This window comes from Narcine bancroftii, chromosome 11, assembly GCF_036971445.1.
Source record: "Narcine bancroftii isolate sNarBan1 chromosome 11, sNarBan1.hap1, whole genome shotgun sequence".
NCBI lineage: Eukaryota > Metazoa > Chordata > Chondrichthyes > Torpediniformes > Narcinidae > Narcine > Narcine bancroftii.
In genome coordinates, this window is record NC_091479.1 from 87,704,930 (window position 1) to 87,766,560 (window position 61,631).

At 39.2% G+C, this 61,631-nt stretch overlaps 2 protein-coding genes across 5 annotated transcripts; both read right to left on the minus strand.

Moving 5' to 3' along the window:
• Positions 1-2,463: 2,463 nt before the first annotated feature.
• Positions 2,464-4,178, minus strand: LOC138745606 (interleukin-22-like). 2 transcript variants are annotated; one of them, XM_069902822.1, is made up of 5 exons: positions 3,776-4,171; positions 3,624-3,689; positions 3,382-3,531; positions 3,094-3,156; positions 2,464-2,850 (listed from the first exon to the last, which is right to left on the minus strand). In XM_069902822.1, exons 1-5 carry the CDS (start codon positions 3,947-3,949, stop codon positions 2,728-2,730), a joined length of 576 nt encoding a protein of 191 aa, XP_069758923.1. In that variant the 5' UTR covers positions 3,950-4,171; the 3' UTR covers positions 2,464-2,727. The 2 variants fall into 2 exon arrangements, with proteins under 2 accessions (XP_069758923.1, XP_069758922.1); XM_069902821.1 differs by lacking the exon at positions 2,464-2,850 and having other exon boundaries at positions 2,874-3,156; positions 3,776-4,178.
• Positions 4,179-14,795: 10,617 nt separating this feature from the next.
• On the minus strand, positions 14,796-48,761 carry mdm1 (Mdm1 nuclear protein). 3 transcript variants are annotated; one of them, XM_069903899.1, is made up of 15 exons: positions 48,295-48,608; positions 44,617-44,731; positions 42,982-43,382; positions 37,478-37,612; positions 33,774-33,944; positions 32,080-32,189; positions 31,892-31,973; positions 31,498-31,536; positions 31,036-31,211; positions 30,486-30,743; positions 29,821-29,972; positions 28,858-28,991; positions 27,743-27,989; positions 26,214-26,282; positions 14,801-15,275 (listed from the first exon to the last, which is right to left on the minus strand). In XM_069903899.1, exons 1-15 carry the CDS (start codon positions 48,310-48,312, stop codon positions 15,160-15,162), a joined length of 2,223 nt encoding a protein of 740 aa, XP_069760000.1. In that variant the 5' UTR covers positions 48,313-48,608; the 3' UTR covers positions 14,801-15,159. The 3 variants fall into 3 exon arrangements, with proteins under 3 accessions (XP_069760002.1, XP_069760000.1, XP_069760001.1); XM_069903900.1 differs by lacking the exon at positions 37,478-37,612 and having other exon boundaries at positions 14,802-15,275; positions 48,295-48,607; XM_069903901.1 differs by lacking the exons at positions 26,214-26,282; positions 27,743-27,989 and having other exon boundaries at positions 14,796-15,275; positions 48,295-48,761.
• Between the last annotated feature and the right edge of the window lie 12,870 nt (positions 48,762-61,631).

Below are 61,631 nucleotides of genomic sequence, written 5' to 3' on the forward strand. Positions count from 1 at the left end.
AGGACATCTCTTTGCAAAAGTAAATCAGTAATAAAATTCACCACTAGCTCCATCCAGTATGCTGGTATACGCTTTCACCCTCTGAGGAAAATAGACTGAAAATTATGTCCTAAAACAAAATCATGGTCTGCAGTGATTCCTTGCCGTTGTCTTCAGAGACATGAAATACTTATGGGAACCTCAATGCGTTGTGCCCCCAAAAGCATTTAAATCCATCAGCAGAATATCAAATCAGGCCAACATCCCCAGCATTGGTGCTAATTACATTCAAGCTACTCCATGGGGTGAACCATATCATCTGGTTACCCTACACCTGCCTCTTGGAACAGGTACACTGAGCTCTGTCGTAAACAATTCAGGGATGTTTTTGAATTTGCTGTGGAACAAATGTGTGGGAACCACTAGCCCTGACTGATCAAAATAGAGAAGGAGCATCCAGGCTGACACTATCTTCAAACATCATTTATGGAAACCCAGTGCAAATAGCACCTGCTCATCCATCACCTTCCACCTCTCTGTGGCACAAAATGTGAATCCCACATAGGCATCATCGGCCACCTGAGAGTTAAGTGAAAAAAAAAACTTTGCATGAATTTGAGGATTTGTCAAAGAAGTAGATAACAGGGTAATATGTCTGGAGAGTATTTATCAGAGAGAAATGCCTATCTATGTTTGAATTTGAGGATTAAAATCAGAGTGTCAGATAATACCTCCTTCATTTGCAATGATCATATTTTAGATTGTATATTTAATTTAGAGATACAGAACAGTAACAGGTCTTCTGGCCCACAAACTCATGCCACCAGATTACACCCATGTGACAAATTAACCTACTACAATACCCCATGTCTTTAGAACATGGGAGGTAACTGAAGGTGTGGAGAAAACCCACTGGGTCTTGGGGAGAACATACAAACTCCTTACAGATAACAGCAGATGATAGAGGATATTTATTCAGTTAATTTTTTCTATGCTCAGAGCTCTACAACTTGCTACAAGTAACAAAAAATGCTTCTTCCACTGACAAGTGATCTGGAATCAGGAGACATAGCTTCAATCTTTGTGGGAGCTGATATAAAACAGAGATAAGGGGCAACTTCCACCAATCTGTGGAATTCTCTACCCAATGAAGTAGTCAAGGTCTCCTCATTAAAATTTATTTGACACATATGGAGAGATATTTGAAAACAGGGTTTTTTTAAATTAAGGACCTTGATTTTCTTCTGTTCTTGGAAAATCTCCACTGGGTTAGCACTCATTTTAATTTTTTTAAAAAGGCAATTAAGACCAAGACAGTACTTTTATTTTTGTCGGAGTCCATTGGTCCACTCGACATTAATGAGAATCAATGGGTAAGTATCTTAATCGAATATCTTCCTCACGGAGAAGTCATCAAATGGCATCAAGCATCATTAGGCACCTATTCACCATGATCTCTCCACATACCCATCAGCTCTGTCAAGAGTCTGCTACTAGCGAACAGCGAGAAACATATGTAAACCCGGTCGTGTTGACATCACACAAGATAATGTCATTTTACACATTTGAAACGCACTGCATTGGACAATCGCAACATACTTTCTACTCAGCCTTCGATGGCCCTTCTTCCTTGTGCACTGCCGAGCGAGCCAGATTTCATTCTTTAGATGTCTATTTCAGTGAGTTACGTCAACTGAGTTTCCAGGATTTAATGAGATGCATCCGAACTGTTTCCTTTAACGAAATTCTCTGATCTCATGGGACCTTTTAGCTGTGCCATTCTTTGAATTTCAGCGCGGTGAGTGTGTTCCCCCCGCGACAAAGCAGCGACTCCGCTCTTACGAAACATTGGGCAGAATTTTAATTTCATTATTTCTGTGACGAAAATATTTCCAAGATAAAGTGCAACACAACAGCCGATGTTTAATACAGCATCTGACCATTGCTTGTTATCTCTGGAGAGAAAGGTAACTCCTCACAGATTCCTCTCAAGCTGATGCTGAACGCTTGATACAAGATTAGAAAAAACCCAGCTCCACTCATTCGCTTGTCTTTCTCGGGTCGTTTTATTGCAGACGAGCCTCACCTGCTGCCACCCAACACATTGTTTGGAGTTTTGCTGGAATATTCACTGATTACTTGCGAATAGTCAGCCCCCAAGTCCAAATCAAAGAACTTTTCTCCATTGAATTGATTTCATATGTAAATAATAAACGCATGGACACGGCGCTCCAGCGTTTTCCAGCGGCAGCCGATAGAATTGATAGAACGACCATTGGGATTGTTTTCCACAGGAACGAATTTGAGTTACAATTTTAAAAAATCAAGATACTTTGTGGACTCTTCTGTCATTTAGAGATTTAATTGTACGGAAGGTGAACTAAGAGACTGGCGATGTGGAATCTGCTGGGAAATCTCAGCGGGTCGAGCAGCATCCATGGGAGGAAAAAAGAATGGTCCAAGGTTTCGGGTCTGAGCCCTTCCTGAGACTGTCAACAGAATAACAAGGCATGTAGCTTATTTAATTTCAAATATGTATTTATTTAATCAAATAGAATTTCAATGTTCTTCCTAACATGATGAAAATGTTACAAGTGACCATGAGCAATGCAATATGGATCGCTACACATAACTTAATGTAAGTCATTCCAAGGATGTGTATAACATTATACACAAGAGTCCAGAAATAAACAGGTCATTCTTGGGAAACGATTACTGTTTCACTGTGTCCCGAGTTATATTCCTCCTTCATCGATTGCCGCTTTCCCTTCCTTGCCCTGGTTTTCTTCTGGGTGTTGAGCAGCGGCTCCCAATCTCCTGAAGGAGGATGAACAGCTCCCCCACCACCTTGGCCTTACTCGCCTCGCCCAGCTGGAAGAAATGAGCAAGAATAAAAAGAGTGAAATTAATTCAGGGCGAGAGCCTGTTCAACACGAAGCAGAGGAGCACCAGAGAGGTTCTTCAAAGTCTCTCTCAACTCGACTCAGATCTATTCTTTTTCTGACTCCTGTTCTTTTCTAAATTGGGGCTTTGATGCCGCGGACAAATGTCGAGATTCATTTTTATCCCTTTCATCTGAATGTGTCCAATGGCCATCATGTTTCTGTCAAGTACCTTGCCCACTTTCTGCTTCAGTTGTTCAATGTTCTTGTTGGCGTTCGCTTTCTCTTCTGTATCCTGCAAAGAACACAATCAATTCAATGGCAAGAACTCGTTCCATCGCCCATTCAGCACTGCTTTGGCTCCAGTCGCCCCTCCTTCCGCCCGTGACCTGGATCTGAGTGGCCTGCCCCACCGACAGGAGAGTCACGACGCTGCGCAGCTCCCTGGTCCTTTGAAGAAGCCAGCGATCTCGAGTCTACCCTCTCCCGCATGGCTTCGATCAGAGCAGGAAACACTTACGCAATCGGCCATGTGCTTTTTCGTGAGAACGGCGAGAAATTCCTTGACCTCTTTCAGATGTGAAAACTGGGCGAGCCATTGGTCGGGTTTCAGAACGGTTGCAAGATAGAAGTCAGTCACCTCTCGGAGGACGTAGCAAGGACCGGATTCCTGCAAAATAAACCATAGATCTTGCAGATCATCTCCACAGGCCACTCCATACTGTCCATTCTCCACGTGCTCGCCCCAATGCAATGTTCTACCTCGAGTCCTCGAAAGAGATCCTTTCCCACCAGTCTCGTGTGCGTGTCCTCGTCGTGCTTCGCAGCCTGTGGAACAATGGATGAGCATTCATCTTATTTTTCAAAGCACGAAACCAAAGTGATGTCCATGCAGAATGAAAGCCAGAACTTACATCTTTAGACAGGACATGGACCTTGTGTCGCATATGTCGCAGTCGTTGTCCTTCCACGTGACAACCCACCTTCAGTCTCTCTGACTTCGACCTTGGGGCAGAGTTCGCCAGGACTGCGAAGCAGCCAAGTACCAACAGGGCGACAGTTGGACAGGAATGTCTCCTGAAAGCCATCTCTCAGCTCGAGCAAATCCAACTCCTCAGTCCAGCTGGAGATCAGGCTGACAAGCAAGCGTGAGCCAGAGAAGCCACAGGTTCCACCTCGCTCTCTGCTTGTGTGGAATCCATCGGCGGCGGGCATTGTTTATATATCTTGCAAAGGTAGTACAGAAATTTCCCTGAATGACTTGATGACGTGTGGCATTTCCTCGCTGGATTTCCGCTTTCTTGCAGGTGAGCTGGCGGATTTTCCGACGATGGTGCAAATTCGTGCAGAGTTTAAACTGAAATATTATTATTCCGGTATTGTACATAATTATTTGATGTTATTATTCCACAGTCTCTTGTGATATCACACCCTATTCCCCAAGGAAGATCGTGAACACTTCATGCTGAAAGTGGCTGGTCAATCACCATCTGAAAGTCCACAGCCTCCAGCAGAAATTTTAAAAAGTCGTTGTGAACGATTGAACCTCAGAAGATAATATCCACAAATCCTTGTAGATAGTAGTTTGGTTGAAGAGGTGATGAAACATGGAAGAGGAATCTTTTCCTGTATTGGTCGAAGCAATGAAGCAAGAGGGATGCTGAGCTAGAATTGTATATGATGCTTCTTATGGAACCGTTTGAACATCAATGCAGGAAAGATGTGATTGAACTAGACACATGGATTTTGACATGGCGAAAAAAAAGTTGGCGTGGTTATCTTTGGTGCAAAGGAGACTGAGGGGGAACAACGGTGAATTGTTAAAATTAAAATGATTCAATTTATTAAGATAAACATACCAGAACATGGATGAAAAATAGGAAGGAGCTTTATCATGTGGCTTACAGTTCACTGACAAAAGGCAAAGGAGGAAAAACCCAACACCCAACCCCAACCAACCAATTTTCCCCTGCAACCGCTGCAACCGTGTCTGCCTGTCCCGCATCGGACTTGTCAGCCACAAACGAGCCTGCAGCTGATGTGGACATTTACCCCTTCCATAAATCTTCGTCCGCGAAGCCAAGCCAAAGACAGTTCAGATCAGGAATGGAGTGGGAAGGCACAGATTGAACGTGAATTGAGAGGAGTGTAAAGTGTTCTTGGATGGTGCAGACAGGTGGAATTAGGCAGTGCAGTACTTTCTCAACTGCTGGAGACAGAATGGGTTGACTGGCTGTAAAATGTCAATGATCCTACATTTTATTTTTTATTTTTTATTTTTCACACTATGAACCAAACTGACCAAAATACACACAAACATTTCCCTCTTGAATATACAGAATGTCATTTTTTCCCCTTTCCTTCCCCCCCACCCCGTCCCCACTCACTCAATGTTCAACATATATGATACATTAAACCCATTAAACAATGTCATCACACAATGAAAATAAACAAGAAATTTGTGTCTTCTTTTACATACTGGGTCAGTTCATTTCATCTTCTCCTTCTGTCATTTTAGGTGGTGGAGGTCCACGATAGGATTTCTCTGTTGTGTTCCATGTATGGTTCCCAAATTTGTTCAAATACTGTGATGTTATTTCTTAAATTATATGTTATTTTTTCCAATGGAATACATTTGTTCATTTCTATTGCTGTATTCTCAGGCTATTTTCTAATTTCTAGGTTGACATAATACATTTTTTTGCTACAGCTAAGGTTATCATAATAAATCTTTTTTGTGCTCCATCCAAATCGAGGCCAAGTTATTTACTTCTTGTATTACTTAAAAGAAAGATCTCTGGATTTTTTGGTATGTTGCTTTTTGTGATTTTATTTAATACCTGGTTTAGATCTTCCCAAAACTTTTCCATTTTCTCATATGCCCAAATTGCATGTACTGTTGTTCCCGTTTCCTTCTGACAGTGAAAACATCTGTCTGATACTGTTGGGTCCCATTTATTTAACTTTTGGGGCGTGGTGTATAGTCTGTGTAACCAATTATATTGTATCATGCATAACCTCGTGTTTATTGTAGGTCTGGAGCATAGCTTTTCCCATGTTTAATTCTTTATCTTTATGTTTAGATCTTGTTCCCATTTTTGTTTGGGAAAAACCCAAACAATGATCCTACATGATGTCATAGAGTCATAGAGTTTTACAACACAGCAACAGGCCTGTCCGCCCAATCTGTCTGCTGACAGCACTGTCTCTCCAAGCTGGTGCCATTTGCCTGCATTCAACCAATATCTCTTCGAATCTTTCCTCTCCATGTGTCTGTCTCAATGTCTTTTCAATGTTACTATTGTCCCTGCCTCTATCACTGTCTCTGTCAGCTCATTCCATATATCCACCGCAATCTGCATGAAAAACGTACCTCTCAGTTCTTTTAAACCTTTATGCCTTTCAATTTAAATCTATTCTTGCTAGTTTTAGACGCCACAACCATGTGAGAACACTATGATCATTTATTTTACGAACCTTTTCTGCATCATTTCCAGCTTGTTATCTTTCCTATAGCTGGGTGACCAGTGTTTTGGGCCCAGAGGATGCCAAAACCCCAGCAGCAATAGAAATTCACTAAGACAAAAAGTTACTTAAACAAAAGTTGCTTTTAATCATCTTTAAACATGAAAACAGGATCAAACTTTAACTTATTACTATTAACTAACCCAACTTAACCCCCTTCTAATTCTATGTATGTAATGTACATATAAGTTCAGAAAAGTTATTTAATTCACAGTCCAATCTTACTTCTCACTCCTCCAAGTTAACTGGTAAAAGGCAATTCTTATACTGTGCACAGAATTTAACATTTATGAATTTCACCAGGCTTTGTGCTTGAAAGGTCAATGGTTACTACTCAGGAAGGTTCTTGTCAGTTTTCAGAGAGAAATTTGTTGCTCGTTGGACACCCATATCCTATTCCTTCCGATCAGCCACTTCAGTGTTTTGCCCAAGAAACTTGCCCCATCGGGGTTTTCCAGATGATAACTTCTTTCTTTTAGGTCACCACACAGTTCCTTTTTGTTTCCCTTATTTCAAGTGAAACATTATACAGCCAGCCATCTCCTCTTGTATGGATCACACTCCTCAGCATGTTCAATTAACACCTACTTGTGAAGCCTCTATAGGCATTCTTCAAAGTTTTTTCAAAGACACTCGGAGCCTGGACTGTCTGGCTTGAGCAGAGCTCTGGCATTTTAAATGAGATCTGTTTTGAAGTGTTTGTATGTGCCCTACACTAAAAAAAACATGCCACAATTTATCTCCTTTAAAACATATCTATATACAACATTATCTGTCACACCAGATCTCCACACAATACTCCAAGCATGTGTCCATCCCTTAATAAAAGGCTCAAAAATCTGCCAAATTCACAAATGTTTTCACTAAAACATCAGAAGATTTCCAGCTAGTGGCATAGACTTTCTTCTCAAATTGTTTATTTGCATCATTGTGGGTTCTTGAAATGAAACAAAAAAGCTTGATATTCAAGCTCTACAGTGACTTTCCTTAATCTACCATCAGGCATAAATATTTCTATGATTTCCTGTTCTCCCTCCGTTGCACTCTACTCTCCCAGTAAATCCCAATAAGGTATTTTTTTTTTTAGCCATTTTTCATTTTTGATTTACAGTCATTGCATCACCTCCCTCATCAAAAGAACACCATGAATCGTCAATTCTTACCAGCACAAAGCATACCTTAATTCTCAAAACTCCAGAAATGTATCAGGTGCTTTCACCAGCATGTCCAGCTCTCCAGTGTTCTTCATTTCAGAATTTACATACTCCAAACTTGAAATATAATTTCAAGGTCCTGTTAGTTAAATATTCTTTCATTCAAGGAAATTTATCTTCAAAGCTTTTCTCAGAATAAATAATTAAATGTTAATTCCTTCAATTTGGAAAGAATTGCATGTGAAAAATGATAGCAGTGAATAAATTTACCAACTTAAAAAAAATACGCACATGTTGGAAATTTGAAATGCAGGTTATTATCCAGTAAGGAGAAACAGCAGATTTTGATGATTTGATTGTATATATTTCAATAATATATATGCAGTGCCGCTTTAGTTGCCCATTCAGAGCCAGCTCTTCAGCGCTTGACGTCCTGCTTTGCGGAAACTGCCAAAATGTTTGGCCTGGAAGTCAGCCTGAAGAAAACTGAGGTCCTCCATCAGCCAGCTCCCCACCATGACTACCAGCCCCCCCACATCTCCATCGGGCACACAAAACTCAAAACGGTCAACCAGTTTACCTATCTCGGCTGCACCATTTCATCAGATGCAAGGATTGACAATGAGATAGACAACAGACTCGCCAAGGCAAATAGCGCCTTTGGAAGACTACACAAAAGAGTCTGGAAAAACAACCAACTGAAAAACCTCACAAAGATAAGCGTATACAGAGCCGTTGTCATACCCACACTCCTGTTCGGCTCCGAATCATGGGTCCTCTACCGGCACCACCTACAGCTCCTAGAACGCTTCCACCAGCGTTGTCTCCGCTCCATCCTCAACATCCATTGGAGCGCTTACATCCCTAACGTCGAAGTACTCGAGATGGCAGAGGTCGACAGCATCGAGTCCATGCTGCTGAAGATCCAGCTGCGCTGGATGGGTCACGTCTCCAGAATGGAGGACCATCGCCTTCCCAAGATCGTGTTATATGGCGAGCTCTCCACTGGCCACCGTGACAGAGGTGCACCAAAGAAAAGGTACAAGGACTGCCTAAAGAAATCTCTTGGTGCCTGCCACATTGACCACCACCAGTGGGCTGATAACGCCTCAAACCGTGCATCTTGGCGCCTCACAGTTTGGCGGGCAGCAACCTCCTTTGAAGAAGACCGCAGAGCCCACCTCACTGACAAAAGGCAAAGGAGGAAAAACCCAACACCCAACCCCAACCAACCAATTTTCCCCTGCAACTGCTGCAATCATGTCTGCCTGTCCCGCATCGGACTTGTCAGCCACAAACGAGCCTGCAGCTGACGTGGACTTTTTACCCCCTCCATAAATCTTCGTCCGCGAAGCCAAGCCAAGCCATATGCAGTGAGTATATCAAAACTTGCCTTTTCCCTTTACAGATTTTAGGATTTTCCATTCAGTCATGCAGACAGATGTTAGTAGCACATAATAGTTTTACAGTGTGACTCACTATGAGAAAGTTATTTAATAGGAGAGAGGAGGAAAAAATTATTTAAAGTTGGCATGCCTTGAAAAGATTTTGCAGTGGAGCAGTAAAATTAGTTACTTAACAGGGCATGTTAAAAGGAGGCTGCAGCCTGTAAAGGCCGCTGAAGGGTTACTGTCCGTATCAGAGGTTTGGATCTGGAGCTCAGGTCGCCAATGGTTTAGACTGGATTCTGTGTGGCTGCGGAGGCTGCAGAAGTGCTGGAGGCAGTGCTACGGACACTCGGTGACTCTGGGAGATCTGGTGGGCTCTCTTTTGCTCCTCTCTCTTGAACTGTAAGAGGTGCTAAGGCAATTTCTGTCAATGGGAAATCTGTGTGCCTTTGAGCAGGCAAAAGCAAATTTCATGTAATATGACACTTTTTAATTACAATAATAAATTGAATCTTGTTTTACAGCTACCCTGCACTGCCCCAGAATGACAGAAGATAGTACAAGTGTAGCTCAACTATTCTACAGTGAGGGGAGAACAAACACAGGGAAAAGATTATTTGACTTTGCCCTTGCCAATCTGCAGATGATGTTGTCCACATCATTTGTGATCAACTTGTTGGGACAATGTTCTGATTACCAGCAAGCTAGCTGAGCTCATCAGTGACTCAGCTTTGGATCAACAAAGTTCTGTGTAGAACAGGGACTTTCTGACCATGACTTTGTTGGCCTTGATGCTGACAACTGGTGAAATCCCAGCCCTTGCTTCATCACTAGTAAAGCTGTTAAGTGTTGAGATTTGCTCCTTTCTTTCTTGCTGATAGTTTGTAAATGGTGTAATACAAAACTTAGTGTAAAGTTGAGTTCTAACTGCACTGTTTTATACATTCTGTCTGAATATAATTACATTAAGGAGTTCCTTTTTTTTTAAATCCCTCAATCGATGAGAATGTCATCAACCCAGAAAAAAAACAGGTAAACTTCCTGATACATTTAACTGTGTCCATGGAAACTGAACATTTTGCCTGAATTTCCCCATTAAATTAGATAAAGAGTTCAATTGAATAGTTAAAGAGAAATTAACTATTCATTTATTATTTAAATAGTAATCCCAAACCTTGTATATTGCCACAAAACTACATTTGACAAGTGTTTTTTTTTAAAATAAATGCTTGCTTGCTGAAAATAAATTGGGGATTATGACCAAGCTGATCTCAAGACAATTTCAGATTTTCTCTAACACATAGTAAGTTGGAGAAGCAGTAAAGTAACTTTTATTGAATTTAGCATGTTTTATCATGTATGATGGCGACACATTGCTTTAGTTCAACTGACCTAAAAATGTTTCGCTGCTGATTTTCATTTGTACTCAGCATCTGATGCCTCTTGTGTCAGTGTCCAACAATAGTCGGCCAGCATTGATGGATTCCAGTGCCCTGACACCCCTTTTCCATGGTCGAAATGTGCTAATGAAACCTTTCACAATGTTCGTCACTGACTGCATCAGGATCAGCAGGGAAGAAATCCAAGTGCGAAGGCAGAAAATGAATTTTCAATGTCACGCTGCATTTCATGGTTTTGTCTACTTGAAGTAGACGTAAAATGACAGGAAATCACAAAAATAAGAAATATCTAAAACGGTGCGTGATAGTAGTTTTAAGGGGATTTTTGTGATCACCAGCCCAAAATCCATAAAATATACCCAAAAGTGATCAGGAAGCAAAATCGTCATTGTTTAGTGGTATTGAAAGCAAAATAATAGATTTCTTGGTATGTATGTATGTATCTATTGTTACAGCCCAGAGGACCCCAAAACCCAGCAACAATAGATGTTCACCAAGACAAATGGTTAGTTAAACAAAAGTTGCTTTTAATCATCTTTAAACATGAAAACAGGATCAAACTTTAACTTATTACTATTAACTTAACTAACCTAACTTAACCCCCTTCTAATTCTAAGAGCACGTGTAAGTTCAGAAAAGTTTTTTGATTCACAGTCCAATCACACTTCTCACCCCTCCAAGTTCACTGGTTGCAGGCAGGCAATTCTAATACTGTGCACAGAGTTTAACATTTAATGAATTTCACCAGGCTTTCGTGTTTGAAAGGTAAATGGTTACCACTCAGGAAGGTTCTTGTCAGTTTTCAGTGAGAGATTTGTTGTTCCCGGATACAAACTGATCCCTTTTAATCAGACACGTCAGTTCTTGCTGAAGAAACTTGCCCCATTTGGGTTTTCCAGATGATAACCTCTTTCTTTCAGGTCACCACAGAATTCCCTTTTTGTTCCTTTTATTATGGACCTCAAGGGCTTTGACCAGGCTGAACTAAGCACTCACAACCCATCTTCAAAATGGGTTTTTTCCACAAGCTAGCCAGCTTGTCATGTTCCAGTCCCAGCTGCTGCTGAATTCTCTTTCTTTCTCTCCCTCAGGGAAAAGCCTGTTTTTTTCTCTCTGCTTGCAAAACCACACGACCTTCTTAGAACAGCAACCTCCACTCAGACAGACTGCAGCTCTGAACCTAATCCTTTGAGTTCTTTCATCTGTTGCTTTTCAAAACAATAATCCATTCGTGAAGTCCCCTGGGTACTCCGCAAAGCTTTTGCAAAAGTATTCAGAGCTGGCCTGTCTAGCTTGAGCAGAGCTCCAGTATTTTAAATGAGATCTGTTCTGAAATGTTTGTATGTGATCTACACTACAAAAAAACCTGCCTCACTTTATCTCCCAAAATCATATCTACGTATAATATAAAACACAACATATTCTGTCACACTATCAGCAGAGCTTTGGAAGATCTAACTCCTATTGTTGCTTTAAAATAAATCAATCGTCTAATTCTATCAAGCATCATGTTTAACTTTGATTCAGTCAAGCAAGGTTTACTAGCTGGGAGGAGTGTTGGGTATAAAAGTTGATGAACTATATTTAACTTAATTGTTCCTGTTTTTCTTTTAACTTCAGTTTTCCTTTATAGAATACTGGTAAGCAGTGGAACGATTTGTAGATTGATTAGTAATCTGACTAGCTACAATGTGAACACGATCTTTCTACAGCCATAACTATCTTTATGTATGGACATGGGGTGATTTAGTTCCAGGTAGTTTAATGATATTACTTCTTCTATTATACATACGTATTCTGAGAAGAGTGGCTCAACACTTAAACAATATTACTAAAACAGATTATCTGTAGAGCCTAGTGGTGTACACATTTGCTTTTCCTATATTTTCCTATGCTTAGAAGAGATTTTTTTAATAAAACAACATCCTTTGTTACAAAGAACTTTAAGAGATTCTGAAATACAATGTAAATACAATGTTTTCTTTTATCTTTTGTGACCCTGCTATGGCAATACATGCTAGCTTTCCAAAGCCATAAAGATAAGGAATAGGTGGGGTGTATACTGAGGAGTTTAAAGTGCAGGCCATCCTGGTGCAAATATCCCAGCAAACTGTCATGAATCAAATGGTATCAAGAGAATGGGGAAAATGTGGTTAAGCTCATTTAACTCACTTATTATTTCTACTCATTGCAAACTGCTCAAGGACAAGAAATCGTTTCAATGCTACTAATTTGCACCCTCCCCCCCCCCCCCCCAAATAAGTATTCAAAAACATGGGCAATCTTGATAAAAGGGTTCCCATCCAAAATGTTGACAAACCATTTCTGCTCATAGATGTCCCTGATCTGTGGAGTTCTAATATCTCACTGTTTGCTCAAGATTCCAGCATCTGCCATTTTTGTGTTTCTGTTGATTCACATACCATTTATGGTTGATTGCTAACTTCGGTTGGTGTTCAATTCGGGATACACAATAAATAATGATATTGCCAGTAAAAGGCAATACCTAAGAACTAATGGTGACATTTTCTAAGCTAAGGGCATAAAATATAATACAATCCACTCACAACATGTACATTCCAGGGCTATAGTATTATGTTGGGCCTTGTTGAAAGCGACAAGGATCATGGATACTTCATGAAACTGGCAAACGTGTCGGGCTGTGAAATTCCATACAAGTGCAAGTCTCTCGAACTTCACCTCACAACAAATATGCAAGCTCAACACTTACACGTCACTCATTATTTACATGGGGGGGGGTGCGGTAGGGAGGTTGAAATGCAATTTTGCAGATGAACTGGCACGTGCGTGTATGCAGATTTGTATCGTGCGTGTATCAGTTTGTATCGGATTCTTAAACACGCCTCTCCCCACTCGGCACTGCTCTGCACACTGCTACAAAAGAAGCCCAGTACCCAACACGGAGTTCCCCAGAGCCCCCTTTCATCCCATGTCCCGCAGAGGGGAGGGGGGGGGTCCCTGAAACCACAGCGCACATATTTCAACCTCTGGTCACAGATGACAGAGGAAACGTCGGCGGGGTCGCTATGCTTTCCTGGAAAATGTTTCCAGTATGCAAATTACGTACACGAGAAAGCACCCTTTTATTTTGCAAATTAGGCATGTCAGCGTCAGTTCTCAGCAATAATCGGATGCACGGGCGCAGGAATTTGCAAAAACAAACTTAAAGAAAGTTGCTTTTGGTGATTTTTAAAATCAATCAAAGCCAAGAAATTTCTTCCACCCAATTGGTCCTTGTCTTTGCCTACCTGGCCCATATTCTTCTAAACCATTCCTAGCCCTATATCCGCCTAAATATCTTTTAAAACTTGTAGTTATTCAGCTTCTATGGTTCCTCAGGCAGTGTTCCATACGCATGAGCCATCTCTGTGAAAAAACTGCCCCTGAGGCCCCCTTTAAACCTTTGCCTTCTCATCTCAAACCTATGCCCTGTAATTTTAGACTCCACTATTCTGTGGAAAGAAAAACTGTGGCCATTCACCTTATCTGTGGACCCCCACCCCACTAATGATTTAATATACACCTCAGGCTTCTACTCTCCAGGGGAAAAAAATCCTAGCTGATTACTTCCCTGAGAACTCAAGCTCTCCAGTCCTGCTTACATCCTCTTGCAGTGTAATGACATAGTTTCTGTAACTCAGAACTGGATGCAATGCTCCAAGTGGGGCCTCACATCTTGTGTAGTGGTAATATCACATCCCAACTCTTGACCAATGAAAGTATCTGTACCACCCTGTGTCCCTGAGCTGCCACTTTAAAGGAAGGCATGTAAATGTATTCCCAGGTCTCTCTGTTTTCATTGCTCTCCAGGGCCCTGCCATTTACTGTGTAAGTTCTGGTATAACTTCCCAAAATGTAACACTTCACACTTGTCAAAGTTAAATTCCATCTGACACTCCTTGGCACTTTTCCACATCCAGATCCTGTTGCAATCTTTGATACCCTTCTTTGCTGTCCATTACATCACCAGTTTTGGTGTTACCAACTATATTTTCATCCAATTTATTAATATCAATAACAACCAACCACAGATCCAGTACACAGATGTGCTAGAGAAACTCAGAAGGTCTGCAGCAGCCAAAGGAAGTAAAGGGTAACCAACATTTTGAAAGCAAAACACAAAAGTCTGCAGACACTGTGATTGAAGTAAAAACACAAAGCTGGAGAAATTCAGCTGGTCAAACAGTGTCCTTTATATAGCAAAGGTAAAAATAAATAACCGATGTTTCGGTCTTGAGCCCTTCATCAAGGTACGTAACATGTTCTACACACCATGTCTACTGCACAGAGCAGTACATAAGCTTTCCATTTACATCACCAGTCAAGTCAGGAAAAGTGGTCCTCTGCACACAAGTTCTGTGCAAATAAATTAGTCAAAAGGGATGTGTCTTATGATAGCCGTATCAAGTTAAAAGTTAACTTCACATCATAATTGTGGTCATTAAACTTATCATTCAGCTTTTTAAAAAATACTTTTATTAAAATAACGCTGTGGGCATATTTACAGATATTAAACTTCCACTGAATTCCATGTAACTGAAATTAGATTGTATTCCATGTATCTTTTTTTTGCTGTAAAATTGTAGCAACCATCAATATTTGAATTTTAGTTCTCAGCCTCTACACACATGGAACATCATAAATCAAATGCATTTAAATAATACATAGAAGAGAAAAAAATTAACACATCACGAACAAAGGAAGCATTCTCATTCAAATCGGAACAGGATGGAGTTTGCACATTAAACAATCGCACATCTTACCAAAAGCCACACATCCTTCTTGGTAAGAACCACGCTATTACAAAGGTTCATGGGCTCTTGCCCCAGAAATCATCTCTTCTTTTCTGAGCACGCTCAAAGACTTGGGAGGCAAGCGAACTAGATGCTCCTGATTGTGCAGATAATTGTGACAGTCGATCATCCTCTGAAAGAGACAATAATCCAACCTTGAATTGCATTTAATGTTTTTGCGTTAAATGTAAAACCCTTTAGAGTCACAAATACTTGCAGGACTGAGCTTTGTCAGAATGATAGTTTTAATTAGCTCATCAGAATTATCCTGCATAGACAATTCACCTCTGTCAATTCATAAGAAGAAAGTAAGTAAGTGAGTACTAAATTTTAATTTTTTTTAAATTTAGCCACAGCACAGTATCAGGCCATTTCAGCCCACGCTGCCCAATTATACCCAATTAATCTACAATCCCCGATATGTTTTGAACAGTGGGAGGAAACCAGAGCCCTGGGGAAAACCCACGCAGACACGAGGAGAACTTGGGGTTTCATGCTCCATTCAAGCATCTTCCTATGGGAGTCTAAAACTGGAGGGCAGAGATTAAAGGTGAGAGAGTAAAGATCTGAAGGGGAACGAAGGGGCAACTTTTTCCACACAGGAGTATATGGAACGAGCTGCCAGAGATGGGTACAATAACTAATTTTAAAAGACCTTTGCCGAGGTATGTGGAGAGGAAAAAGAGGAGCGCATGCAGGCGAATTGGACTAACTTGGGTAGACAACTTGGTTGGCATAGACAAGTTTGGCTGAAGGGCCAGTTTCCATGCTCTATAACTCTATGATTCTAAAATTCAGGGGTGCAAATCTCTATTTAATTCTTCTGTATATGGTTATCCAACCTCCTTTTAAATGCATCTACCAGAACCCTTCCAATTTTAAGAATTTCATTCAGCTCTTCAGCCCTTTTTCTTCAAAATATACCCAGACTGTTCATTCTTTTCTAATTCGTATACCTTAACATTGCTAGTATCACCTTGTAAATATTCTCTGCACCTTCTCCAGTGGCTCTGAATTTTATTTTTATAATGAAATGAACAGAAACGTATGCAGTGTTCTAAGTACAGCCTAAGGAAGGTCTGAAATGGAATGAAACTTAAAACTGCAGGTGCTGGAAATCTGAAGGTAAATTAGAAATGTTGGAAGTGATACACAGGTGAGACAGCATCTGTGGAAAGAAAACAACATCAACATATCAGGTGAAAGACACCTCATCAGAACTGCTGAAGGTCTCGTATGGGTTTGGCACAGCTTCAATGATCCCCCTCTTAAAACAAACCCCAATGTCTGGTTAGATTTATTTTTGTCATGGCTTTGTTAACCTATATGCAGTTTTTAGTTATTAAATATATTTCTAGTTTTCTCCTTTTATTCCTCTACCCTGCCTAAACTGTATCATCTGAGTAGTGAGCCACTTATTTGAGACAATGATTTAACAAGTGCTCATTTAAAGACAAAAACCCACATTTGTTCACTACCTAAAATGCAATTAAAAATAAAAATTAACCATTTCTTTGGTTTTAACAGTTCTTGAGGATTTGTTCTAGACGTTCATAAATATCTTTTCTGGGAATGGAACCACAGAAGATTACAACACAAAAACAAGCCCTTTGGTCCTTCTAGTCAGTGCCGAAGCATTATTCTGCCGAGTCCCACTGACCTGCACCCAGTCCATAGCCCTCCATACCCCTCCCATCCATGTACCAGTCCAAATTTTTCTTAAATGTTGAAATTGAACCCACATTCGCTTCAGCTGGCAATTCGTTCCGCACTCCCACACTCTTTGTGTGAAGAAGTTCCCCCAAAACCTCAACCCTTTCACCCTTAACCCATGTCCTCTGGTTTGTATCTCATCTAACCCGAGTAGAAAAAACCTACTTGCATTTACTCTGTCTATACTGCTCATTATTCTGGATATCAAATCTCCTTTCATTTTTTATTCTCCAGGGAATAAAGTCCAAACCAATTTAACCTTTCCTTGAAACTCAGTTCCTGGTAACATATTACAATCTTCTCTGCTTGCTTTCATTCTTATTGATATCTTTCCTGTAGTTAGGTGACCAAAACTGCACAAATTATTCTAAATGTGGCTGCACCAATGTCTTATACAACCTTAGCATAATGTTCTAACTCATATATAATCAATACTTTGATTATGAAGGCCATTGTGCCAAAAGCAATCCAATCTATCTACTTGTGATGCCACCTTTTTTAAAAAAATTTTCACCCTATGAATCACATTAAAATACACACAAACATTTCCCTCTTGAATATGCAGTGGCATTTTCTCCCCCTTTTTCCCCCCTCTCTTCCCACCCCCCTCCAAATCCATTAAACGTTCAACATACACAATACAATAAACCCATTAAACAATGTCATCACACAATGAAGATAAACAAGAAAATTGTGTCATCTACTTTTACACACTGGGTCAGTTCATTTTGTCTTCTTCTCATTCTATCATTTTCGGGGGTGGTGATCCACGGTAGGCCCTCCCTGTTGTGTTCCACATACGGTTCCCAAATTTGTTCAAATAATGTGACTTTATTTTTTAAATTATATGTTATTTTTTCCAATGGAATACATTTATTACTTTCTATGTACCATTGCTGTACTCTCAGGGTCTCTTCTGATTTCCAAGTTGACATTATACATTTTTTTGCTACAACTAAGGCTATCATAATAAATCTTTTTTGCGCTTCATCCAGTTTGAGGCCTAATTCTTTACTACTTTTATTACTTAGAAGAGAGATCTCTGGATTTTTTGGTGTGTTGCTTTTTGTGATTTTATTTAATACCTGATTTGGACCTTCCCGAAACTTTTTCACTTTCTCACATGCCCAAATTGCATGTACTGTTGTTCCCGTTTCCTTCTTACAGCAAAAACATCTATCTGATAATGTTGGATCCTATTTATTTAACTTTTGGGGTGTGATATATAGCCTGTGTAACCAATTATATTGTATCATGCGTAACCTCGTATTTATTATATTTTTCATAGTTCCGGAGCATAACTTTTCCCATATTTCATTTTTTATCTTTATGTTTAAATCTTTTTCCCACTTTTGTTTCGGTTTATAGCTTATTTCATCATTTTCTTTCTCTTGCAGCTTGATGTACATGTTTGCTATAAATCTTTTAATTATCATATGTATCTGTGATCACGTATTCAAAGCTGCTTCCTTCAGGTAATCTCAATCTGTTTCCCAATTTATCCTTTAAATAAGCTTTCAATTGATGATATGCAAACATTGTACCATAAGTTATTCCATATTTCTACTTCATTTGTTCAAATGATAATAAATTATTTCCCAAAAAACAATTTTCTATTCCTTTAATTCCTTTTCTCTCCCATTCTCTAATGGAAAGCTTATCTATTGTGAAAGGGATTAGCTGATTTTGCGTTAATAATAATTTTGGTAGTTCGTAATTTGTTTTTTTTCCTTTCCACGTGAATCTTCTTCTATATGTTGAGTAAGTACAAGAAATCAATGAAGAGGGTGCACAAAATCAGTGAACCGGTGCGGACTCGAAAGGCCAACATGGCCTTTTTCCGCTCCATAAATGGTTATATGGTTAAATGGTGCAGTACTGGTGAACTTCTATATTGCACCAGTTTTTCATCCCACTTATAAAGTATATGTTCTCCCCTATTTTATCTAGCTCTATCTTGGTCCAATCTGGTTTTTCCCTTGTTTGATAAAAATCTGATAGATACCTTAATTTTGCTGCTCTATAATAATTTTTAAAGTTTGGTAGCTGCAAACCACCTTGTTTGTACCATTCTGTTAATTTATCTAGTGCTATCCTCGGTTTCCCCCCTTTCCATAAGAATTTCCTTATTATTTTCTTGAGCTCATTGAAGAATTTCTCTGTTAAGGGAATTGGTAATAATTGAAATAGGTATTGTATCCTTGGGAAGATATTCATTTTAATGCAATTTACCCTCCCTATCAGTGTTAATGGCAATTCTTTCCAATGTTCTAAGTCATCCTGTAATTAATGGCTGATACTTTAATTTGTATAGGTGGCCTAAACTATTATCTAACCTAATACCTAGGTATGGATTGCTTGTGTTTGCCATTTAAATGGTGATTCTTTTTTAAACTCTGTGTAATCTGCATTATTCATTGGCATCGCTTCACTTTTATTTGCGTTGATCTTGTACCCCGATATTTCTCCATATTCCTTCAATTTCTTATGTAGTTCTTTTATTGATATTTCTGGTTCTGTTAAGTATACTATGATGTCATCTGCAAATAGACTGATCTTATATTCCTTCTCTTTTATTTTTATCCATTTTATTTTATTTTCTGTTCTTTTCAGTTCTGCCAATGGTTCTATTGCTAAAGCAAACAGAGAGGGAGATAATGGACATCCCTGCCTAGTTGACCTACTTAATTTAAATTGGTTCGATATATATCCATTTACTGTCACCTTCGCCAATGGTCCCTTATATAATGCTTTAATCCAATTAATATATTTCTCTGGTTAGGGGTGTGAGCGCTCCAATGGATGTTGAGGATGGAGCGGAGACAACGCTGGTGGAAGCGTTCTAGGAGCCGTAGGTGGTGCCGGTAGAGGACCCATGATTCGGAGCCGAACAGGAGTGTGGGTATGACAACGGCTCTGTATACGCTTATCTTTGTGAGGTTTTTCAGTTGGTTGTTTTTCCAGACTCTTTTGTGTAGTCTTCCAAAGGCGCTATTTGCCTTGGCGAGTCTGTTGTCTATCTCATTGTCGATCCTTGCATCTGATGAAATGGTGCAGCCGAGATAGGTAAACTGGTTGACCGTTTTGAGTTTTGTGTGCCCGATGGAGATGTGGGGGGGCTGGTAGTCATGGTGGGGAGCTGGCTGATGGAGGACCTCAGTTTTCTTCAGGCTGACTTCCAGGCCAAACATTTTGGCAGTTTCCGCAAAGCAGGACGTCAAGCGCTGAAGAGCTGGCTCTGAATGGGCAACTAAAGCGGCATCATCTGCAAAGAGTAGTTCACGGACAAGTTTCTCTTGTGTCTTGGTGTGAGCTTGCAGGCGCCTCAGATTGAAGAGACTGCCATCCGTGCGGTACCGGATGTAAACAGCGTCTTCATTGTTGGGGTCTTTCATGGCTTGGTTCAGCATCATGCTGAAGAAGATTGAAAAGAGGGTTGGTGCGAGAACACAGCCTTGCTTCACGCCATTGTTAATGGAGAAGGGTTCAGAGAGCTCATTGCTGTATCTGACCCGACCTTGCTGGTTTTCGTGCAGTTGGATAATCATGTTGAGGAACTTTGGGGGACATCCGATGCGCTCTAGTATTTGCCAAAGCCCTTTCCTGCTCACGGTGTCGAAGGCTTTGGTGAGGTCAACAAAGGTGATGTAGAGTCCTTTGTTTTGTTCTCTGCACTTTTCTTGGAGCTGTCTGAGGGCAAAGACCATGTCAGTGGTTCCTCTGTTTGCGCGAAAGCTGCACTGTGATTCTGGGAGAATATTCTCAGCGACACTAGGTATTATTCTATTTAGTAGAATCCTAGCGAAGATTTTGCCTGCAATGGAGAGCAACGTGATTCCCCTGTAGTTTGAGCAGTCTGATTTCTCGCCTTTGTTTTTGTACAGGGTGATGATGGTGGCATCACGAAGATCCTGAGGCAGTTTACCTTGGTCCCAACAAAGCTTGAAAAACTCATGCAGTTTGGCATGCAGAGTTTTGCCGCCAGCCTTCCAGACTTCTGGGGGGATTCCATCCATACCTGCTGCTTTGCCACTTTTCAGTTGTTCGATTGCCTTATATGTCTCATCCAGGGTGGGAACCTCATCCAGCTCTAGATGGCAGAGGTCGACAGCATCGAGTCCACGCTGCTGAAGATCCAGCTGCGCTGGATGGGTCACGTCTCCAGAATGGAGGACCATCGCCTTCCCAAGATCGTATTATATGGCGAGCTCTCCACTGGCCACCGTGACAGAGGTGCACCAAAGAAAAGGTACAAGGACTGCCTAAAGAAATCTCTTGGTGCCTGCCACATTGACCACCGCCAATGGGCTGATAACGCCTCAAACCGTGCATCTTGGCGCCTCACAGTTTGGCGGGCAGCAGCCTCCTTTGAAGAAGACCGCAGAGCCCACCTCACTGACAAAAGGCAAAGGAGGAAAAACCCAACACCCAACCCCAACCAACCAATTTTCCCTTGCAACCGCTGCAATCGTGTCTGCCTGTCCCGCATCGGACTGGTCAGCCACAAACGAGCCTGCAGCTGACGTGGACTTTTTACCCCCTCCATAAATCTTCGTCCGCGAAGCCAAGCCAAAGAAGAAAAAAATATTTCTCTGGTAGGTTGAACACTCTGTAATACTTTGAATAAATAATTCCATTCTACCCTTTCAAAGGCTTTCTCTGTGTCTCAAGCAACAGCCACTGTTGGTATCTTATTTCCTTGTACTGCATGGATTAAGTTAATGAACTTACAGACATTGTCCATTGTTCATGTGTTCTTAATAAATCCAGTTTGATCTAGTTTTACTATTTTTGGTACACAGTCGGCCAATCTGTTTGCGAATAGTTTTGCTATTATCTTATAATCTAAATTAAGTAGAGATATTGGTCTATATGATGCTGGTGTTAGTGGATCTTTCCCAGTCTTTGGTATTACTGTAATCTGGCAAGTTTTGTGTTTCTTCTATCTGGTTCATTACTTCCAGGAGAGGAGGAATTAATAAGTCTTTAAATGTTTTATAGAATTCTATTTGGAGTCCGGTAGCTTTTTTAATATATCTTGTATTTCCTCTATTTCAAATGGTTTTATCAATTTGTTTTGCTCCTCTTCTTGCAATTTTGGTAGTTCAATTTTAGCTAAAAACTCATCTATTTTGTCGTCTTTCCCTTCATTCTCAGTTCAGTATAATTGTTCATAGAATTCCTTAAAGTTTAATTGATCTCTGTTTGGTTATATGTAATTTGTTTGTCCTTTTTCCTTGATGCCAATACAGTTCTTTTAGTTTGTTCTGTTTTAAGTTGCCAGGTTAGTATTTTGTGCGTTTTTTTCTCCTAGCTCGTAATACTTCTGCTTGATTTTCATTATGTTCTTCTCTACCTTATACGTTGGTAATGTTTCGTATTTTATTTTTTTGTCCACCAATTCTCTTTTTTTGTTGTATCTTCCCTTGTTGCTAGTTCTTTTTCTGTACTTAGTATTTCCCTTTCCAGCTGTTCTATTTCCCGATTGTAGTCCTTCTTCATCTTAGTTACATAACTCATTATCTGCCCTCTAATGACGGCTTTCATTGCATCCCATAATATAAATTTGTCTTTCACTGATTCCGTATTTATTTCAAAGTACATTTTAATTTGGCACTCAATAAATTCTCTAAATTCCTGTCTTTTCAGCAGCATGGAGTTTAATCTCCATCTATATGTTCTCGGTGGGATGTCCTCCAGTTCTATTGCTAATAACAGGGGTGAATGATCAGATAACAATCTAGCTTTATATTCCGTTTTCCTAACTCTCCCTTGGATATGGGCTGACAACAGGAACAGGTCAATCCTGGAGTATGTTTTATGTCGACTCGAATAGTGAGTATTCCTTCTCCTTTGGGTGTTGCCTCCTCCATATATCCAAAAGTTGCATTTCCTGCATTGATACAACCATAAATTTGGCTACTTTTTTTTTTGCTAGTCTTTTGTCCAGTTTTATCCACCTTTGGGTCCAAATTAAGGTTAAAATCCCCTCCTATCAATATATCCCCCTGCTTATCTACAATCTTCAAAAAAATATCTTGCATAAACTTTTGATCCTCTTCATTTGGTGCGTATATGTTGAGCAAATTCCGGAATTCTGAACATATGTGACATTTTATCATTATGTATCTCCCTGCTGGATCTATTATTTCCTCCTCTATTTTGATTGGTGCATTTTTATTGATTAATATAGCTACACCTCTGGCTTTGGAATTATATGATGTTGCCTTACGTGCCCTACCCAGTCTCTCCTTAATTTATTATGTTCCACTTCAGTTAGATGCGTGTCCTGCACGAATGCTATATCTATTTTTTTATTTTTTCAGTAAATTTAATAGCCTCTTCCTTTTGATTTGGTTATGTATTCCATTAATATTTATAATCATATAGTTCAACATGGCCATCTCATACTCTGTTTACACCTCATTTCCGCTTCCTCATCAACACCTTTCCCCTTTTCCCCATTTTCATCTCTCAGTTTTCCGTTTTTGAACTCAATGTATGACAACACTTCTAAAACATTAAATACTTCAACCACTCCCACATCTAAAATTCCCTTAACCCCAAGTGTCCCTCCCCTCTCTGAGTCGCCCCCTTGTCCCTTGCCGGGCAACCACAACTCTCCTCTCCATTCGGATTGCGAACATGTTCGCAAGTATCAACTGATTTCGCAGTGACTGTTATTTTCTCCCACCCAGCCCCCTCCAGAAAAGACTTTTATCTTCACATTAAAACAAAGCTTACCCTTTTCTTCTTGTTTTTCCCCTCCACACTTCCCTTCTTTAATTCTTACTTATACATTATTTTTACTTCTTTATATGTAGTTTGTTGTCATTCTTAGTTCTTGTTACATCACTTCATCTCTCTTTCTGTTCTGCAGGTGTTCTACAAATTCTCATGCCTTCTCCGGATCCGAGAACAGTCTGTTTTGCTCCCCCAGGATAACTATTTTAAGCATCACTGGATATCTTAACATAAATTTATAGCCTTTTTTCCCCATAGGATCGATTTTGCTGTGTTAAACTCTTTCCTCTTCTTTAGGAGTTCAAAGCTTATGTCTGGGTAAAAAAAAAAATTTTGACCCTTGTACTCCAATGGTTTTTTTGTCTTTTCTAATTTTATTCCTTGCCTTCTCCAATATATTTTCTCTTGTCGTGCATCTCAGAAATTCTACTAAAACTGATCTTGGTTTTTGCTGTGACTGTGGGTTTGGGGCTAGTGTTCTGTGTGCCCTTTCTATTTCCATTCCTTCCTGTATTTCTGGCATTCCCAGGACTTTTGGGATCCATTCTTTTATAAATTCTTTCATATCTTTGCCTTCTTCATCTTCCTTAAGGCCCAATATCTTTATATTGTTTCACCTACCATAGTTTTCCATTATATCCATCTTCTGAGCCAACAACTCTTGTGACTCTTTAGCTTTTTTGTCACTTTCTTCCAATTTTCTTTTGTCAATTTTCACTTCCATTTCTACAGCCATTTCTCGCTCTTCCACATTTTCTAACCTTTTCCCCATTTCTGTTATGACCAGCTCTATTCTACTCACTTTTTCTTCTGTACTTTTCATTTATATTTTCATTTCACTAAATTCTAGTGTCAACCATTCTTTTAATGCTTTCATTTGTTCTTGAAAATTTTTTTTATCTATGTACTGTCCATCTATTTTACCTTCTATTCTTCTGTGCAGAGCTTGGTGTTCTTCTTCTTCTTCTTCTGTGTCTGCTCTTGGGTTTGTGTCTTCTATTTCTCTTCCTTGTATCTGTGTCTCTTCTGACTTCCTTGTTGAGCTGTTTGCCTCAGTTTGTTGGGTAGTTTTTTTCATGGCTTCTAGATGTTGGTCCTCTTCTTCTGGGCTAGTTATATGTTGGGCTTCCTGTAGCTGTTTTTCTTTCTTATCACTCCCTTTCCCATTGCTTTCCTCTTCTTCCAGCTGAGAGCCCTGCTGTCAGACATCTCTCAGCTGGTCGCACTGTGCAAGTTCACTCCACAGCTGGGCCCCCCTCCCGTCGGTGTTTTCCTTTCCCTTGTTGTGCGCATTGCGCACTTCTGTTTGGCTCAGTGAGCCATTTTTGCAGTCCCGCGGTCGGGAGGTCACGACCCAGTGGGGTCTCCTCTAACCTCGGGGAGCGGGCTCCTCTGTCCACGGCGGGTCCCTGCTTCTTCATGCAGGTAAGGCCTTCTCCTTTCTCTTCCGGCGTCTTTCCTTCTTTTTTTTCCCCGTTGTTTTTGGTTTTTCCTTCTTAGGTGCCATTTTCTTTCTTTTCTCCACATCTTTATCTTTTATTTGTTGTGTTTTGTGTTTCTTGAGCTTTTAATTTTCTTCACTTTATTTCTTCTTTTCTAGAGAAGGCTGGTATTCTCCTACCGGCCACTACTCCATCACGTGATGCCACCTTGAGAGAATTGCATGTCTGTATTCCCAGATGCCATTGTTCTACCACCCTCCTCAGTGCCCTACCATTTACCGTGTATATCCTACCTTGACTTGTCCTTCCAAAGTGCAACACCTGACATTTGTCTGCATTAAATTCCATCTGCCTTTTTCGCAGCTGGTCCAGTTCCCTCTGAAAGTTTTGAAAGCCTTCATCGCTGTCCACTTCACCTCCAATCATCTTTTCATTGCAAACTTGATGATCCAGTTTACCATATTATTATCCACATTATTGATATTGATGACAATGGAGCCAGCAGTGATCCCTGAGGCACACCACTAGTCAATCTGAGAGGCGATCATCTACCACTACTGTCTGGCTTCTCCTGCAAAGTCAATCAATGTTGATTCCAATTTACTACTCAATATGAATACCAGGTCTGACTTCCTCACTAACCCCATGTGGGACCTTGATAGAGAATATCTATTTCTTTCGCTCCCGATCAGTATCTTAGAAGTCACACTCAGATATTCTTGTCAAATTAATTGGAACACTTTTAGCTATATTGTTACGCTAAATTCCAAAAGTGCTGTCATTCACCAATAAAATGGCTGAATTGTAAATTATAGGCTTGGCCATTTTGAAATAATTTACCTTTCAGTGTGGGGATTTTAAACCCTCAGATTACTTAAACTGAAACAGAGATTTTTTTTTTAAATTCTTGTCGTTTCAATCTCACCCATCAGCGTGCAATTTTTATTTTTTTTATTCTAAATTTCTAATTCTGTTTTCAATCTTCTGTTTATTGAATAAACTCGTCTTTAATGTTTCTTCTTTCTGTAGTTTAATTGCAGTAATTATTCTTTCTGCTTCTTCCAGTGGCTGTTAGAATATGGTGAGAAGTCACTGAAGAAGCTGTTATACCATGGCATGAATTCTATAATAATCCTAATTATAGAATTATAATTGAAGAACTATATAAATACCGTTATCTGCAACAGTTGGGTGTGTTAATTGTAACCTCAGTTGACCGGTCCTTGATCCTCCAGTATTACCTTCAATTAAAGTTACAAGAGGAAATTACTATTGATCTCTCTACACAGGACTCTCCAGATTTTTAAACACCCATCATCTTCCAACAAAACTGCATGGTTTTTGAAGGACAAGGTCCCTTATAGTAGGCTGATTCAGACAGCACAGATGTATTGGATCCATTGTCCCTTGCCGGGACAGTTTGGATATTAAATTTAAATTTAGACATACAGCACGTTAACAGCCCATTTTGGTCCATGAGTCTATACCTCCCAATTTACACCCAATTAGTCTACATTCCTGGTTCGTTTTGAATGGAGGAAACTGGAACCCCTGGGGAAAACCCATGCAGACATGGAGAGAATGTACAAACTCCTTACAGACAATGCAGGATTCGAACTCTGGTCCCGATTGCTGGTGCTATAAAGGCGCTGTGCTAACCCCTACACCAACTGTGCCACTGGCTCATAGAAGACAATGGGTCATGGTGGAAAGCAAGGCTGATGTCTGGGCTGGATACCTATGACCAGTGGTGTTTCACAGAGCACAGGGATCAGTGTTGGGACCCCAAAGATTGGTGGAGTTAAGGACAGTGCAAAGGGTTAACTAAGAAAATAACAGCATCAATTATCGATATGGGAAGAGAAATGGCAGATGGAGTTTAATCTAGACTAATGAAAAGGATTGCCCATTGGGTGGTCACAAATGTATGGAGAATGTATGCAGCAGATACACAGGAATCTGGGGTTGAATGTCTATTGCTTATTGGAAGTGGCCGTGCAAGTAGATAGCGTGGCAAAGAAGGCTTGCTTTCATTGGGCAGGGCAATAATTATAAAAGTAAGATGCTGTGCAGCTGCATAAAACTTTGTTTAGGCTACACTTGGAGTTCTAGTTGCCCCATTAAAAGAAGGATGTGGATTCCTTGGAACAGTACAGAAGAGGTTTAGAAACTAGGAGAAATTGTCAAAGTTAGGCTGTTTACTCTGGAGCATAAGGAGGCTGAGGGGCATGAAAGGCATTGATAGGGTAGATAGTCAGAATCTTTCCCCAGGGCAAAAATGTCACAAACTAGAGGATACGGGTTTAAGATGAGGGAGAAGAAGATATGCAGGGCAAATATTTTATACAGAGATGATAGGTGCTTGGAACAGGATGCCAGGAGTAGTGGTGGAAGCAGATTAAATAGTAGCTTTTAAGAGGCTTCCAGATATACACATGAATATGAAGTGGATGGAAGGATCCTATAAAGGATCAAGCAGCACATTTTTAGTTTGCTTTGAACATCATGTTCCACACAGACACGCTGGCCAAAGTGCACGTACAGTGAGAGTGAAATTTTATCCCATTCATATGTAGCATAGACCCCATCAAACCCCCAACTCTTTTGTATGCTGTTTCACCCCTTTTGGCAATGAATTTAATCTACTGTTTGCCAGATTCAATATCTGTTTATGCCCTTAATAATCTGTTTAATGAGTTACCGTTATGCTGGAACTCTGGATGTCTAAGTGCTCCTTGTATCCGATGTGGGAAACTTTTCGATGGTGAGGTAGTGACTAAAGCAGAATTCTGGTCAAAAGCAGGATGAAGCTTTAGTGACGTTTGTATAGACGGTGCAGACTTTACGAAGTATGGGCTATTGTAATCTGCAGGCATGCATTCTTCCCTCAAAGGAATGGGGTCATACGTTTTAACTCCAGCTGCTGGAGATTGTTGGAGCAATTCAGTCTGTCATAAAGAAAGATCATTTATGGTTTTACTACAACAACAAAGATATGACAATAAAAACATATCATATCATACCTTCCCTCAACAACTTACTGGATAAGTAGTGTCACAGTGAACCCCAGAGATCTGAAGTTCCAGGGTTAAATCCATGTCTATTGTTACCTAACTTTAGGCTAAGAGCTGAAGCACAACTAGAACTGGAGCTGGATAAGCAGGTGGTGGAAATCACCTTGAATTCCTACCTATGATTGTAATCAAGTAACTTGCTGGAAAGCACAAGGATGTGAAGTATCAAACAGCTTAGTAACCATCATTATCTCAACTTTTTTTAGAAGAATAAATAATATTTGTATTAGATTGCAGCAGATAGCATATATTGATCTTTTATGAAATTTAAAACAATTTTAATTTCCCAAATGTTATTCAATTCTTAAAATAACTATTTTGGGCCACTTTTAATTAAAACTTTAAATATTTTCATACAGATATCTGATCATATTTATTATTAATCATGTTGCTTTTAATATGTTTCAAACAAGTTCAAAATAGTATAATTACACTTAAGTGGACTTTTTAACAAGTTTAAAGAACTGTAATGCTCATTCAAGTTTCTCACCCCAATAGTTCAGACTACAAACTATGATCAATTCTAAATATAAAACAGAGGTGTAAAGATCTTAGAGTAGAGCTTTATCAAGGAAAATCTCCATCCCCCCAAGGGGAAACACATTGTGATAAAAATTGAAACAATTCCTAGGGCACCAGATGCTTTTCATTACTTTGCTCAACAGTCTAGATTCAAAATCTTTGCAGATTATTTGAAACAAAAATTATAGTTCCTCAAATCCCTCATTTAGGGGTTCTGTACCTTTCTCAGTATTTTGCTTGGTGATTCTGAAAAATATTTATCGGGTGAATACACTTTTCCCAATGGAGGCCGAGTCCTTCTACGAAGGGGTGATGGTGATTTCACTTGATGAGGAGCAACCGAAACAGCACCCCCTAGTGAAGTAAAATCAATAAAATTAGAGGATGCATATAGCTGGTTATATTTATTTCTGTTCTCTTACCACCCCTCACTACTGCTCAATACACCAGTTACAAAAATACAAATGATTTTTGACACAAAATAATTTATATTCATCGAAAATTTCAGAGAACTTTTCACCAAATTCCTGTCATTCTAATCTCCCATCTCATAATAATTTTCATGTGACTAAACTTCAGAGAACTTTAGATAACTTCTCTAACTTTCCCACATTTCTAACTATTTGGAGCATTGGCTTTCACTTTGGGATAGATTGTATTGACTACAGTTCGACATTCAACATCATCATTCCTTCTAAATTCATCAGCAAACTCCAAGACCTAGGCCTCAATACCCCACTAAGTAATTGGATCCTCACCTCCAATCACAATCACTAAGTACTGGTAAGAACATCTCCTCCACAATCTTCATTGGTAAAGAAGCACCATGCTGCATTTCTAAATTTAAATTTAGAGGGGGATTCAGATTGCCACTGGTATCAATTAAATGATAACCAAGACAGTCGGGATACACAGAGCTGTCACAAGTTCGACTAATTTAGAAAGTAAGATATTGAGACATGGTGCAAGAAACAGCCACTGCGAAGAATAGACTCAGAAGCAAAATATAATCCACAGCAGAACAAGCTAAAACAAACATTAGAATGAAATAGTACACAAAATTACCTTTAACTTTATTATAATCAATAGTCCTTTTATTTTACATGCATACTTGCACAACTTTTGAAAACAATTAAATGTATAAATATATTACTTTTTGCATTATAAGAAGTAATGGCCATACCAATGGCAGGTGTAGTCAGGTCATGATGAGTTCGTTGAGCACCATCAGTTGACTTTAGCTTTGGCGTGGGCAATCGACCACATTCATCAGATCCAAGCTCAGTCTGTCCATTGGAGTTTGACTTTCCTGTTCCATCCTGCTCATCTATTTCTCTAAAAATTTAACATTAAATTTTAGCTATCCTTTATTCTTAGTTATTTTGATTAACAAGAAAATAATTTAAGCATGAAAATAAAATATTTAAAAAATAATTTCTCCCAAATTGAGCAGGTGTAATCCTGGGAAATGTTTTTAAAATGGAGAATGTCAACCTATTATAGACCACACAATTATTACAAAAATATTCTGCTGAAATAGCTATCAGCTATATTTAATTTTGGGGAAAAAATGTAGTAGTAACAATTTTAAATGTTGAGATCTTCAGATAAATTTCACATAGGACTTTGGATTTTTATTAAAAAGTCGACTATGAGAAGACAAAATCAAAGATCAGTTGCATGGAAATTTTATATTTGTACATACTTCAAAACAGGTTGGTAAATTTGATTACATTCAAGGCATAAATTGCCTAAAGTTTCATTCCAAAGTTTAGACCTTATTAAACAGAATGTTTTTACAACTCCCTTGCCAGCCCCTCTTCCACTAGGATCTTAGACCAATATTACCTTTCCACAACTGCTTCCACTTCTTCATTTCCCTCAACCACCTCCTTAGCTTCACAGTTTTGGTCTTGGTCATCTTCAGCTACTTCTGCTTCACATGGCTTCTCTCGATCATCATTCCATGCCAATTTCCTGCTCACTGGAAGGGTAGGAACATCTGAAAGACCATTCTCTACTGTCTTGTAATATTTTGTCGTGGCCTTTGGTGACGAGGTCGCAACTTGTTCCGTGGAGCCATGCTTTTGTTGCATACTGGAAATGCTGTGTACAAAAAAAAACATATTTCACTGGCAGGGAGTATTCTCTAGATATCATGGAATGATTTGTGTGTCTTGGATATATATATATATATATATATATACATATACAAAAAATAAATATGGAACATTGACGTACTTACAAGAAATAAAATTCAACTACCAGCAAGATTTTTTTTGTCAAATGCATAGAGTAATAAGAAGATTTGGGAAGCATGCTTTTTATTTGGTCGATGTAAATATTAATATTCCTTCAAATGAAATTTTCTTGGACTATTCATCTCCTTATTTTATACCTTGCCAGGTCCAGAGCTTTGACGCAATCACTGACTGATTCTTCAATATCAGATGTTGAGGATACATCCCACAGCTTATTATGTTCAGATAAAATTTGGATGAGATGATCCTGGGAGAAGTGGGTACCAAGCACTCTCCTCTTATATGCTTCAGCTTTCTCTCTAAGTTCCTTCACCTGTGACATTGAAAGAGAGGAAAATTTTTAGCTTTTAAAATCATATTATTCTGGACATAACCTTGTTCTGTTTGTATTGTGCTCAATATAATGCAGTTTAAAAAATGCTCACTTCTGGATGAACAGATTGTTTCAACTTAGATAAGAATAATAGTCCCTTGATTCACAGAAAATACATTTGCTACTAACTTAGCATAGCTGTCTCTAATATATTTCATAAATGTTCCTGCCAAGTAGAAATTAGAGTAAACAAAAATAGCCTTCAAATTTTAATTTAAAAACTAACCTCAGCATACCAAGGGGAAATACAGTTGGTTCCAGTTCCCTGTTTAAAAGAAAGTTGGGATAAAATAATGTACTTCTGTAAATCCAATAAAGAATATACATTCAAAATTTAAAGAGGTGAAGCAACAAGAATTTATATGATACAACAATTTAAAATAAACAATAGTGGAATCACAATCTCCCAGAAACAATTTTAAAAGTACATTTAAATTAATTCAAATCTTCATAAGCTACGATAATTAAAACTCAATATCACCAGTAAGATATTTCATTGTACAGATTATTGCTTTACACTTAAAGCCTAAGTGACTTTATTGAAGACACCAATGAAAAGTATTTAGAGCATTATAACAATGCATTGAAGTTCATGCACAAGTACTCCAATATTTGCTTACCTCTTCAGACCTACATTCTGTTTTGACATATTCATACCAAGCAGGAGACCGAAAACTAGTCTTATATTCAGACTTAACATTTCTGGAAAGGAACACCAAAATGGGTGTTAAGTAGAATTTGTATCAATGAATGTGATAAATTATACTTAAAAGTTATACAGTGGATTTCAAATGTCAAGATTTTGTACCTAAATCCTTTGTTTGGATAAACAGTTTTTTGTGGATTCTGGTCTTTTAGAAGCTGTTTGTCCAGGAGCTCGGTTTTCTGTGTCTGGCCTTTTGTGATTGACCCTGTTGACTTAGGAAGGACAAACCTCAGGTTATTAGTCTGAATACATGAAAACTAAATCACAGGCAGGCAACAAAGGATTCACTCATTTTCCTTTTTGTCAGCATTGTAGAAAATAAAATTCTGTTGTCTTTTTTTTAAATATGCAATACATTAAGATCCTTTTTAATGGGAGTTCAAGCAAGCGGAAGCCTTAAACAACCAGCAAAAAAAATCTCAGAAAATAAAGAGGTAAAAAAAATACAAAAGTTTAAAATTGGACCCCCTAAATGGTTGGTTTGCCAATCCATGCAAAATGCAGATTCAAACAACAGGCAAATTCATCTACTAACTCCAATAAGACAGTGAGGATTTTACAGCAATACCCTATTTTCATTTAAATATTAATTTTTGAGAAGACAGATTAGGAAACCCTGTAAATTGAATACAAGTGGCAGAGAAATCTGTGTTTAAAGAATAACTTCCAGAATTTCCACATATCGTTGGTCAATCACAAAAGTCCCAATCATACACAATGAAAGCAGGACCCATAGTTTTCATTTTACTCTGTCTGGAGAGCTTGCAGAGATTCCCCAGAATTTATACTGGGTAATTTGACTCTGTACCAGGTTAGAGGAGCAGGCTACACAAGATGCCAGATGCAGGCTACACAAGATTGTCTGTGTTGTCTCAACACAGTATCCATGTTATTTGTGGCTCTGACACCAGTTGGACCTTGCCATAAGAAGCTGGAAAACTTCTTTAGGCCAACTAAAGAGACCTCCTGCACCCAGATCAAATAAGTTCAGTTTTAGGGTGACAAGAGATGATTATATCATTTGGTGCACCCATGCCAGAAATATATAGCCCACTGAAAACAAATCCATTCAGTAATCATAAGGGCCTTTTCAATAGTTAAATCATATTAGTTCCACATTGGATCTCACCACACAGATAACAGTGCATGATTTGCAAAAGGTTTATAAGAAAGTGCAGCAAATAATTTGGAACCTATGAGGAGAATGGAATAGAAAAGAAAGGAGGTATGTTTCAATTATTTAGGGCAATGATAAGACCTCACCTGGAGCTCTGGCACAGCACTTGGACTTTAAAAATTGTTATTACATTAACAATTCAGAGAAGGTTTACTGGGCAAGTACCTGGGATGGCCAAGTTGTCTTATCAGGAAAGAAAGGATAAGCTAAGCCTTTATTTATTGTAATTTAGAAGAAAGAGTGGGGAACTGACAAGAGAAAGTAGAGAAATGTTTCTTCTCAATGGAGAATACCTTCAAACAATCTCAATTCAGTTCACTTACTTTCTTATGTATTAAGGTGCAGCAAGAAAATTTATTTTGAGAGAATTCAGCTAGATAATCCACGCGTAGTACAGCAAGTAAGACATACCACAGAAGTGCAGTTATGGAGATCAATTGGTGCAGTGCAAAGGCAACATCATTTTATTTGTGTGAGGTTCATTCAGGAATCTGACTACAGTGTGAAAGAAACTGTCCTTCAATCAAGTGGTGAGTGAATTTATGCTCGTGAATCTTTTCTTTTCCCTTTTGGGAGAGGGTCGAGATCATTTATAAACCATGTAGCAACATAAAATTACCTTTAGAGAATGGCTTCCTAATTCAGTCACCAAACCCTTTTCTTCAAAATCTTTACGCAAGTGTGGTCCTCTAGGTGGTTGCAAACCTTTAAACCGACTTGAATATTCTGTTTCACTGATTACCTTACCCTTTTGAAGTGGAGGAATATTCCGACATTTGGTGTGAACAGCCTGGAGAGGGACAATCCTTTTAATGTTAAGTATAATGTTGGAATATATTTGACAAGAATTTTCTAATCCAAAAACACTCATTTGCTTAACTAGGTTAGAGATGCAGGCTACACAAATGCCAGATATTTTTGGGAATATGATATAGATCTAGCGAATTCAAATACTGTTGGAACATCGTCAAAAGTTTTTTTTTGCTCTGATTGGAAAGCCTGAAATAAAGCTGTTTGCGCATCGCAAGATGTTCATCTTGTTCATTTAGATGCTATCTTGTGTTTACACTTATCAGACCTCAAGAGCCAATCATTGATTATTCCCAGGCACCAATTCCACCAAAACCTTGAATAGTTCCATGTAAAAGTATCTCCATGGTTTTATCTTTACCCACTCCAGTCTGTAATTCCTTTGGTCATCAGTGCTAGATCCACAAAAATGAAACATTTGTTACTTCTCTACTTCAACTCTGATCTCTTGTAAATGATGTATTCCCATTGGTGACCAAGGCTTCAACTGTTAAGACATTATGATCTGTAAATCATACCAGCTATGCATCCTATGACCTTATTTAATTGATTTCTTGGGCTGAGCATTTGTCTTCCCTCCTAAAGATGAGTGATTATTTTTGCCTAATTATATTCTAGTAAGGCACTTCAGAATATTTTTCTATGTAAAAGATGTTATCTTAAATTCAAACATTGCAACAGTCTCAAAAACCTGGCAATATAATGTATGTTATAGGGACAATCAGGCTTCTCAACAGCCTGAATTGGCACATTTCCTAGAATATGTTTTTACAGAAACTTACTATAAACAGTCTAACCTTTTACATTCCATGCGTCAATTTTTTCCACACACAAATTCAGATGCGCCATGAAACTCTTGTATCCCCTCCTTCAATTATTGTTAATACAGTATTTAGCATTTTTACATGATATATTGATTTAATATAAAAAAAGATAAATATTACTTACCTTAATGAGGCTTTTGAGTCTGTTTTGATTTTGCCAAGTTTTTAATGTTTGGAGTTAAATTAGATACTGAGAACAGTAGGGAATTCTTCAAATTTGAATTAGTCAATTGCAACCTCATTTTGTTTTAAATCAATTTCATGGCTGAAAATGCTTGTTCACATTTATATGTCTCTCTGAAATGACAGATAACTCTGGGCAAATTTTCTTAGTTCTGGAAAATGTTCACAGAGTAATAATTGCCAGAAATTAATCATTTGGGACTGAGGGAAGCTTATCAAATTTCATGTTCAATAATGAATTTGTTTTCAAGTCAACAAGTTCTATTTGTATGTTACTGGCATCTTCATGCTTTTTTGTTCACTAAGTGAAAATAGGTTTATAAATGCAAGAATGCAGTGGTCTTCTTTGGCAAAATCACAAAAACAACTTTCAAATGACTTGCAATAACCTGATTTTTTTTCAATATATTTTGTAAAATTGCCATCATCTTCAGCACATTCCCTCTGCTCTCTTATGTGTGGAAACTGGCTCAAATCCTCATTTTCTAACTGAGAGGTGAACAGTTTTACCTTCACCTTAAGTGCATTGATATCATTTACTAAGCTTGGAAACAATTTGTTTTTTCCCTGGAGTTTCAAATTTAACATCAACTAAAAATGCTAAATCAAATAATCAATTGTTATCACATAAAACGACTCTTCCCTCATTTTTCTCTGCGAGAAAATTATGAACACTATTTTTCAGTTTCCAAAATCTACTCAGAACCTGTCTTTTAGAAAGCCAGTTCACCTCACAATGAAGGACAAGATTACCATATTCGAAATCTAACATTTCACAATATTCTCTGAATTCTCGTCTATTTAATCCACTCGCTCTAATTTTATTCACGCATTTCACAACCAGTAACATAACATGCTGCAAATTTAAAGTTTATCCACACAGTGACTCTAGGTGTATAATGCAATGATATTTTAGTATAGAGGATGACCTCAAGTTGTCGTCCCAGCATTGATGGCGCTCCATCAGTACAAACACCAATGAGTTCGCTAGAATCTAGTTGTGGATTTTCTTGCACGATTTTACTTTGTCAAATATGTCTGATCCTCTTGTTTTTCCATGAAGCGACTCAAGACCAATAAGTTCTTCAAAGACACTAAAATTATCATCAATTCCTCTTTATAAAAATGCTTAACTGGGCAACACCACACAAGTCAGAAGATTCATTCAAGGTCTTTCAGTTGCTCATGAGAGTTTTTCGGTGCACCTCGTAATTGTTTGCTTTGACAGAGCAATTTTGTCTACTTTCCTTTTGATATTTTTAAATCACCAAAACATCTTACAAATATTTGGAGACAAGGCTGAACAATTTTTTTCTCCATCAGAGAAAGACTTCTGTTTTTTGGGAATTTCGTAGGATGCTTCTGTTATCGCCAAACTTTCACAACTTATTTTAACAAATATATTTTTGATTCTTTTAATTTCTTCCTTTTTCTTAATGACATATTCTTTGAGTAACTCAGACCCAAGCACTAGCTTCAGTTTTCCTTCTATTTCAGTCTGATGTTGTGTTTTAGTGTCTATTAGATCACATCATCTATTATGTGAGAAAGTGTTTTCACAAACAATGCACAACAGTTTTCCTGACGGACCCACTATAAATAAGAACTAATTTTTTCACTGTTCATTGAATTCACGCTTGCTATCACTTTCTGCTTTTCTTTTGATCATTTTCTTTTGCATTGTAAAGGAGACCTGAAGGTAAAAACATGGCTTAATTTTCAAGAAAGTACAAAACTGAAAATGTTCACAAAGGACAAGCAAAGCACAATTCCATGCCACACGAGTGCCCACTGTTAACTGACAGGCAAAAACCTGCGACGCACTGCTGGTGCAGATGCCTGGCACCTCACAAACAAACAAGTATCAAATGTGTATTGAACAGTTATGGAATGTCTGCAGAAGAAAAGTCCTTTTCTAGTTTGACTCATTGAACTTTTTTTTTAATTGAAAACAGATTAATGTGATAAAGGTAACATTTGCCAAAAGATGTGCATGAAATAATTTTTTTTAAAAATAAAATATCGCTAAAAATAATTGCAAAGTTTTAGATTTCTTCTCAGTAAAACCCATTTCTAGCTTTAGGCTTGAATTCCTCATAGATTTTCTTTCTACAAATTGTTTTTTGGTTAATTTTTTTGCATGAGTAAGCTTCAATTTTTATTATTATCACTGGGATGCAATGCACCACGTTTGGCGCATGTGCCCATAGGTTGGCCATCCCTGGTCTATACCAACAACTCAACTGGAGAATGGTTCTATTTTTGTTTTAAAATGCAAGATAAATTAACCTCAAGAGTTGAAAGGTACTTAAAAATAACAATCTGTATACAGTACTTCTTTTTGAATTATAACTAAGGTTAAAAGGTCATATTTCTTGGACCAGGTTAAATTCAGCTCTTTTTTTTTAAATTATCTTTGAGTGGTCTCTGTATGGAAATGGATATTGTTACCTGGACATTTCCTACACAGACTACACAATGAAATATTTAGCAGGATGTTGAATACCTGTTCAGCAGCCAGTAATGGGGAATTTGGTATTTGATTTTTCCAAGCAAATTGCCGTTGGTATTCAGAGCATCTCCCTAAACTCTTCCGTGATGCAGTCTTCAATCCTGCTTTTTTCTGGAGTGCATAACTCATCTATTAATGACAGGGAAAAAAAAAATTTTTCCTTGACACAACAGTATAGTCAGCAAACTGAATTACTTAACAAAGCGATGGATAGATGGCAAATTAAAACCCATTAACCCATTGATTCTTAAAGTTATCTCTCCCCTACGTTAAAATAGAGATTAAAATTACTTTAGTATTATTTAAATATAATTCTAAATGACATTTGTTTTAACATTAAATTCATATTAGCACTTATTCCTTCATGTTAGGCCAGGTGAATTAGAGGTCTTGCAATGAAAGAATGGTCTGAATGAGACATTCCCCTTCTTCCTAAAATAGACAATTCTTTATGTGGATGACAATATGTAATGATTTTAGTCGTAACATACAATTGTGTAAAAGTGTGTTAGCAAATGAAATAAGTGAGAGCAAAAGCAAATGATTAAACTGAAGATGACAAAAATGGCATGAAGAAAATTAACCTTGTGAGAAGGAAATGTAACAGAACGAGACAGCACAAGGCATGCTGCATGCAGAAAGCAAGTAGCCATCTGTCACCAATTCTCTAATTTCCAAATCCAAGCAGCATTATCTTTATTTTAGTTTTAAAGTTGTCCACCAGCTCCTAAAGACACTTTAAATAATTGGTCACAAAATAAAATCACAGGCTTGGATTTCCTGGAGAAAGACAAATATTTTCTTGCTTGGTGTCAGGTTTGTATCTTCTGCACAAGCGAGTCCCTGAACTTTCTGACATATCTTAAGATTTTACTGATTACACTTGATCACTAAAAACACAGAAGTGTTGGAGGAACTCCGCAGATCTCACAGCACCCATAGGAGGCAAAAATATATAACCAATATTTCGGGCCTGAGCCCTTCTTCAAGGTATGAATAAACAGCAACCAGGCACCTAAATTAAAAGGCTGAGCAGAAGGGAAGAATGGACAGGGGGAGGACAACAGACAAAAGGTGTTAATTGGATATGGATGGAACACAGGAGGAGAGGTGAGAGTTGACTGGGGTGGGGAGGTTGTTTTTGGCTCTGTGGAAGCAGAACTGGGGAAAGATAAGAGAGAGAAGAAAGACAGAGCTAGAGGAAAGGAGACAGAGAAAGACTGTGGGGCAACTAATGGAATCCAGAGAAGTGATTAATGCCATCTGATTGGAAGATGGAATAGGAGGTATTGTTCTACAGTTTTCTAGTTTGTTTCATTCTGACAGTGCATGAAACCATGGAAGGACATGCTTCATTGACCACCCCAGCTCTGTCTGTTGCAATAGCAGGGATTTCCCTGTGGCCACCCATTTTAATTCCCTGTCCCATTCCTCTGCCAATATGTCTGTCCATGGTTTTATGTACTGCCAAACTGATATAATCTGCAAATTAGAGGAAGATCACCTCATATTCCACCTGGGCACCCTCCAACCGAATGGCATTAACATTGACTTCTCCATTTTCCGTTAGCCCCTTCCCCATCTTTCTCTATGTCCTGTCCTTTTGCTCGGTCTTTCACTCTCTTCCAATTTTCCTCTATCTCCTTTTCCCAGCTCTGCTTCCACAGAACCCAAAAAAAGCTCCCAGTCAATTTTGATCTTTCAAGTTCAAGTTTATTATCAACTGATTACACAAAAACAGCCTGATGATAAAATGTTCTCCTTGGTGCAAAACGTTCAAGCACACAACCAGACATGGCACACATGGAAACAATGCATATGCAGTACAAATATGCATGTATAAAATAAAATTTAAAAAATAGTTTAGTATATATTAGGGTCCTGGAGAGTTAACGTGAGCTGTTCCTTTGGTCATTCAGCATTCTCACTACCCTCGGGAAGAAGCTGTTACTCAGCCTGATTGCCCTGGCTCTGATACTCTTGTATATTTTTCCCAACTGGAGTAGTTGAAAAATGCGCTGTGCGGAGTGGTAGGGGTCCTCAATGATTTTCCCTGAAGGCCCCAGCCCTAAGGGAACCATGGAGGGGGAGGGGTGAGTGAGTGGGAGAGATAAATGAAATGGAGTTGCAGGCTAACAGTGTCACTGTGATGTCATCAGCCCGCATCTAGCCACCCACTTGAAGCAACAGTACATTCATAATGCGTGGCAGAGCGCTCCACTCCGTCGCTGACACTACCTTGGAGAGGGATTGATGTCGGCACCTTGGAGCCGGTCAGGGACCATTCACGAAGCTAAGTTTTCTGACTGACATGAGGGCAGAGAATCTCAGCCTTTACATTCGGATTTTTTTGCTTTATGAAAGGGCCTACTGTTGCACCTTCCTGACAAGTGAGGAGATGTTGTGTGTTCACAATAGGTCACTCTCCTCTCTCCTGTGTTCCATCTATATCCACAACTTTTTGTCTGTTGATCTGTACTCCTCCCCTATTCCCATTCTTCCCTTATCCAAGCCTTTTAATTCAGATGCCTTCCTGCTTTTTACTCAAACTTTGAAGGGGTTATGTCCAAAACCAGTTATTTATCTTCATCTCCTATGGAATTCAGTTAGATCTCTTTACCTCCTATTACCTCACTCCACTTCCGCTCCCCCCCCCCCCCCCCCCCACACATCGACATGATCTACCAGGATCGTTGTCTGAAGAGGGCATGAAAAATTATTGAGGAGCCCTTCCATCCCGTACACAGTATCTTTCAACTGCTCCTGTCAGGGAATCAGAGCTAGCACCACCAGGCTGAGGAACAGCTTCTTCCTGCAGTAAGAATGCAGAGCGACCAAAGGAATTGCTCACACTTATCATTCGAGACTCATATTCATGAAACAATATTTATTTATATTTATGAAAACTTGTCCTGCACATATTGTTATCTGCATGTGTGTTGTCTAGATGCGTACCTACATATTTTGTACTGAGGAATGGAGAATGCTGTTTCGGGCCATCCTTGCGCAATAACAATAAACATGACTTAACTTGGCATTGCGAGACCTGCTGAGTTCCTCCAACATTTCTGTTTTTACTACAATCTCAGCATCTGTAGACTTTCGTGTTTCACTATACACAATCACGAGACTGCGCACAGAGACCAGTGATACAATACGGGCTTCCGACAATCTGCCTGTTGAAACAGGCCCTGAACCAATAGCAGGAACTCAATATATTTCATAGGATCGGAATGGCTACAAATAATGAAATATATAATTTAGATTTATTATCCAATTGAGCTTGTATTTTTAATTGTTTATAGTACTTTGAATTAAAAATTGTTTAATTGTTTGATTTTAATATCACTTTTTCTGAAAAAAAAAAATCAGGATCTAAAAGATTTTCATTATTTTGACAACCTCTCTGCACCTATTTTGGAAGGACTTTTTGTTTGGGGACAGGTGGGATGGAGCAAGAACGAAGCAAATTCCCATTTGCAACATTTGATAATGATATGACACAATGGTAAACAATTTACACAATTACATTGCACAAAGTGAAAAAAGTCCAAAATATTAACCAAACATTCTTTATTGAAAATCTACATGTGAAAATGTTGTATAGAACAGAACAGCACAGGAACCCCTTTCAACTCATGTGACTTGTGCCAAATAAATTAACCATGATACATATTCCCCACATATTTATATATCTGGAAGCCTCTTAAATATTAATATTCTATCTGCTCCCACTATTACTCCTAGCAACCGACTCACTCTCTGTGTAAAATATTTGCATCACACATCTCCTTTCTAGTTAATTAGCCTTACCATTATACACTTGTTCTCTATGCAGTTAGGGCTAACAACTAATAATTTGGAATAGTATGTTCTCATTAGAAACTGTGTTCACAAACATAATTAAAATGTTTGGTGTTTATCCATTACTTCAGTGGTTCTCAATCTTTTTCTTTCCACTCACATGCCACTTTAAGAATTCCCTAGACCATAGGTGCTCTGTGATTAGTAAAGGATTACTTAAGGTGGTATGTGGGTAGAAAGAAAAAGTTTGAAAACAGTTTTAATCGTACCTAATTGACTCATTATGTGCATGGTTTTATAACTCCAAAGGAAATGCCCAATGACAACTTTCCTCAAGCAAAATATTTCAGTAACAATTGGGTCTAGAGCAGTGATTCTCAACCTTCCCTTCCCACTATCTTGAAAACCATGGTTTTCAAGTCCAAACTCAGATGCCTGCCAGTGTGATGGACAAAAGTATTAAAAAAAGAGATTTATTTTAATCTGCCATCACGTACTCTCCCAATTTATTTCCCATTTCATCCAACTCCTGCTGCCTCCAATCTGTTCACACTAAAACTATAGACCAACCAACTAGTTCTTGAATTATTTGCTATTGTAGATGGTCTCTCACTCCAGATTCTATCACTAATCGGCCATTATTATATCCACTTAAAAAAAACCCAAATCCTTATACTCAGAATCTATTATCAATCTGAGATGCCTGCAGTCTTTCAACCTTCTGCCGATCTTTCCCACAACATCTTCCAAACTATTTACTGTTTCTTCCAAAGTACTAATCACAAACAATTTAACAATATTCCGTATGATTGAAATGGGATTATCCACACAATATTCCTGCAATGCCTCTCCAGCAAATTCTGATATATTTCTATCTTCATAACATTACCTAATCCCATCAGCACCTGATCAAATTATTTATTTCTTTAAGGGTCAATAATTGCAAAACACAAATGATTGGTTTCCCTCAATTTACCTTATAAACTGTAATCTTTTGCTACACATCCTAAAAGGCAAATCTTTTCTTCCATTAACCCTCTACTCATCGTTAGCTTCTGATTTAGCAACATATGAACTGTTGAATTTTCATCCTGTTTGTCAATTTTTCCTTAGTTTTGCTTCTTTCAATTTCCGTAGTCTTCTCCAGCCTTACAACCTCAAAGATGTTGGTGTTCCTCCAATTCTGGCACATGGATTCTCTCCAGTTTTATTTAGTCTTCTGTTGATAACCATGCCCTCTATATCCACAGCTCCATAACTTCCAAACCTCTGTTTTTCTGTCTTTCTTTCTTCTTTTGAGGCATTCCTTCTAAGCTATTATAAAACTTATTCAAATAAGTTCATCCTTTACCAAATTTTTGATTATTTGCCATAATAATCATTTTAGTTTCAAATTAAATGCTCACTCCTGTCAATGGCCAAAAGGTGAATGTATATCAAAACAAGCTGTTTTCACAAAGCCAGGACATTTGAACTGATTGCCACATAATAAATGGAAGACATTCTTAAATGAAACCATTCCAAAGTATGATAAATGACCATTTTTAAAAATTGTAAAATATGTTCTTAAAATGTCTGAACATTGGCCTGGTAAAAATTTCAAAAGGACCAGATATGATTGTAAATATAAAATTTAATTTTGGCATTAGCTTGCATAAGAGGACAAAGTAAATCAGATCAATAATCCTACTTACATCATTACCAACGGCCTTATCAGCAACTTCCTTCCTACACGGTATATTGTTGTCCTGTGTTTTTTGAGCATTTCTAGCCAATTGCTTGTCATTGGACACTGCTTGTTCTTGCACTGAGTGTAAATGGCAGTCTGCAGACTGTGATCTGGCCACTTTAGATTTTTGTGAACCATCAGGTGTTTTACATTCTTTCTGGCTCTCCTTATGGCTCTCTTGACTCTTCTCCTTTACTCTTTCATTGAATTCAGAAGAAGGCAATTTCTCTTGTTCAGACAAATTTGGTTTTGGTTTAGATGTACTTATTGAATCACGACTTGCACCCCAATGAAAAGATTGTAAAACTTGAGGTCTGTAATATGGCACACGCTTCTTTGAGATAAAATTTGGTTCCTTAGTATTTCCTAAAATACAAATAAAAGGATATTTAATCATTTGTAGTAGCTATTTCAAAGCATACTTTATATTAGTGACAAACTTACTTTTAATTCATTCAAACTTTTCCTTCACACTGCTCACCATGTTGTTGATGATCTCTGCGAATACATCTGTTTTTTTGGCTCAGCACCCCATTTACCTCATTGCACATTCACTAAATGTTTCAGAAAATGTATCCAAAATAAGATTAGTATATAATTGTAAAATGTTGTTTCTCCATTCTAATGTATACAGTAAGGAAAATAGGAAGGTAACAATTTTCCATTCCTTTCTCTTACAATAATGCCTTTTTCCCCCCAATTTTTAAAAATCTTTCTTATGATAGTACACCAACAATAGGATCTAACTGAAGGGTTAGACTTACCAAACCATTTGGTAATGCATTGTACGACTTTTGTTCAAGTCAAGTATCCCATTGGGCCTTTCTATTTTTAAAGATGAATTCACGAGTACTCCTTGGTTTCACTGTCCCCCCCCCCCCCCCCCACCATGTTAGGACTATTTCAATTTGGAATATACTTCCCTTTCCAATTATTTCCCCAAAATACTTGTGACTGTTTCGGTGTCTGCTTCCACCTTCATGTTTCCCTAGCTTGCTAAGTGCTTTAATTACATTTGTCTACATGAATTATTAAAATAAAGAGGTTGATAGAAAAGGAGAAATTAAATTTCTCTGTACACATCTTTCTGAAAAAAAAGCCCATGAACTTGAAGCATTAGCTCAATTTCTGTCTCTACAGGAGCTTTCTGACCTCATGAGGACTTCCAACAGCACAATACAACCTTGGATGACAATTTTATTTGCTGCTTCTTGTATAGTGGGAGAAATGTTATTGTCCAGGGTCTATTCTCTCATCTGCTGCACTGTAATAAACTGATGATGATTTGGAACTTGACCTTCAACCTGCACATACACAAGTGCTATCTGCATACCTCAGCTAGATGAATGAGGTTAGGATGATCTTGATTCAGGAATGGAGTGATGCTAGTTCATCCTGCAAACCAGCTCTACTCTAGTGAAAAGCTTATTAAAGATACACTGCAATGTTGCAGACAGAACGATGGAGAAAAGTGAGGCAATAAGAAAGCCTTGTTTCATACAAATGGGTAACAACGCAACTTGCATGATGAAGTTTGAATAAAAAATAAACAATTGATCTAAAAGGCTCCTTATGACAAGCTGTCACCTTAAAGTCTTACCAAGCAAATGTGAAGGGAGACCTGCCCATGGTATTTTCTGTTTAGAAACAGGACTACTGGAGCGTGATCTCTTGGAATCCTTCCATCTGAAGTTGCGCTTGTACTCACTTAAACCCTAAAGGAGTAAGCAGAGGACATATAATTTAACAAAGAGATCAAAGTTGGAATTCTGTTTCAATAATTGAAAAAAAAATCTTTTTCTAACCTTAATTTGCACAAAAAAAATCAAGCTAGGCAAGTTATTGGAGTCTAATAATAGTCTTAAAAGAGGCAATTCTTCCAAAAACAATCTGTCAAATATTTGTGCAAGAGATAAAAAGGGAATGAATTTCATATGTAAGGGTGCCACAAATCATAGCACAAAGAATTCCTTTTGAAATTCACTCAGCATTACCCAACAAACAAAATTTTTTAAATAATAATTTACAATTTTTGCGGTACTGATTAAGGAGTAAATATTAGCCAGGCTTAGATGAACAAAGTTGCCACCTGAGGCAGGCATATTTGTTAAGGGTTGATAACACAATAGTATGATAATTTTCAGGTTATTGTACCTGCATCGAGCATTATTGTGGTTTTCTGAATGCCTACAAAGAAGGCATTGCTATGGAAGATGCATTGCTCCTGATCTCCCACCAACTCTGAGAGAGGTATCTAGTCTCTACCACACTGAGAAACACACTGTCTTTGCTATCCACAATGCATTCATAAGAGGTATTTTCAGATTCCATCCACATCAGGGGATGCCTTTCTGATTTTCTATTAATCCTGAGACTTGTGCCTCCAATTTAAATCTCCTCAAAAAAATGCATCTAATTTCTTTACCACCAGAGAACTGTGTCTCTGAGCTACCTTCTAATCCCTTGATTTCATCCAGTAGAGCATTCTTATGATCTAGGTGAGGATGGGCATGTGGTTGTACCAAATTTCAATTTACCGTAAAACTCCTGGTATTCAAAATTCAAGCAACCAGCAAAAAAAATGAGGAAAATACATTTTAAATATTAAGTAAGAACAAAAATAATAAGTAAAAGATATGCACATTTAAAATTGTAAATGTTCTCTGAAGTAACGCAAACTTTTGGTGAAGATGGAGCCCACATTCAGCCAACAGAGTGACTTGGTCGTGCTTTGCTTGTAGCAGATGTTTGAATAAAGTTGTGTGAAACAGCAATGGCATTGCCCAGGATGAAGAGCTGTTGGGGTGATTCTCTTAAAGTGTCTGCTTTATCTCTGCTTAGTAGAGTTGCCCTGGTCAGAGGCTTAATCTGTAAACTTGGGGGGGGGGGAGGGGGGTGGTTAATTATCTATAATGTTATTGTTCTTCTTTCAGAGGGCTCCCTGGGAGGGGAGGAACCTGCAGATGCAGTGACAATTAAATGTTTTCAAAGAATGTGACTGAAAATAAAGTCTAATGCTTTCAGGTTTATATATTCATGCAAGAGAAGTTTGTTCAGTGTAGATGCAGTATAGTATTTTTGTCTTTTAAAGTGCTTGCTCTTCATGTGGGTGTATTACTTTGGCACTGGAAGAACAAGTCTAAAGCAACCAGAAAACACACATCAGGCATCTACCAATCTCCAAAACTGCCAAATACCCAGGTTTTACTGTAGTTTGGTGACTACCATTTTCACCAGCTCATGAAAAACTAGATACCCTTCTTTCTGTCCTGAAAATAGTAAGAGAATGCCCTGATTCTACATTCTCTGACTGTATTTATGTCAATATGCAGCATTATTGAAGCTTGTTTGAGGATCTAATCAACTGCATTACCACTCATTATTCTCTCTAGAAATTGCATATGTTAGTACCTGGAGCACAAGTCTGGCTGCTGGAATGACTCTGTGATTTCCTTTTTAATCATCCCTCCCCATCCTAAGGTACTTTCCTTGAAAACCTAGGTAGTGAACCACCTGTGCCCTTCACCTGCTCCCATAGCACTATCCAGGAACTTAGCCAGCCCTTGCAGGTGAGGTAGAAATTCACATGCACTTCCTCCAACCTACTGTATTCGATCCTCTCCATGTGCCCTTATCTACATCAGCAAGTCCAGGGGTAGACTAAATGACCACTCTGCCAAGCATCTGTGCTGTCTGCAATGCCTAGTTGCAAAACATTTTAACTCTACTCCCCATTCTCAAATTGGCTAGACTGTCCTCAGCCTTCTCCACTGGCAGGGAAATGCCAAATACAAACAATATGAGGAACGCACTTTCACAATCCAACTGAAAAAATGCTGATTTCCAATTTCAGGTAACCCACATATGCTCCCCTACTTCAGTTCATCTCTTTTCTTGTGATCCATCTAGGTCCTCTCATAACTCCACTCCCCTTCTTTCCAACCTACACTTCCCCAACATAGTTACTCAGTTTTGTCCCGTCACTCACCTGGTTCCATCCACATATCAAACCACCCCGCTGTTCCCATCTGCCCACTATCCCTCCAGTCTACTCATCATCATACTTTCTTATGAAATTCCATATTCTGCAGCCCTTTGTTGACTCCACATCACCTCCCAGCCTCTGTCACTATCTTAACCCTTCCTTTCCCCACCTGGTTCCACTTGCCCATTAGCCCTCTCCTCGCCTGAATCTCTCCTATCAGCTCCTGCCTTCACCTCTCACACTCAGCTTTACACTCTCATTGCTAACACAGGATCTTGATCCAAAATGTTAACCATCACTTTGCCTTCACATTTTTGGTGCCAGGACCACTGGGTTCTTCCCACAGCTTGTTTTTTTTTTTAAAATTGTTATTCTCTCAATTGCCTCACAAAAAGAAAATTCTGATAAAGCTGATTTATTCATGATGATTCCCTTCCTAATCCGCAGAACATAATCCAAATTTCATTTTAAAAATGGAAAAATTTGGCTTCTTGGGGAACCATAAGTATCACAAATTTCTGATGCTCTTTCACCTTCCCGCCATTACTTGATGTAGTAATCTTTCTTTGGCTTGGCTTCGCAGACGAAGATTTATGGAGGGGTAAATAATGATGTAGCAATAATGGAAAGACAAAGGGCCATTACCTGCTTTAATCACTTGATGTAGTAATAATGGAAAGACAAAGGGTAATTTATAAGTTAAACATTGATCATAATCTGTTGTAACAATCCCCTTTGGGACAAAACAACAACCTACAATTATCATCAGACCTGAAATAAAGCCAGATGGTGCGTGCACTTAAGCTTCAGTCTAATCCTAGCAAATGCCCTGCAATCACGTTCATCTACTCACCACATGCAGGACACTGCAAATGCTGGCATGTGAAGCCAAACACAATCTGCTGGAGGAACTGGTGGGGGGGTGACAGAAAACCATGCACTGAAACATAGGACGTTTTTGAAGCAACTAAAACCGATTTTAATTTTTTTTCACGACTATTATCTGACGACAACTCCCTTTAAAATATGTAGCTTGTTTACTACGTGAAAAACTAAAATTATGGTGTTTGTTGCTGCAAAGAACCTGTTAAGTTCCACCCTCTAGGAGAGTTAATAACAAGTTCTGGTCTCCCTATGGTGCATTGAGAACAAAGCTGTCCCCAGTGTCAAGAGGAGTTGAAAGCTGGATTGCATTTGGATCACTCCACGTACCTCCCTCAGAGAGGAAGGAATCTCAAGGCAGACCCCACACCCGCCTCCTCGGGGATTAAAAATAAAAATCGGAGATCTTACCTTAAATCGCAAGGACATTCTGGAACTAGGGTCACCAAGGCAACGCTGCCGCCACCCCACTCCTGGTGACTTCCGCCTGCCTCTGCGGCGCTCCTCGTTTCCTTGGCGAGTGCGGCGTCCCCGTCCCCCTCTGCGCGTGCGCAGCCAGCAGTGCCGCCCCTCAACCAATCAGCGCTTCACGCTCAAAGGAGGCCGCTCGAGCGTCAGGCGGCGGCGAATCGGTGGCCTCCGGGAGTCCTGCGCTGGAATCCACTGCGAGGACAGGGAGATGAACTCGGATCCACCTTCTTCAGCGATCACTTTGAAGCAGAGCTCAGGTGACGAAGTCCAAATAATAGCACCTGAGTTCACGGTCACGCAGCTTGGCCAACTGCACTGGGAGTCACTTTGCTGCCCACCTTCATGTAGTGATTTGGGGGGAACTATGCTGCACTGTTACATGATTCAGAATCTTACTCCACAAACTTCCCAAAATCACCCTTGATGCACGACCAAAAGACTGGAACTGGACAGCATCCCTGGCTCACACCGACCCGAACTCAAACTGGGGGCAAGGGTTGTGGCATGACAGCCTTCAATGGGGGGGGGGGGGGGGGGCTGGCCAGTGAGAGCAGGGTCAAACATATAAGATTGTGGTGCATAAAGTGGTTTCACCACACACACTTGTCCAGTTGATGGACGCCGCACTTTAAAAAAAAATTAATGCAGATGCTTCTGGTTTCGAGATCACTGGGCTCTCTTCCAAGGAAGGTGGGACCTGTTCCAGTGGGACAGTAATGGAGGGGGATGAAGAACCTTGCAGATATTTAAAATGTCCTTAGGCTTGGGTGAGGTGCCAGAGGATTGGAGGGTAGCTCATACTGTTCCTTTGTTTAAAAAAAATCAAAGATAACCCAGGTAATTATAAACTAGTGAGCCTGACATCAGTGGTAGGTAAATTACGGGAAGTTGTTCAAAGAAATTGGATATTCCAGTATTTGGATAGCCACGAAATGATTCGTGATAGTCAACATGACCTTGTATACTGTAGGTTGTGTTTAACCAATCTTATAGAGGCTTTTGAGGAGATTACCAGGAAAGTTGATGTGGATGTTGTTTACATGGCCTTTGATAAGGCCTTGGACAAGGTTTCATATGGGAGTTTAGTCAGAAAGATTCAGATGCTCGGTATTCATGGAGAGGTAGTAAAATGGATTTGACATTGTCTATATGGGAGAAGCCAGAGAGTGAAAGTGGATGATTGCTTGTTAGACTGGAGGCCTGTGATAAGTGGTGTGCCTCTGGGATTATTGCTGGGACCATTGTTGTTTGTCATCAGTATCGATCTGGATCAGCAAATTTTCAGATGGCACAAAGATTGGAGGTGCTTGCGATAGTACAGATCTATCACCGATGTATATAGTGTATATAGTTACAGTATCTAGACTGTGCTTACAGCGATTGGCTGAGAGCTTAGCCACGCCTACTCTCTGGGCCTTAAAGGGTTGTGTCCCTAGCCAGGTCGGATCATTCCGGACTGGTCGGCCACCTGTGAAGAGCTCCTGTCTTTTGCTAATAAAAGCCTTGGTTTGGATCAACAAGTCTTTGATTCTTTCGACGAGCTCTACAGTGCTGTGGACAGCGAGGAATGTTTTCAAAGCTTGCAGAAGGATTTAGAGCAAATGGGCTGAAAATGGCAGATAGAATTTAATGCAGACAAGTTTGAGGTGTTGCATTTTGGAAAAAAACCAAGAAAGGACATACATAATAAATGGTAGGGAATTGAGGAGTGTGGAAGAACAGAGGGATCTAGGAATACAGAAACATCATTCCTTGAAATTGGCTTCACAGATAGACAGGGTTGTAAAGAACACTTTTGGCATATTGGCCTTCATAAATAAAAATATCGAGTATAGGATTTGGGATGTTATGATGAAGTTATATAAGACATTAGTGAGGCCAAATTTTGAGTATTGTGTGCATTTTTTGGGCTCCTAACTACAGGAAGATATCAATAAGATTGGAAAAAGTACAGATAAGATTTATTTGGATGTTGCTGAGGCTCCAGGAATTGAGTTACAAGGAAAGATTAAACAGGTGAGGACTTTATACCCTGGAGCATAGAAGAATGAAGGCAGATTTAATAGAGGTGCAGAATGAGCTGCTAGCTGAAGTGGTGAATGGACAGAGAGATCTTGGAGGGCACATGGTCAGATCCCTAAAGTGAGCACAGGTGGATAACTCATACTAGATATCTTCGTTGAATGGTTAAAGTCGAGAACTGTAAACATGTTCCATCTGTAAATCAAAGTTGAGCCATGTGTAGAGTATTGCCTGCAGCTTTGGCCAACACAATAAGAGAAGAATGTGACAGCATTAGGGAAGGTGCAGAACAGATTTCCTAAATAGAACTGGAAGAGTTTCAGCGATGAAGAAAGAGAAGAGTAATTGGGAGGGAGTTGTTTTCCTTTGAATAGAGGAGACTGGGGAGATTTTAGCTAAATCAGGTAGGATAGGCCCATTTCTCTTAATGGTGAAATAAACAAAAGAAAATTGATGATTACAGGGAACAAGGTCTTCACTCAAAAAGTTGAGGAGGTCTGGACATCATTGCCTGAAAGTTAAGCAGTGACCTTTTTCAATCAATGGCACCTCCTGGTGCTAAAAGTATAGAATGCTGGAGGAGCTCAGCAGAGTCCTTAGGAGGTTGAGAAATATTTATCTCCTATGGAAGCTGCAAGACCTGCTGAGTTCCTCCATCATTTCTGTGTTTTACAATCACGGCATCTGCAGGTGTGTGGTTTTTGTTCTGGATGATTTGGGATTTCTGAAATGGTGAATGTGGGCTCAATTTTAACATTTAAGAAAAATCTGAACCGGTACATAGACGGGAGGGGTATGCCGGGCTACGCACAGGGTAGGATTAGGGTGAATAATAGTTTGGCACAGGGCTGAAGGACCTGATTTCTGTGCTGTCATGTTCAATGGATCTAAGAGCCACTGATTGTTCTGAAAGTGAACACTAGATGGAGCATTACACTGATTATCCAGATTGAATTTGCAGCTGGGAGACCAGTAAATCAAGGGTTACGTGTGGGGTAGTTTAACTTTGGGTAAAATATCTTTTTCAATGATGAAGTTGGGTTGAAGGTCTGTGTGGACTATTTCTGCTTCTATTCTCCATGTTTTATGTTCTTAAAATTTGCCAAAGTGGTAGATGCAGGCTCAATTTTAATATTTAAGGAAAAGTTGGAGAGGGGTATAGAAGGTTATGGGGTGTGAATCAATGGGACTAGGTGGGAGAAGGTGATCAGCATGGACTAGAAGGGCCAAACAGGCCTGTTTTTGTGCTGTAATTGTTATATGGTAATAAGACTCTCACCACCAGGTTCAGGAACAGTTGCTACCCCTCCACCATCAGACTCCTCAACAGCAAACTCAATCAGGGATTCATTTAAGGACTCTGACTTGTGCACTTTATTGATTTTTTTTTCTCTGTGTTGCACTGTCAGTTTGTTTGCATTCTTTATTTGCTTGCAGTTCTTTATTTGTTTGTATGTATGCACTATGTATAGGTTTTTTTTGTTCTGCCAATGTAATTCTGCCTCACCCGGAGGTAAATGAATCTCAGGGTTGTACGCAATGCCATGTACGTACTCTGACAATAAATCTGAAATTTCAATGTGTGATCAGGTGCACCCCCTGGGAAAATTGAAACTGAGTGAAGCCTCATCTATTGGGGAATAATATGTGGCCTATCTTGAGACACAGGCCTTTGTGGAGTAGTCATGGGCATTGCAAGTTTAAGATGGTGTTGATGGAATGCCAGGGTGGTTTAGCCTTGAGGAAGATGTTGCTAAGGCCATATTTGGAATACCACATGTACTTCTAGTTCCTTTGCTGTAGATGGATATCATCTGGAAAGGGTCCAAAAATGATTCATGAGGATGTCACTGGGACTGGAGAACTTGAGTTGTAAGGAGAGGATTGAGAGACAAGGACTTTTTTTCCCTGGTGCATAGGAGGCTGAGGGGTGACCTTACAGAGCTATATAAAATCATGAGGCATATAGATAAGGTGAATAGTCACAGTCTGTTCCCAAGGGCAGGAGAATCTAAAATTAGAGGGCGTAGATTGAAAATGTGGAGGAAAACTTGGGGGCAACCTTTTCCACAGAGAGAGTGGTGGCATATGTAAAGTGATGCCAGATAGAGTGGTAGAGTTAGGTAAAATTGTGACAATTAGAAGACGTTGGGATAGGTACATGGATGGCAAGAGTGAAAGGGATATGGGCTAAACATAGACAAATGGAACTAGCTCAGATGGAGCAACTTGGTTGGTGTGGGCTGTTTGACTGAAGGGCCTGTTTACATGATATAAAACTCTGTGACTCCTGGTCTCAGCTAGTGACATAAAATTGAAACTTGGTACAGTGTAACTTCTTGATAGTTCAAATTTGGCAATAGGGGTCACCACCAAGGAATGAATGGACCATTCCTGGGTATGAAGTAAATCTGGAGTCACAAGAGATTGAAAAAACAAAAACAATCTGCTGAAGGAATTCTTCAGGTCAAGCAGCATGTGTTGGGGATACCGAATTTGTCAGTTTTAGGTCAAGCCTCGGCACTGAGTATGGAGAGGGAAGAGAGCAAATATAAAAAAGAGAAAGGGAGGGGTGAGATGTGGGGGGTGGGAGGGGGATAAAGGTGATGGGTGATTCAAGGAGTAGTGAAGGAAGGAGTAGGCAGATGGAGCTATGTGTGAGGGGGAAGGATTGTGTTGGAAGACAGAGGTGGATGATAGGTGTAAGCAGACAAGGAAGAAAATATATGGCAGATGGAGCCTGATGGGTAGAGGGTGAGATAGAGAGAGCTGGTGGAATTTGTTGGGCAGAAGAGAAGTTGTCATACCAGCAATCTACAAATCAGCAGGTGGAGCTAGTGAGGGTTATCAGTGCTCCCCCGTACGACACCACCCCCCACAAAACCCCGACCCCCGTGCTGAAGTAGATGAGTTTTCAAGTTCACATCTGAGTAAGAAGACAGAACAACAGTTGTCCTCACCTATTGAAGCCGGATGTGTCTACTCTTCACCAGCTCTGCATCAGTCCAGCAACACCTAGGAAGCATCCACTGGGATTTTTAAATTTCCACCTCCTCCTAGGCAGAATCAAGACAGAAGTTTTCTGGGATCTTTGGGAGAGACACTTAGGATGGAGTTTCACATTGGGGAAAAAAAGACTGCATTTGTATGGAGTTTTTCTGGCCACAGACTATGAACTGTTGCAATTAATTCCTGCAGCTCGTGTCTGAGTGCATTAATATGTATTCTGTGTTGTGCCCTATTCATAGAACTGGTCTCCTAAAATGTATCACTTTTGTTTGTTCATGGGATATTGCTATTAATGGCAATGCCATCGTTAAACATCCTTTCATAATTTCCTCTGAATGAAGATGTGAAATCATGAGGGAATCTGGAGCAATGTAGCAAATTGATGACATGAAGTCTGGAGGTGTTGATGATAAGGAAGTTGGACACGAGTGTTGGAATGAAGTTGAATTTCATGGCCAAATTGACATTATTTAATTTCCATATTTTATATTATTTTTCCTTTTTCTCAGTTATTTGTTCAAAATAGTTTTTTTTGCTTCCAAGTACCAGTGATTTAATCTAATGCATGACTAAAAACCACATTGTCAGACCCACGCACATTGCTGAAGGGAATTCAGAAATGACGACATAATTAAAACTACTGATCTTTCAGGAAGCAAAGATTACAATATATTTCTGGGAAGTGAGATATTGCACAGGAATATTGTCTGTTTAGCAAATTATTTTTCTACCACGATCGCAGATTGTTGTCTCCGAACTCTAATTTTGTGCTTTGGGGGTTGACATGCAGTCAACAGCAAGTTACAGCAAGTTCCTACATCGTGTTTCATGTATCCCACTTGTAATTTTGAACATAATAATACTTCAACTAAAATAGCATTTGCTTAATTGAAAAGAAGGTTATTGTGGCTCCTTGGATGGTTTGAATTTGCCAGTTTGTTCACATGATGCAGATAAAAAGAACACACAGGCGGCAGTCTGTTGGCAATTCAAAGCAAGGAACCAATGCAACCTGCAGGCTATTGCTGACTTGAAGTCAAAGGTCCCAGTCAAAGGACTGCTGGAGGCTAGCTTGAGTTTGAATGAGGGGTCTTGGGTGTTGAAGGCTTTCTGATTATATCAGCAGTTTGGATCTGGAGCTCAGGATTGGTCTATGTACCTGCAGAGGCTATGGTAGCACCTGAGATGATTCCACAGACACTTCTCTGAAGGGACTCCCTTTTCCTTTTCTTTCTCTCTAAGGGGCATTGGGCAATTTCTGCTGAAAGCTTTATGGCAGACTAAAGCTAATTTCATGTACGATAATGAAAAAAATCTTTATTTTTGAATGCAGCCATATAGCATTTGTCCTTTCATCTAATGATTTTGCACAAATTTACCAATAACTGACTGGCACTTTATCCTCTGTTGGAGACATTTATAGTAGTGGCACCTGTAGTGTCAGAATGGTGCACGCCATTGACACTGTTCTCAGCTCATGAATTGAACTCTGCAGGAAATCCAACCCAGATTAAAATTCCACAAGAATTCACTTGCTTTTTACTGTTTAACAGATGTTCATTTGCACAATCTTTTCTTCTTTGGCTTGGCTTCGCGGACGAAGATTTATGGAGGGGGTTAATGTCCACGTCAGCTGCAGGCTCGTTTGTGGCTGACAAGTCCGATGCGGGACAGGCAGACACGGTTGCAGCGGTTGCAAGGGAAAATTGGTTGGTTGGGGTTGGGTGTTGGGTTTTTCCTCCTTTGCCTTTTGTCAGTGAGGTGGGCTCTGCGGTAGACAATAGTACTGACATTTGTAATTGAACATGAGTACGAACATACACTGTCTTTGTGTGTTGGTATGTGATGGGAAACATTTATCTTCACAACTTGGGGCAACTATCCACTCTGAAAATTTCCAGCTTCACAAGTAGAAAAGAACCCAGTGTAACACATGGTGTTCCCCGGTGATCCCTCTAAACGCAGTGATTCCCACATACAGCCTCTGGAACCGAGGTCCATGGGTTTTCAACCACAGGTCAGAGCTGACAGAGGAAATGCCAGGGGCGTTGCACTACTTTCTCAGTAAGTTATATAGATATGCAAATATCCTTGACTAAAAAAAACATCCTTTTGTTTTATAAATGGAAATTATATTGGCAAATGGTAGTTCCTGGCATTGTAGGGCACTTGTCCAAAAAAACTTGCAGAGTATCATTTGAAACAAAAAAGTGTTCCCCAAGACATTTTTTTAAAAATTAACATGGCTTCAGTTGGACCTGGAATAAACTTAAAAGTTGTTTCTGGTCCATGGCTTTCATGAACTCCAACATTGATTGAGAACCATCTGGTGTGCTGCCTCCCTTGTTCCACATCATTGAATGTGGAATTGTACTTAAAAGAAAATATGCATAAAGTCAAACAATAATTTACACAAATTTACCTTCAATTAAAACTGAAGGCATCAAAGATGTGTCAGTGTTGGCAAGGGCACAGAGGAAATTCATCAGGTTGTTGCCTGGGATCAGATTTTCACTTCTCAAGAACGTGTATCCATGATTCTTCTGCCCATTAAAATAGGGGAGAAGAGAATATGACTGGAGTGGGATGAGACCTTCAATATTTTAGCAGCTCTTGCAAGACAATAAGATGTATAGATGTTGACACAGGGGAGTTTGGTTTTTATGATAGCCTGAGCTCTGCAATTTCCTGAGATTGTGGACAGAGCAACTCCTGAACAAGACTGTGATGAATCAATTCAAGATACTTTCTACTGTGCACCTATAAATGTTGCTAAGAGACCTTGGGGAAATGTTGAATTTCTAAGAAAATAGAGTCTTTGCTGTGCTCATTTGGTTGTAATATTAACATACTAAGACCAGGATAGGTTGTTGGTGAAGAATTTGAAACTATGTCCACCTCAGCATTCAGTATACGAGAATGTGAGCTCCTCACCATTTCCTGAAGTCAATAACCTGATTCTACATTTTGCTAACATTGAGTGAGAGGTTGTTATACTACACCATGCCACGAGTCTCTTTATTTCCTTCCTATACTCAACCACATTGTTGTTTGAGATCTGATCTACAACAGTGGTGTCATCTGCAATCTAGAACGTGGAGTGTTTTGCATCGAATTGGAAAATAGTAAGAAGCTGAGTATGCAACCTTGTGCAACACTGGTATTTAGAATTATCATGGAGGAGTTATTGGCACAAATCCTCACTGCTTGAAGTTATAGGTTTGGAAGTCGAGGATTCAGATGTAGTGGGGGTGCTGAGGTAAGTTTGTTTAGACTACAGTGTTGAAAGTAGAGCTGCAGTCAATAATAGGAGTTGAAAATACATGTATGGCAGTGCCAGAGAGGTGGCATCTGCTATGGACCTACTGCAAATTGTGGTGGATTGAGCCTGGCAGGGAGGCTGGAGTAAATGTGGGCCATTATTCAAAGCACTTCATAATGATGGATGTTAGAGCCACTGGGTATCTTGACTCCAAACAAATAATTAACGCTGTGGTGGTACACCACCGGCCTACTGCAGGGGGCATCCTCTGTACCTGCAGGAGTGTAAGGGGACAGGACAACACCTGGCCAGCTGCCAATCAGTCGGCCTGAATGGATCAAGCCCCACCCGGTCGGGTGTCAATCACCCTCCGGGATATTAGCCTGTGCCGGCCTCCCGAGGCCTCACTCAGAGTTGCTGCAGCCACAGCCAGCCTGGCTCTGTGGAAGTCTTTGTGGATTAAAGCCTGCTGTACAGTCTTTATCTTTGTTTGTGTCTGATTCTGGCTAACAGTGCACCGCAAACACTGATACTTACTGTCCTGAAAAGTCAGGGAAATAGAGGATGGCAATAATTTCCATTCCCCTTGAGCTTGAAAGTCATCCCCAGCCAGTAGTTGCCACAGCAGAAAGAGCAGCCTTACTTGGGAGCACTGTTTGTATAATTTCAAAGCAAAAAGTCTTTGCATTGAGTGAAACTTAACAACAAACTAACTGCAGTGCTCACAAAGATTCAATCGTAAGGTTTTCAATGCCTCAATTGGTGCAGCTCTAACAGTGATCAAGAAGCTGGCATTATCCAAGACACTGCAGTCCTTTAGGTTGATACCTCATTAATCAGTCTAAAACCATTACCACAGAAGCTGCAGTGTGTATCATCAACAAAATCACTGCCTAACTTTCTCCAATAGCATCTGTGACAGCAACTCTACCACTGAGATGAACGAGGACTGCAGGCATATAGGAACATCTGCATGTTCCACTTCTAGTTGTACATCAACCTGACTTGGAATTTATAAGACTGCTCCATCATCACCAATCTCCCTCTCTAATAGCATTGTGGGAAGGCCATCACCAGAAGTATTGCAGTGGTTCAAGAAAGCATCTCATCACCACCTTCTCCAGGAAATTAGGAATGGAATAAAAGCTGGTCTTGCAAACTATTCCCAGCTCTGAAAAGCAAATAAATGCCTGAAATCTCTGGCAGAGATGGACATGCTACTTCCGTAAATCAGCCAAAATGCTGACATTACCTTATTATTTTGATTTACTAAGTGTTCTGTTTTTGAATCTTTAATAAGAGCCTCTAACATTTTCTAAATGACATGCTAAGCTAATTTCCTGTTCTGTGTCTTCCTCTTTTTGTGAATAAATAAGTGACATTTGCTGTTTTCCAATCTAGTGGAAGTTTACTTTAATTGGGTGACTGTTTGAATAGTAAGGCCAATGCATCAGCTACCTCAGTGGCCATTTGTTTAAAGAACCAAGGATGAAATCCAGCAGGATCTGAAGATTTGACAGCTTGCACCTCTAAAATTTGCTCTGTACTAAATCCCTGGTAACTGAAATTTTCCAGAGTTCCTTCCTTCCTTCCAATTTCTGATTGAAAGATATGTCTGGTGTATGTTCAGTAGAGTGAAGATTTATACAAAATACCTGTTTAATTCATTTGCCATCTCCTCTTTTTCTTATTTCCCTGACTCAATTTCCATAGAACTGTGTTAATTCCTTTACTGTTGAAATAGCTGTAAAAACTCATTTTGGTTTTATAATACTGGATAGGTTTATCAAACATATTTTGTCCTTTTCTTGTTCATCTTTGAATCATTCTTTGTTTTTGTATACATTCTAAAATAGTTAAAGGAGACTATTCAGCCCATCATATCTATGCCAGATCTCTGCCAGAGTAACTTATTTCACACCCATTTCCCAGACTCTTGCAAATTTATCCAACACTGTCTTGAAGTATTTTGGAACTTCCCTCCACTATATTTGTAGGCAATACATTCCAGATTCTAACCATATACTGTTGGAAAACTTTTTTTCATGATTATTTTCCCCTTTATTTTGTAAATGTGACTTCTAGTGTTTGATTCCACCACAACAGTATCTCAATTACAATATTGCCCCTCCAATGGCAGTGGCCACAGTGGGCTGAAATGCTGAAATGGGAGGTATGGAAACAGACAGTGAAAGGGAGGGGGTATGTGTGAAGGACTGAGCTGTGTTCACAGCCATCTGCAGTTTCTTGTGTCTTGGGTGGAGCAGTTCCTGTACCATGCTTTCCTCAAGTTAAAGTGACTGGGCTGCATTTTCTAGACATCTGGCAACAACCTTGTAAATGTCAATTCAATATGGATAGCCTCAGTTTGATCATTTATTTGAACTTGCTTGATTTTGCACAGAAATAAAAATATACATGATATATAAACTGGGGAAAGCCACACACCTGAAATGGAGAGCATATCTTTTGTTTTTGGAGCCAAGATACAGAGTTGAGTCTGCAACAATGGCTTTGCAGCTATTTTGATATTGTAAACCCTTTTGTGCATTGGATCCACTTACAGCACCAATGAATATTCACCCAAAGCCCAGAAGAGGCATGAATAACATTTAGACCTGAAAACCTAACTCATTTTTAAGGAGATGCTCAGAGGTCAATAAATGCTCAATAAATTGTGCCAGTTCTCTATTATACTCTAGGTCACTACAAGTTGGTGGAGAATGTGAAGAAAGCCTCTACTTCCTCAGGAGTTTGCGGAGGAGCTAGTGGAGTTGTTCAAGTGAACCGGTAATGACTTGAAGGGCCGACATAGCCTGTTTCCATGCTGTAAATGGTTATATGGTTATATGGTCAATGTTAGAGCCCAGAGAAAAACAAATATTCATGGTCTCAGATTCTAAGGTAACATTATGAATTAAATTGACATTTTTGTAAGTAATAAGTTGCCTTCAATTACAGTAGTTGTTAAAAGTTGGGCTTAATGTTTTGCCATTGGCTATGAAGGAGCACATACAATCTAACAGAAGTTAATTAAAAAGAACTCTTAATTTTCCTTTTCTTAACTATTTTTGTTGCAGAAATTTATCCAGCAACTTTTAATATTTAAAAAAATAATTACTAATGGATTATCTCATTTACAGATATTTTAGTTGCTTAGAAAAATATATTGATGAACTAATTAAATCTCCACAAAAAATGGACCAGACGGCAACTGAACACAAGATTGCAACTGTCCTCATTAAAGCTCTTGGAGAAGTTCCACATTACCTTCTTATATTATTCATTTAAAATTTATCTACATTTAAAAATAAATATACCCCTGGATGGAAGAGGAATTTAATCCACAACAGCACAACTAAATATGATAAAATTCCAAAAATAGAAACATAAGCATTAAAAAACCAACTAGATTCAATGACATTGCAACAGAATGAGGCTTTGCTAACTTAAAATGTAATTAGAGGAGTGGAGGTCTATTAATATTCAATGCCTTATTTTCCAATGCTGCCCTTTTTAATTATGGCTTTGCCACAGTAGAATTACAAACACAGCAAATCTATTTAGCATTCATATTTAGTGCACTTCTGATAAAGAACATTACTCACATTTACCTGCATTATTTGCAACTATCTGAATAAAACATAACTTTATGATTAAAGATCTAAAGGTTGGTGCTTTGAATTAATTTTAGGATCATTACATTTTGTGAATAGTAAATTCTTAGGAATAAAGAAACAACCACCAGAATCCTTCCCTGACAGCTTTGGATGAATGTTACCATAGAAACAATATTATGGTGCAGGCAAAACCAGCCAACATATAAAAATATAGATTCAATCATTATTTTTCTTTGAAATAATAAAGTTCCTTTCAATAAAAGTCAGGGGTTTGGTGTGTATGTGAATCTTGACCCATCAATGTGGTTGACCTCTTAAATGCCTCAGGATGATACTCAGTTGTCTGATAATTGCTACATTGAAAGAATAAAAGCAAAGTAAACCACCCACATTGACCTAGGCACCAAATTTAGATAGAGGAAAATCAACTCCCCACTCAGTTGACATTTTAACGTCTTCTGTACAAACATCTGGTCACTGGTGTTTAAATTGCTCTGAAGCTAGTCAAGAAACAGGCTGACATTTTCATTATCATAATAGAGGAACAGACCAATTGGCAACTGCATTTACAGATATTTTCAACCTCTCTCCAAGAGGCTGAAGTACCCACTTTCTTCAAGAGGCCACTGTAATACCAGTGCCAAAGGAGAAGGCACTGACAGGCCTAATAACTACCTGCCAGTGGCTCTGTCATCCACCATTAGGGAGACAGGAATTACTTTGAGTTTGGTCGTTTGACATTAACACCAGCCTGCCAGCCATCCTCAACTTGCTAAGTCATTGGGTATATTTAAAGCAGAGGTTGATGTTCTTGATTAGTAAGGGCGTCAAAGTTTATGGGGAGAAGGCATGAAAATGGGGTTGAAACTAAAATTATATCAGCCACAATTTTAATGACAGAGCAGACTCAATGGGCTAAATGCCCAAACTCTACTCCAAAGTCTTATAGACCTGTGGCCACTTCAATCCATTCCTGCTGCGGCATCTTATGGTCGAAGGACACACACTGATTGATGCTGCTGGAGACTGGCTCATGGGAACCAGGTATCAGAGCCAGGATTTGAGAGGGTGCTGATGACAAGAAGGGCTCCAGATCCAGCCTTGGGTGTTGAAGGCTTCCTGATCGTGCCAGAGGTTTGGATCTGGAGCTTTGGTTGCCGATGGATCGAACAGGGTTCTGTGTAACTGCAGAGGCTGGGAGTGCTGGAGATGAATCCATGGACACTCAGTGACGCTGAAGGGGCTCTCTTTTGATTCTCTTTCTCTCTTACTGTTAGGGCACTGAGCAACACAAATAGCGACTCTTTATCTGCCTAATGGAGGCAGAAGGCAATTTCATGTAATAGTACATGTTCTGTACTATT

Coding starts and splice junctions, on each gene's coding strand:
- mdm1 (XM_069903899.1), bottom strand. Junction 28,992..29,820: donor CCTGACTACACCTGCCATTG/GTATGGCCATTA, acceptor TTACTTCACTAG/GGGGTGCTGTTTCGGTTGCT. Junction 27,990..28,857: donor CAAGCAAAATACTGAGAAAG/GTACAGAACCCC, acceptor TCTTTATGACAG/ACTGAATTGCTCCAACAATC.
- LOC138745606 (XM_069902821.1), bottom strand. CDS start 3,949: ATGGCTTTCAGGAGACATTCCTGTCCAACTGTCGCCCTGTTGGTACTT. Junction 3,532..3,623: donor ATCTCTTTCGAGGACTCGAG/GTAGAACATTGC, acceptor TTTATTTTGCAG/GAATCCGGTCCTTGCTACGT. Junction 3,157..3,381: donor AAAAGCACATGGCCGATTGC/GTAAGTGTTTCC, acceptor TGTTCTTTGCAG/GATACAGAAGAGAAAGCGAA.